We start from the raw sequence: 72,089 nt of genomic DNA, 5'->3' as shown, positions 1-72,089 counted from the left end.
TGAAGTAGCTGCATCGGGCGCAGGGGATGAAGACAAGGAACAAGAAGCAGAGACAGGAACAGCAGACGAAGCAGTTTGATTGTTGGCTGTTTGATTGTTGGAGCTCAGTATGTGCGGTTGGATGTTGTGTTGTTGTTTCTGTGTACCCTGTCCGTGTTTGCTGTAGTATAGGGGGTAGGTTTTTTGCCCCGTAGCTTGGCTTTCGATGCCGAGGCCAAGCAGCGGGTTTTCCTACCGCGTTGTAACCTGGGACCTTTAGCTGTTCCTTTTGTGTTCATTAACCTCTCTTTTTGGTCTTTTGTTTGTAATTTGAACCTTGTATTTCCGTTATGAAAATTAATGGAAACAGGAACAGTCCCAGTTGGAAAAAAAAATGGAACAGCAGACGAAGTAGACAATGATATCCAGGAGATCATTGTGTAAAGACACGTTTTGCTGCCACATCTCTGAGCTTCATTCTAGGTACTACTGCTAGCGCTGTGCTTCAAGTCTTATTATTCTCTCCATCCAGCTATATCGGTATATCACAGTTCTCTTCTTCTTGGTTTGTATGTTAATGAGAATCTTTAACTTGATAACTCCTTGGTTTAAGTGACGGTTATGTATTTCTTCTGTCTAAGGGTTCATTTAAAATAGCATGTGTGATTTGGACAATAAAGTTAGCAGTCATAGCATGCATGAAACTGCAAAATCATGACATGTTAAACCCTGGTTCATGGTCGTATATCTGATACAATTAAAACCTTGGTTTGATCAGGTGAAAGGGAAGCCTACATCCTACTGGTTGGAGGTTTTGAATTAATGAATCCAGAGCAGCACACCCAATGGAGCCAGAGACTAATTTGATGCTGCAAGTTCAAGTTCAAATTTTATTAATTTTGGTCATCTATTTGGCGGAGACAAGTGCCATGTAATCTGTACTTTATTTATGACTTTTTATGTGGTGAAAAAATGACAATGTAGCGTAGATGCGGGAAGACTATTTGATATTTCCATTCATCAGTTGATACAAACTGAAGAGTTTGCAAACATAATAGCAGGGAATCATGTGTGTGTATGACAGGTGTATGTTTGGGCCAGCAACCTCGTTAAATGCAAAATAGCAAGGTGGATTCACTTGTCTACAATGGTAGCTCAAACTTCTTGAGTCAATTCTTCCTAAGATCAGCAGTAGTTGGCTTGTTGGTTGGTTGGTTGGGGACAGGAGGAGAATGTAGACTTCTTGCTTGCTTTGACTTCAATAGGGTTCACTTGAGACTTGAGAGAAGCAATTGTTGTGAATGCCTGGTGACTGTTTGCGTAATTTAGTATACAAAAGAATTTGCAGGCATCTTACATTATTGAATCATAGAAGTTATTAGTTTCAAGTGCATTCCAGATAGTAAGTCAGCAAAGCGTGGCTATTTACAGAACAACAGAGATGACTGTCTAAACTGGTACAGATGAACTGATGTTATACCTGGAGATTCAGAGAAGAGTATGCGCCGGGAGGGCCGGCGAGGATGTTGACGCGGGTGATGAGGCCGACGGCGTGGTCGTGGTACCATAGGTTGACCCGGAGGCTGCTGGTTCAGGTACTCTGTCGTACGCTGGCAACGAGAGGCTCTGGCCGTTGGCCGCCGCCGTCTGCGTGCCTGGAAGATTCGTCAGTCTCAGTCTGTGTAATCTTGTTGTCATCATGTACTACTACTTTATGTTCTGTACCATGGCCTGTTTGCGGATTGCGATAAATTACTGGAGAATCGCGAAATATAAATTGATACTCTGTTACACATTTAATGGTGATTCGTGCTCTGTTTTCCGGTCGAAGGAGTAGTTTCTTTTGACAGGCTTGTTCAAGAAGTTGCAAGCCGATTCGAGTTGGGTTCAGAGCCGTCGTGAAGTCCATCTTTGACACGCTAACCGATCGAGCCTCCCTAATAGTATAAGCCGCGAACCAGCCGAGAGCTGTATACCTTTTGTACTAGTATATGAGGCTTGCTGCAGTGTGATCTATGCCTGCTGCTTGTTGCATAACATAGTCATAGATATGGAGGATGATGCAGGAATGCCAAGTATTGGGAAGAGGAATTACGGTCAGGAAGTGCGCCAGTTAGCAGATGAGGATGCTGTCAGGGCGAGGGATATGCTGTCGCAATACTTCTGGACCAGCATGCCATCCGCACCGGGAGGTGACTTAACACAAGTGATCTTAAATCTTAGTATGGTCGCTCGGTTGCTCTGTTCACTAATTTGTCATATCTATTTCCTCTTGTTATTTCCATCCTTTGTCTGTTTAGTCGGCTCAGGGGATGTAGAGGAGGACCCTGAAGTAGCTGCATCGGGCTCAGGAGATGAAGACAAGGAACAACAAGTGCAGACAAGAGCAACAGCAGAAGAGGGCCAAGGGATCATTATCTAAAAATACTTCTTTCTGCCACATCTTCCATCTTCGTTCAAGGTACGATGAAGTTCATATTATTCTCTCCATCCAGCAATGTCACAATTTTCTTGTGCCTGGTTTGTTCTTTCGATATGGCACTAATGTCAGTAAGAATCTTCAAGTGAATAACTCCCTTGAATTACATTTCTTCGAAAGAAAGGTAGCTGGTAAAACTATCAGCGATGTGCTATGCAGAGCATCAGTGTCTATTAACTGAACTCTTATCCCTCTCTGTTTGAGCAGTTGCTTCAATCGAAGGTTCATTTAATAGCCTGTGTGATCTGGACCGTAAATTTCGCTATATATGTTGATATGTTGGTCATATATCTGATACAACTAAAACCTTGGTTTGATCAGTAAAATGGGAAGCTTACATCCTGCTGGTTGGAGCTTCTGAATACATGAATCTGGAGCAGCCCAAGCAATGAAGCAAGAGACTACTTTGATGCTACAGCATGAATTGAAGTTCAACGTTTTTAAATTTTTTAGTAATCTATCTAATTGGCTAGAGATCTCGTTTCCCAAAGGGTCAAAGACAAGTGTGTTGTAGTCTGTTTTCTATGTATGAGCGATAAACTTTTATGTGTTGAAAAAACAACATTCTAGTGTAGATGCATGAAGACTATCTGTGATTTCTATCGAACAGTTGATGTAAACTGAAAAATATGCAAACATAATGCCAGGGAGCAGGGAATCATGTATGTTTATCACAGGTGTATGTTTGGTCAGTAATCTTACTCAATGCAGGGACTCCAGATGATAAGAAAAAAAAGTAATATTTTTTCATGCAAAAATACAAATAATAAATCAACTTTTCTGTCACCTTAGCTCATACTTCAGAGGTACTGATCGACATTTGACAGTATTTACCACTAAGAGTGAATTGACAAGGGAAAAGATAAATCAAATTACCTTGATCTTACCAGAACCAAGACTATTATCTTAGGTCAATTCTTCCTAAGTTCAGCCGTCGAACTCTAGTAGTAGTTGGCATGTTGGTTGGTTGTTTGGAGGCAGGAGGAAAACTGGAGACTTTTTGCTTTGACTTCAAATTTTCAAAATTCCCGGACAACTTTTGATAGGGTTCACAACAGGTTGCCACATCACATCATTGACACTGATTTCCTGACTTCTTCAGTTACTGCAAGTTCGAAAAAGACAGCCAAAAGAAGGTCAATCAAGTAGAGGAAATATCATCAATTCAGTCACCATTTTAGAAAAAATAGTGTCAAGTTATATCATCGACGAATGGATTTTGCACACCGAATTCATTTGGCCATAGTAAGTATGAAATATGTTCACTGATTATTTAAAGTGTTGATGATTCGAAGTTTTGAATTGCCAAAATTGCCCAACCATGAATAGATGTAGAGGAGCATATTAGGGTTTTTTCGCACAATGCTAAAATAGTGAGCCACACGCATGGCTTGCCAAAACATCGCTAAGCGAGGGTGAGTGTATAGGGTATATCGAAATCATCTTCTTCTTGTCAGCAGTATTGTATTGTAGAATCGTATCATAGTATCATGATACTATGAAATTATATTTTTATAAAAATATGTATAAATATATTAATAATATATCTGAAATAAATTTAAATTTAAATTTAATCTTTATTTTTTATTTTTAGCATATTATATGTCTTCCATAGGGTCTAATGATATATTTATCGGTAACTCGATACTACTGTGGGCAATCGATCGGGGGAAGATTAACCGACACGTACTATTTTAAGCATTATTATATTTATCACGATGGTATCTTAATCTAGCAGTATCTTAGTGGTAACCCGAGATAAGTATAGGTTACCACTAAGTCGAGTAACTGCATGCCCGACTAGTACCGTAGTACGTGTTAATCTGGCAGACACCGATTGATCGGTGGTTGATCGTGTACGAAAGAGTGACACGCATGGTCGCTGCCGCAGGGACGTTTCGTCAGCTGCTGCTGCCGACCATCAGGCGGCGACTCGCTTCCGGCCCAGCAACCTTCACCCGTAACACCACAATGGCCCAGGTTTGGTTAATTCAGTTTGGATTAAGTCTGGGAGATTGTATTGCAAATCAGACTGGTTCAGGATGGGAAAACAAAGACATTGGAAATGCTTCTATTGTGCATCCTCTGATTTGCACGAACGGTCATCGGGCGGACAACGACATGTGCGTCCAATTGTACATGACACAGTCTACCACGAACCAAGAACGCAAGGAGTAGGTCTTCCTACCTTTGAATCTCTAAATTGCACCCTATTTTTTGATACTTTTGAAATCCCAAGCCGTAATCTCCCCTTGCACTATTTTTTCGATGCAGGCTCTTGACACAGGAAGCTACACGGAGCACTACCTCTTGCGCAGTTGCGCTGTTGACACTGAACGGGGCAAGCTTGGCACTCGCATGCTACGGACCATACTTCCCACCAGGCAACTAAAACCTCTGTCGCTTTTCATAGAAGTAGGTTACCCAAATAGCTTGAGCTCAACAAGCTTTCAGAGCTAAGTGAGCTTGTCTATATGCAGGTCGATAGTTCACGTGCTAATTAAGAATATCCATATAGAACAAGCCAAGTATATCTATTTTCTTTAGCGGGTAACCCAAGTATAAACATCTATTTCTACAACCATTTTTCCTGCTTTATCACGCATGTGAGCATTTTTCTTCGTGTATAACACAACCATTGATCGAACAAGCCTTGTCTTCTTTCCTCTTGCTTGCCTTCATTTAGCTTGTGCCATATGTTATCTCTTAGACACCCTCTTTTGCATTTATCGGAAATGTCGGACGTGTCACATGATTTTGAAGTAATGCAATATAAATTACTTATTGCTATGATGACATGTTATTCTTAAGAGGTGGGCCATGAGCTCTATTGGCGGGGCGGTGAAGCAATCGCAGCCGACATATGTGTATCTCGTGGTTGTGGATCTCATTGTAGGCGACCAATCGTTGTTCAGACCACATAGTATTTAGATACTATTTGTCACAACAAATACATTGTATATTGTTTTCATATAAAAAATTTCATCGGAAGGTTTGTATACACCTAGAGAGGGTTCTACATCGCTGCATCACATGCTTCAAAATTACGTAATGCCCTCTCATCACTGTCCGTGGTAGGGTACGTAAGGCACTTCGTGAGTCCCCTTTTACATCGGGAGACTGCGAGTTGTGGAAGATATTTATCTTTGTTAAGGAGGACATGAACTGCTAGTAGAGTGCCATAATACATAGTAGGATGATGTGGCGAGAAGGTTGAAGTACAGTTGGCAAGAGCCAGCATAAATGAAGGGAGGAAGAATGTGGCACCTTGTCTTGTTAAACAGGACATAGATATGCAGATGTGTGTTAATGAGGAAGAAAGACAACAATGCTCGAAGCATGTCAACAATGGTTGGTTAACCCTTGTCAAGTCCACCTCACGGCAATCCAAATCCACGCCGTTATGTCTATCGATATATCGGTTAAGTTAGCGTTTGAGTTGGAGCAAACCATTTGTGGACTCTTATGGAAAGTATGTAAGGATGTGCACGGCAGTTGCTGTCTCGTTGTGTGGGAGAAAATGTGCACCCTTATCGAGTAGGCTCAGTCGGATGGACACAACGAAGAAATGGAACGATTTCAACATCCATGTCCCAATCATCTCTGGGAAACTATTCAACATCGCCACGGCTTCAGTTGTTGGCGGCGGTGCTACCACGCTCTTTTGGTTGGTGAAAGAAGGGGGCTCAAATCACTTATCATCTGTGTGACGGTTGTAGTGGAGAATGAATCTCTGACACGAATACTACTCCAACCTCTCCGACCAACTATCCACTAGAGCTCTGCTATCTCTCCGACCAGCTATCCACGGTGCACTTGGATGTAGACTAAGAGGATCTCTTTAGGTGCCAATAGCAGTTTTTCACACAAAAGGCGCTTTCTTCCACAACCAATGCCTCATTCTAGGTGCCACATACATAGATCTAGCTCTCCCAAGCGGACACGCCCCGACACCACGGAAGTTCTTCATGTGGCTCGTTTGTGCATCCGATGCTTGATGGTGGACTGAATTCGACCTCATGATTTGTCGTGCTAAGATGTTAAGTTTTGAAGATCTTGTCGCGACGAACCCAACGGTGAAAACAGATCCTAAATAGGATAAAGAAGTTTACGCTGCAAGATATTCTGAATTTCCGGATTTTCATTCAATGTTGGTGACATTATCTCTTATCCGTAATGAAATCATATGTGCCATGATCACTATATATGGCGTATAATCCCTTCCTTTCACTACGGCAGAACTGGGCTTTGCCGTGCAGCCGAAACGCACGGCAAAGGGCAAAATATGCTCGGCAAAGCCTTTGCCGTGCGGGCGTGCACGGCAAAGATTGCTCGGCAACGATCCGGACGGCAAAGGCGTCTTTGCCGTGCGTCGCGCGAAAATCGCACGGCAAAGGCTTTGCCGTGCGGGTTAGCTTCGCCGTGCGCTGGGCCGGCTTTGCCGTGTGGTATTCTTTGCCGTGCGGCTTCGCTGTTTGCCGTGCGGCATTCTTTGCCGTGCGCTTCACCTCCAACGTGCGCTTCGCCTCCACCCCGCACGGCAAAAGTTCTACAGCATGACAGCCACAGCAGCGCAGTGCACAGCAGGGCACCCTTTGCCGTGTGTATGTGCACGGTAAAGATGGCCTTTGCCGTGTGCATGTGTCTTTGCCGTGTGCATATGCACGGCAAAGGTGCTGAAAAAATTTCAGATTTTTTCTGTTTCTCCATTAATCCCTGCATATGCAATACACAAATACAAATATATATCTAGATACATATATAGCACAATATATAGAGCATTTGCACATCATCAACAACAAAGTTCATACATAATAGTCCAACAAAGTCCATACAATAGTCCATACAATGGTCCAACAACAAAGTTCATACATAGAATGCTCCAAATAGCACAACAAAGTTCATACAACCAACATCAACCTTCGCCATTTCCGTGGCCACTTCCTTGTCCTTCTCCACCTCCTTGTCCTCCATCTCTTTATCCTACAAGTTCATAGATGCATAAGTGGCATGGAATGGCTAAAATTGACATGTAAGGCATGAGAGAACTAGAATTGACATGGAATGGCTAAAATTGAACATAATCGCTCAAATTGACATGAAATGGCTAAAATTCAACATAATGGCTAAAAATGACATGGAATGGCTAAAATTAACATGGAATGGCTAAAATTGAACATAATGGCTAAAATTGACATGATGGAATGGCTAAAATTCACAAGTGACATGGTATGGAAGAATTAGAAGTGTAGGAGAACTCACCTAGAAACTGCTGCAGGCTCCGGATGATGCCCGTATTGTTGACAGTCATCTGAGGTGTCAGCGGGCTCTGACTTGGCGGTCGCTGGAGGAGCGCCAACATGTGCGGATCAGGCGCGGGCTGCAATATCCAAAGTTCGGTTAGACAAAAAACAAGATTGAGACGGAGATATTAAGTTAACCACTTACCCAGTTGGGGAACATAGGAGGACACGACGTGCTAGGAGCATTACTCCCCGGTGGGGAAGTCAGCACGGCCTGGTTCATGAACATCTGCTGGAACATCTGTTGTTGCTGTTGCATCTGCTGCAACATCTGTTGCTGCATCTGCATGCTGTCCCTAAGCTGCTGCTGCATCTGCATCTTCTCCTCTTGGTTCCTCCGTTCCCTTTCTTCCATCTCCGCCTACGTTGTGTTGCCGCGATGTCAGTAAGATTGCAACGGAAAACATGTAATGAAGCGTAGAGGATCGACGAAGAACTTACCCGTAACTTCTCGACAGCTAGATCCGAAGCCCGTGGGCGGGTCTCTACCCGAGGCTGCTCGCTCGTACGCCCACGACGGATCTGGCGTAGAGATGGAATGGTCCTTGGGTCAACTAACCCGTCAGCAATCCATAGGCGGCCACCCTTCTTGCCTTGTCCGCAAGCACCGCAACCTCAACGTCAAAGTCTTCGGTGGTTGGGTCGGCGTCTTCGCCGTGCTTCTCCTTGAACTTCGAGCGGTACGCGCCACACTGGGCCTCCGCTAGCTCGTTGACCCACCAGGACCCCGTTTCAGGATGCTGCTCCCTCCTGGTCTTCGTCTTTTGGAAAAGGCCAAATAAGTTTGGTGACGCGCCTGTCTTCACTTCCTGCAAAAGAGTAGTGCCAAGTTAAGGGTTAACAATAACGTGCAATGAAAGAATGAAGAAACCATTTGCTCACCTCTTCCTGCAAGGTAAGGGCCAAGTTCTTGCTGCCCTGGACATGTGATCCACCTCCCATCTCTAAACGCTTTTGCTTGCCCTCCTCGTGCTTCTGGAGGTACTCGGGGGATGTCCACCATATGACCATCGCAAGAAAGCACGCCTTGTCTTCCCCGACGTACTGAGGAGGGTTCTACATACACAAGATAGACCCATTATTAGAACATAATCTACATAAAAATGCGGAAATCAATAACACAGAAATGCTAATACCTGCAGGTACTGCCACGGTGCCATGAGCGTATCCCGACAATCAGCCTTACTCATCCAAATTTTGCGCTCGGCGTGCCAGTTGCGGACGCACTGGACACGTGCCTCGTAGTGCATGCCAGTCACCCTCACCCTGCACAACTCGTATACGATAATGTCGCACGCAGTTTCCTGGCTCTCAGCCCTCTTGAAGTATTTCTGCAACCATGCACATAGGTAAAACAAGAGGAATTAGAGCAACTATTGGTAGCCAAGAAGTGTTTGAATGCTAAGAAGCCAAAATTCACGTACCCAGAAGTGGTGGACAACCCGTTCTTGCATGTTGTCGTACTTGCCGCTAGGATCTTCCGCGTAGCTGTAGTGCTTCCAAGTCCAAGCCACATCGCGGCCACCACTAGGGAGATGGACAATCCCAGGGAAATGCTTTCTAATTAGGCCTCCAAGGATGTTCGAGTACTCACGTGTCGGCTTCCTCCTCGGGTCGCCATACTTGAACATGCTGCACAATGAAATGCCAAAATCAGTATGCATGTGATAAAAATTTCTATAATGATAAAAATTTCAATAATGGAATGCCAAAATCAGCATGTACCTCTTTCCAGCGGGCACGAGAACAACATCGCGGAAGGCCCAAGTTTTTAGTTTGGGGAATTTCGTAATCCCGCGCTTATACGGCTTCTTGTCACGTGGTTGCAGCCTCTCCTCGGCTGCAACGTACACCTCCTCCGCCGGCGGATACCAAACTAGGTTTGGGTCCAGCTCCAGCGGCAAACCCCCCAGCCCCTCATCCTCCTCGAGGTCCTCCCCACCGTCCTCCTCGTCCTCCCCACCGTCCTCCCCACCGTCCTCCTCGTCCTTCCCACCGTCCTCCCCACCGTGCTCCTCACCGTCCTCCTCGTCCTCCCCACCCTCGTGCTCCACCTCATCATCATCCTCGGCTGGGGGAGGGCTAGGAGAAGGGCTACGAAGTCGCCGTGGCTGGGCATTCTTCCTCCGTGGTCGAGGGCTAGGAGGAGGGCTAGCAGGACGTGTCTGTGACGAACCACTCGAAAGTCCCACAAGCTCAGCCACGGCCTTGATCTTCTTTTTGAAACCTCCTTTTTTTTCTTGGCGGCATGTTTCAATCACCTGCAAACACAATGAAAAGAGTGGTTTATTAGTATGCAATGTAAACAGATGAATATTAGTGAAATCAACAATAATGCAAATATGTAAGTAGATGAATATTAGTAGATAGATCATAGTTTATTACAAATAGCACATAGTTCAGTACATAGATCATAGTTTATTAGAAATAGCACATAGTTCAGTACATAGATCATAGTTTATTACAAATAGCACATAGTTCAGTACATAGATCATAGTTTATTACAAATAGGATAGCCTCACAATTACAACTACATAGTTCAGTAGCCTATGTCGACATCAGTAATTGGACCACATGTTTCGTCATCGTCATCAGGCTCGGCGAACCAATAATCATCGATGAAACCTGGAGGTGGTCCATTTGGAGCTAGGTCAAGGCCTGCTTTGAACGCCTCGAGCAAACTTAGGTCTTCTACGGCACACACATCCTCAACTTCATATTCTTCATTGTCTTCCTCCATAACCGCATCTTCTTCTTGCTCATCGTCTACGACCATGTTATCAACGGCCGACAAGTCGATAGTGAAATGACCGGGGAGCCCTTCTTCTTGATAAAAATCAACACCCTTTGTTGAGGGGTCTACGCGACGGTAATCGTCCTTGTTTGGCGGGGGTGGCCTAATGCGTGAAGGAACCGTCATCACAACATCCCATCCATGTAGACGTTTTGTCGGGTTTTGGCACGCGTACGGGAGATAGAATACTTGGAAGGCTTGGGTGGCCAAAATGTACACGTCCTCTCCCTTATAAACAGAGCTTCTTTCAACTTCGACCAATCCAATTTCAGGATCCCGTCTCACGCGACGTGGGTCGAACCAATGGCATTTGAATACGACGGGATTTAGCCCTTTCTCAAACCCGTAATTCAGCTCGTATATACCCTCGACTCTTCCATAGTAATGGAGTCCATCATCACCTTGACATACCACACCGCTATTTATTGTCTTCTTGTTTGGACGGCTTGTTGTGTATTGATGGGTCTGGAAGCGATACCCGTTCACGTCATAAGAATTGAACGAGTCGATGGAATGGTTAAAGCCCCTAGCAATTTTTCGTAGCAAGGGATTCATGTCTTTGTCAGTTCTTGCCTACAAGATTAGCACGAGAAGTTTAGAACGAGAAATGACCGAGAAATGTCGACAGTGTGCAAGCAAATTTGGATAGGATAGTACCAAACCACAGAACCATCTACTGAAACCGTGACCACCTCCCTTATCAAAAATATCCTTGGATTCTTCCGGGGTAGGATCCCTGTGGGTATACCTCCAATATTTAGCCGTGAATTGTCTATAACAATGAACGGAGGAAGAGTTAGCCACGAACATACGAGTGAATGTTTGCGAATAACTAAATGGTTAGCACTTACTTGATGTACGGCTTCACTTCCACCATGGTGTTCAAGACATATGAGTGGATCAACTCCCGCTCATGTAAATTCGTTGTGTACGGCTTCGAGCCACTTGACTTGCCGCCAAGCCCTATGAAGATGCTAAGCTTGGGTACATCTTCATTGTTGGCGGCATTGTAACGGAGGACCGGGTTGTGCTTTGTGGGAATGTTGGGATCATAGTGCTTAGTGGTGAAGTTTGCCACCTCCACGTTCAGGACTGCCTCGGCTATGGATGCTTCGATCTTGCATTTATTGCCTGTCATTTGACGAAGCTTTTGTGTTTCTCTCTCGGGAGGAAACTGCCAACGGCCCCAATTCGGCCCCCCTTTAAGCATTCCTCCGCGAGGTGCAGGATCATATGTTGCATCGGATTAAAGAATCCTGGAGGAAAGATCTTCTCTAGATCGCAAAGCAACATGGGTGCATGTTCATCCAGCTTCTCAATCACTTTAGTGTCTAACTCCCTAGCACAAATCTGGCGGAAGAAAAAACTCAACCTCGCTAGCACTCGCCAAGTCTTCTCAGGGACATAGCCTCGAATCATCACCGGCATTATCCGCTCAAGCCATACGTGGTAGTCATGACTCTTCAGTCCTTGTACTCGCAACGTTTCAATGTTCAGACCCCTCATCCAGTTGGTTGCGAACCCATCAGGGAAAAACAAGGAGTCCTTCATCCATTGGAAGACCTCCCTTTTTTGGGCCTTTGTGAGGCAGAACGGAGCGTGTGGCTTAGTCCAAGTTTTTTTGGCACCATGAGGTGGCTGCATGTTCAACTCTGGCCTATCGCACAACTTTTCTTGATCAGTTCGAGCCTTTATGTTATCCTTCGTCTTCTCAGTGTCCACCATGGTGCTCCAAATGGCTTCACTGATATTCTTCTCGGTGTGCATTGTATCAATGTTATGCGGGAGCTCGAGAAACTCAAAGTAAGGGAGCTTCCAGAAGCACGGCTTGTGGGTCCATTGGTGTGTCTCCCCATATCCCAAGAAACCATTCCCATCGGGCCTAGGCTGGAGAGCGTCTAACTCGGCCTTGGTTTCGTGTCCGGTCTTCAGAATTGGCTTCGGGGCATGGACATCACGGCCTTTTTTGAAACTCTTTACATCACTCCTGTATTCATGACTCTGCTCAAGGAACTGTCGAGCTTCATCAAAGCAGGAATACTTGCCTCCCTTGTCTAGCCAGAAGAAAGTCACAGCTTGCCTGCACACCGGACAAGGCCACTTCCCATGTGTACACCACCCGCAGAACAAAGCACGTGCTGGCAAGTCATGCAGGGACGTGTGGTACCAGACATACATATCGAAGTGTTCCTTCTTTGCTGCATCATAAGTTCGGATCCCGCGATCTTCCCAGCCAAGAAGCAAGTCATCAATCAGTGGTTCCAGATACACGTTCATGTTCTTACCCGGGTTTTTCGGTCCTGGGATTATCATCGACACAAACATGTACTCTGATCGCATGCAGACGCTAGGGGGTAGGTTCAGGGGAATAACTGTATACCGCAGCCGACATACCATATGGATTGAACCCATCGGTTGATATCGCAATTGCTACGCTCCTCGGGTCACCGGCTTTCAGGGGATATTTCTTGACAAAGTTCTTCCATGCAGTACCATCCGACGGATGTATCATCTTGCCACTGTCTGATCTGATCCCTTCTACAGCCCACCTCATCTGCTGGGCAGTATCCTCGGTCATGAAGAGCCGCTGGATCCTCGGTAGTACTGGAAGATAGCGGAGGATATTCTTGGCAATCGTGGTCTGCCTCTTCTGACCATCACCATTGGTGTCAACCTCAAAGTACCTAGAGCTATTGCAATGGATGCAATAATTTGTGTTAGCATGCTCCTCTCTGAATAGCATGCATCCCTTTGGACAAGCGTGTATCTGCTGAGATGACATCTTGAGGTCACTGAGCAATTTGGTCGAATAGTAGAAGTTTTGCGGCAAGAGGTGCCCTTACGGCAGAATGCTGCCAACGAGGACCAGAAGTTCATCGAACCCATCTCTGCACAGATTCCTGTGGCACTTAAAGGCCAAAAGGCGAGCGATGGCATCTAGTTGGGTAACATCCGTATTTACGTGTAGGGGTTTCTGCGAAGCAAACAAAGCCTCCTAATACTTCTTCGTGTTTTCCTCCGGCTCCTCACTTGTCTCCGCATCCCTAGGTGTCTCCGCCTCTACATGAGGGCTTTCAGGCACATTACCATTAGCCAAGTTCTCTAAGCACCTATCAAACCCAGTATCATATTCTCTCCTAGGCTGAATCTGCCGCACCTCCTTCCTAGCACGTTTCTTCGCCTTTTCTCCATGAAAAGTCCAAATCTTGTAGGACGGTTTGAACCCGGACTTGATCAGGTGAAGACTCATAGTTTTCTTGTCCAGTGTTTTTTCGTTAGCGCACTTACTACAAGGGCAAAAAACTGTCCTGGGTCTGCTAGGGATGTCAAACGCCCTGTCCACGAACTGCTTGGTCTTTTCTCCCCATTCCTCAGTATATTTCCACGGACCGATTCTGCCATCGTACATCCAGTCACGATTATCCATCCTCTAATGAGCACCAAAACAGACGAACTTAGAATTTATATCAAACATGATCCGCATTTTAATTTTTTCTTTTTTACGCATGCATCAACCTGAATCTCTACTAGGTGGGCTCCTAGCAGCCGCCGGATCCGTAGATTGAGTACGTTCTCCCTGCTCTACCCTGATCCGAGACAGAATTTCGGCAGCACCTCCCCGATGCTGTCCCGATACACGTCTCGCCAAAAAGCCGAGAGGGGTGTGCATCCGGAGAACAACGGGGAGGCGCTGCCGAAATCCTGACTCGGATCGGGGTAGAGCAGGGAGAACGTACCCAACTACGCATCCACCGACTGTCCCGATAAATGCCGTAAGAGTTACGGTTCATAATATGCGAGACCACTAATGCATATTTATCCGCGTAACCCTTACGGTCGGGAAAAGACGCCTAGGTAACGCGACATACTTGGTGATCTAGACACAAAAAAAACCTAGGTACATAGGGGCGAGATTTTTACCCTTGACGCGTGAGCGAATCGGCGAAGAAGATCCGGGACGCCCCATCAAAGACCCCCGCGACGCCGCCCCCTGTGTCCACCTCGAAGAAGATCCGAGACGCCCCCTCAGAGACCCTCGCGACGCCGCCCCCCGTGTCCACCTCGAAGCATCGCCTGCATAGCGAGAAAATGAATCACTCATGCAAGCGAACACAATTTATTTTAACAACTATTACTTATAATTTACTTGCAGCACATTATATTTTTTTCCTACATTGGCCTATTTTTAACCTATTTTTAAAAATCCTAAACTAAATCCTATTTTAAAAAATCCTACACTAAATCTAATTTTAAAAATCCTACACTAAATCCTACACTAAACTACACTAAATCCCTACACTAAATCCACTACTACTAATATCCTACACTAGTGCAGGGATGAAATCGGAGGAGAGGGCTGGGGCGCACACGTACCTTGGTGCCGGCCGGCGAGCCGGAGGAGGGGCCTGGCGCGCGGGGCGGGGCGGGGCGGCGAGGCGGTGGCCGGGAGCTGCGTCGGGGCGCGGGCTGCGGGAGGAGAGGGCCCGGCGCGCGGGGCAGCAGCGAGGCTGCGGCCGGGAGGCGCGTCGGGGGCGGTGGCTGCGAGGCGGGAGGGGCGGGGGCGGTGGCTGCAAGGCGGGAGGGGCGGGGGCTGATGGGATTCGTAGCATAGAAAACAAAAAATTTCCTATCGCAAGAACGAAGAACAAGCCAAGATCCAATCAAGAAGATGGTAGCAACGAGGTGAAGATCAACATACCCTTGAAGATCGCAAAGCGTTAACGAGATCAGATCTCGTGGTGGATGTAGACGATCACTTCCCGCTTGCAAAAGCGCGTAGAAGATCCTGACGGTGCCACGAACGGGCAGCACCTCTGTACTCGGTCACACGTTCGGTGTTGATGACGACGTCCTCCTCCCCGTTCCAGCGGGCAGCGGAAGTAGTAGATCCTCCTCGGAATCCCGACAGCATGACGGCGTGGTGGCGGTGGTGGTGGAGATCTCCGGCAGGGCTTCGCCTAAGCGCTGCGGGAGTAGCCGGAGGAAGGGGGGCGGCTAGGGTTTGGGAGAGGGGGAGCTGGGGCGCCGGCCTCAAGGGGGGCAGGGGTGGTGCGGCCAGGGTGTGCTGCCCCCTTCCCTCTCTCCCTCATTATATAGGTGGATCCCCAAGGGTTAGGTCAAAAGTCTTCGAATAAGACCCCAACACAAAACCTTCCATATTGCCAAACCTAGGGGGAGTGGGACTCCCCCTTTCCTTTGGTGGGGCTGGCCGGCCACCATGGGAGGAGTCCACCTGGGACTCCTCCTCCCTTAGGCTGGCCGGCCAAGGTGGGTGGAGTCCCACCTTCCATGGTGATTTCTTCCGGACTCTTCTAGAACCTTCTAGAACCTTCCAGAAAAATACCGGATCATTTTCAAACCTAGAAAATGACTTCCTATATATGAATCTTATTCTCCGAACCATTCCGGACCTCCTCGTGATGTCCTGGATCCCATCCGAGACTCCGAACAAACATTCAAACTCCATTCCATATCTACTTAAACGACATCAAACCTTAAGTGTGTCACCCTACGGTTTGTGAACTATGCAGACATGGTCGAGACTCTTCTCCGACCAATAACCAATAGCGGGATCTGGAGATCCATAATGGCTCCCACATATTCAACGATAACTTAGTGATCGATTGAACCAATTACATACGATACCGATTCCCTTTGTCACGCGATATTTTACTTGTCCGAGGTTTGATCATCGGTATCTCCATACCTTGTTCAACCTCGTCTCCGACAAGTACTCTTTACTCGTACCGTGGCATGTCATCTCTTGTGACCAAGTCACATGCTTGCAAGCTAATCAGACGACATTCCACCGAGAGGGCCCAGAGTATATCTATCCGTCATCGGGATGGACAATATCCCACTCTTGATCCATATGCCTCAACTCATACTTTCCGAATACTTAATCCCACCTTTATAACCACCCATTTACGCAGTGGCGTTTGATGTAATCAAAGTACCCTTCCGGTATAAGTGATTTACATGATCTCATGGTCGAAGGACTAGGTAACTATGTATCGAAAGCTTATAGCAAATTGAACTTAATGACGTGATCTTATGCTACGCTTAATATGGGTGTATGTCCATTATATCATTCATCCAATGACATAACCTTGTTATTAACAACATCCAATGTTCATGATCACGAAACCATGATCATCTATTAATCAACAAGCTAGTTATACAAGAGGCTTACTAGGGACTCCTTGTTGTTTACATAACACACATGTATCAATGTTTCGGTTGATACAATTATAGCATGGAGTGTAAACATTTATCATAAACATAAAGATATATTATAATAACCATTTTATTATTGCCTCTTGGGCATATCTCCAACAGTCTCCCACTTGCACTAGAGTCAATAATCTAGTTTACATTTGTAAAGATATAACACCTTGGCCTTCTGGTGCTTATCATGTTTTGCTCACGGGAGAGGTTTTTAGTCAACGGATCTGACACACTCAGAAACGTATGTATTTTGCAATTCATTTGCGTCTCAACGCATCACTCATTTTCTAAATGAGTTGGCATTAATCATATATGTTCAGTCTTCTGGTGGAACCTTAATTCCGCGGTCTGAAAAAATGTCACTAATATTGTCATACACAATATAGCTTCAAAGTTCTGACTCTATCGGAACTACACCAAGTTCTCAAAGAACTTCTCGACTTTAAACATTCTCAGTCATTGTCAAAACAATGACATACTCTGCCTTCGTTTGTAGAATCCGTCACAATATTTAGAACTCATCTAAATCCAGCATGGACTTCTTCCAGCTCATTGTGCTACTTTTAAAACAACACTTAGCCTAATTGAGATTTTTTTTTATATGTGACCAAACTAATATCGGTGCAACACCTTACAGCGATTTGTTTGTCATTACCCATACAAAACTATATATATATCCTTGGTTTTTCTAAAACACTCAGGGATATTCTTACTGTTGTCCAATGATCATCACATGAATCATTCTGGTATATGCTCCTAACCCTTTAGAGCACAGGACATCTGATTGTGTACATTTTATTCGTGATCTAAAATCACTCATGTGTTTTTACTCATTGAGTGTCAGATACACTCAAGTCTTGTTAAACCTTCACATGAAAAGAACATCTTCTTAATTTATTATATTGAACTACTTCAATATTCATTTTATGTACTTTTAACTTAAACTTATTATGTATTTCAATCTATCTTCATAGATCTTGACACTAAATATGTTTCAGTCCATATCCTTTCATTGAAGTTAATTCTCAATGAAACCTTTTTATTCACATCAAGTACATAATTACATCATTTATAATCAATGATATGTCATCTACATAAAATATTATAAACATGTCTCAGCGCTCCCACTTAATTTCTTGCAAATGCAAGTATCTTCATCGTTTCTGATGAAATCAAAACTCTTTGATTATTTCATCCGGTGAATATTCCAACTCCGCGATACTCACTTCATCCAATTGAAGTTTGTATACCTATCTAGTATTCCACGGACCAGCAAAACTCTTGGTTTGTATCTTATATACACCTTTAATACACACTTCTGTTAAGTAATGTATTTTGCCATCCTACTAGCATATCTCATAAAAGAAATATGTAGCGATTACTAGAATAATCCACATAGACTATAAGCATCACTACGGAAGATCTAATCTTACCGTAGTCAACTCTTTGAACTTTGTCGTAAATAACTTTTCGACAAGTCGAGCTTCTTCAAGGATATTCCATCCAAGTCCATCAAATTTATAGATCCATTTACTTTCAAAAAGTATTCACCTATCTTGGATTTCATGGCGCATAGCCATTTTAACGGAGTCAGGGCCCATCATAGCTTCTTTGTATGTAGTTGGTTTATCATTGTTCAAAATCAATCCTTTGTTCACAAATCATTTATTTGATCACAAAGTAAACCATACTTACAAGGTTCAATAGGTACTTCGATCTCCATGACTATAACACTTTGTAGACATGGGAGCCATGATCATCGTAGCCGCTTCCAGAACCATTTCCGATGCTGCGCTACTCTGATCATCATGCTCAGGTTCATCAACCTTATCAAGTTCGATTGTCCTCCCACTCAAATACTTCGCTAGAAACAATTTCTCGGAAATAAGAAACATTGACAAACACTTTTGTCTTTGACTTCATAGTGGAAAGAATTCCCAATTATTTCCTGGGATAACCATCAAAGACATTCATCCGATTTTTGGTTGTAAACTTATTTACTTATGCTATGCATACCAAAATTTAAGAAAGGACTATTAGGGTTTATACCCATGCCATAACTCGTATGGTGTCATTTCAACGGATTATGATGATGCTCTATTTAGTGTAAAAGCGGTAGTCTCTAAAGCATAATCCACAAAAATATAATGGCGTCAATCTATTTTATCTCATCATTAATCCATAAAGGTTTGGATACGTCTCTTGGATACTCCATCATCACTATGATACTCCAAGAAACGTGAGTTGTAGAACAATTTCATAACTCTCTTAGATGTTCGCTAAAACTCGTAATTCAAATATTTCCACCATGATCCAATCATAGATATTTGACTTTTCTATTACGATGATTTCCACTTCATGCTGAAATTTATTTGAATCCATTCAAATGTTTCAAACTTCTTCCTTATCGAATATATCCACATATATATACTCAATTCATTGTTGGAAGTTTTCATGAAGTAGAAGAATCTCCCACACACAACTATACCCAGTGAACCACATACATCATCATGTATGTTTCCACTAAGTTAGTTGCCCGTTCAACTCTTGGCCTATGAACGGTATTTTAGTCATTCTCTTTAGAAGAGATTTGCAAGCGCCAAACGATTCAAAAATCAAATGACTCCAAAAATCCATTTGCATGGAGTTTCTTCATGCGTTCCTTTCTAACATGACCTAAATGGCGGTTCCACAAATAAGTGGAATTCAAATCATTTGCCTTATGGCATTTTATCGTCAGTGTTATGCATGTGTGATTCACCATTAAGATTTATAATAACTTATCCATCGTACATGGAATACGGTCATAACTTTGAACAACTCATTGTTTTTATTTGACCAGAGCTAAATAACAATTATTAAGTTCTTTATTATATATCTGAAGGGCTAGGTAGAATGCCAACGACGAACATAATAACACTTTATTTTGTTCCAGACGTGCATTATTACCACATTCCTTATCAGTCACTTAGGCCATTGTATTCTTGTATTGCGTTATGTTGTATGACATCTCATACCAACCAATATGGTACAAATACCCAAGAAATTCATTATGTGACCAATCAAAGAATACATTCATAACATGTATATCATCTATATACACCTGAGCTAGACTTTCTAGTCTTTTCTTTCTTTCTGCCAAAAACTTTTGTAATTTCTCTTTTAGCTTTCCTCATTCTAAGAAAACACTTCACCTTCAATAACTTCTAGGTCCATTAGTCAAATACTAATAACCTTGAGGTTCTTACTTTAAAGTTGATCATCACATGACAAGTGTTCCAGATTTCACTATTAGTAACCTTTTAATGTGATGAACAATTTCACTCATAATTTTTATCCATCAAATCATGACGTCTTTCCGAGACCATGTCTTTACATGCTAGGCTCGTAAAGTTTAACCTCAGTATTCGCATGTGCAAATCTGGCTTGCACCCGTTGTATGCACACGTAGAATCTATCACACCCGATCATCACGTGATGCTTCGAAATGAAGAGTCTTAGCAACGGTGCATACTAAGGACGATCACTTCATGGATATGCGAATATCGTTAGTGCTCAACTAGTTGGAGGATTGGGACGCCTGGCGTCTTCAACCTTCGTACATTCCCATAAAACTTATGAGTTTATGTAGTCTCACTAGATTATATTCTATCATCTTGCAATAAGGTCTTAGATATCACATATATCTCATACCTCGCATATTTCTGAAAACAAAATTTTTAGCTCCTCACTTTTCAAACGGATTTGAACTTCAAGTTTCACGGAGACAAGATGATTTTAGGTACTAATTGAAACCATTGCTCTATTGTGAGTTTTACCAAAAGTTTGCAATAGGACTTAATCATTTCTTGATTCTTTAACAATACGATACCAGTCCGTAAAGTTTCTTGTCAGACTTAACAGTATTTCTATCTCAATTATAAGACTAGCGCATGGTAGATAACGGATGCCAATTCTACAAATTTAATTCAAAATACTATTCAGACTATGTTCATGATAATTAGTTCAAGTTTTAATCTAATTACTAATGAACTCCCACTTAATACAACATCCCTCATAGTTGTTTAGTGGCACACGATCCATATCCACTACACCAAAACCGATCATCACGTGAGATGATGTAGCTTCAATGGTGAACATCAACATGTTGATCATATCATCCATATGACTCGTGTTCAACCTTTCGGTTTCCTGTGTTCCGAGGCCATGTCTGTACATGCTAGGCTCGTCAAGCAAACCCAAGTATTTCCGCGTGTGCAACATGGCTTACACCCGTTGTATGTGAACGTAGAATCTATCACATCCGATCATCACGAGATGCTTCAAAACGACGAACTGTAGCAACGGTGCATACGAGGGGAGAACACTTTATTTTCTTGATATTAATGTGAGCGATCATCTTATAATGCTACCGTCGCGATCTAAGCAAGATAAGATGCATAAAGGATTAACATCACATGCAATTCATATGTGATATGATATGGCCCTTTAGTCTTTGCGCCATTGATCTTCATCTCCAAAGCACGGACATAATCTCCATCATCAACGGGCATGATCTCCATCATCGTCGGCGTAGCGTCAAGGTCCATGGCGCCGTCCTTATGGTTGTTCACCACATGTAGCAACTATTACAACTACTTTGAAATAATACTACTACATGAAATATAAAGACAACCATAAGGCTCCTGCCGGTTGCCACAATACAATAATGATCATCTCATACATATTCATCATCACATCATGGCCATATCACATCACCAAACCCTGCAAAAACAAGTTAGACGCCTCTAATTTGGTTTGCATATTTTACGTGGTTTAGGGTTTTCGAGTGAGATCCAATCTACCTACGAACATGAACCACAACGGTGATACTAGTGTTGTCAATAGAAAGAGTAGATTGAATCTTCACTATGGTGAGAGAGACAGACACCCGCAAATCCACTTATGCAATACAAGTTGCATGTCGAGCGTGGAGCAAATCTCATGAACGCGGTCATGGAAAGTTAGCCCGAGCCGCTTCATCCCACCATCCCGCAAGATGCAAAGTACACCAACTAAAGACAACAAAAGCATCAACGCCCACAAAATCATTGTGTTCTACTCGTGCAACCAATCTATGCATAGACACGGCTCTGATACCACTGATGGGATTCGTAGCATAGAAAACAAAAATTTTCCTATCGCAAGAACGAAGAACAAGCCAAGATCCAATCAAGAAGATGGTAGCAACGAGGTGAAGATCAACATACCCTTGAAGATCGCAAAGCGTTAACGAGATCAGATCTCGTGGTGGATGTAGACGATCACTTGCCGCTTGCAAAAGCGCGTAGAAGATCCTGACGGTGCCACGAACGGGCAGCACCTCCGTACTCGGTCACACGTTCGGTGTTGATGACGACGTCCTCCTCCCCGTTCCAGCGGGCAGCGGAAGTAGTAGATCCTCCTCGGAATCCCGACAGCACGACGGCGTGGTGGCGGTGGTGGTGGAGATCTCCGGCAGGGCTTCGCCTAAGCGCTGCGGGAGTAGCCGGAGGAAGGGGGGCGGCTAGGGTTTGGGAGAGGGGGAGCTGGGGCGCCGGCCTCAAGGGGGGCAGGGGTGGTGCGGCCAAGGTGTGCTGCCCCCTTCCCTCTCTCCCTCATTATATAGGTGGATCCCCAAGGGTTAGGTCAAAAGTCTTCGAATAAGACCCCAACACAAAACCTTCCATATTGCCAAACCTAGGGGGAGTGGGACTCCCCCTTTCCTTTGGTGGGGCTGGCCGGCCACCATGGGAGGAGTCCACCTGGGACTCCTCCTCCCTTAGGCTGGCCGGCCAAGGTGGGTGGAGTCCCACCTTCCATGGTGATTTCTTCCGGACTCTTCTAGAACCTTCTAGAACCTTCCAGAAAAATACCGGATCATTTTCAAACCTAGAAAATGACTTCCTATATATGAATCTTATTCTCCGGACCATTCCGGACCTCCTCGTGATGTCCTGGATCCCATCCGAGACTCCGAACAAACATTCGAACTCCATTCCATATCTACTTAAACGACATCAAACCTTAAGTGTGTCACCCTACGGTTCGTGAACTATGCAGACATGGTCGAGACTCTTCTCCGACCAATAACCAATAGCGGGATCTGGAGATCCATAATGGCTCCCACATATTCAACGATAACTTAGTGATCGATTGAACCAATTACATACGATACCGATTCCCTTTGTCACGCGATATTTTACTTGTCCGAGGTTTGATCATCGGTATCTCCATACCTTGTTCAACCTCGTCTCCGACAAGTACTCTTTACTCATACCGTGGCATGTCATCTCTTGTGACCAAGTCACATGCTTGCAAGCTAATCAGACGACATTCCACCGAGAGGGTCCAGAGTATATCTATCCGTCATCGGGATGGACAATATCCCACTCTTGATCCATATGCCTCAACTCATACTTTCCGAATACTTAATCCCACCTTTATAACCACCCATTTACGCAGTGGCGTTTGATGTAATCAATGTACCCTTCCGGTATAAGTGATTTACATGATCTCATGGTCGAAGGACTAGGTAACTATGTATCGAAAGCTTATAGCAAATTGAACTTAATGACGTGATCTTATGCTACGCTTAATATGGGTGTATGTCCATTATATCATTCATCCAATGACATAACCTTGTTATTAACAACATCCAATGTTCATGATCACGAAACCATGATCATCTATTAATCAACAAGCTAGTTATACAAGAGGCTTACTAGGGACTCCTTGTTGTTTACATAACACACATGTATCAATGTTTCGGTTGATACAATTATAGCATGGAGTGTAAACATTTATCATAAACATAAAGATATATTATAATAACCATTTTATTATTGCCTTTTGGGCATATCTCCAACAGGGGCGGTGGCCGGGAGGCGCGGCGGCGAGGCGGCGGCGGCGCGACGGGAGGCAGGGCGAGGCGGCGGTGGCGGCGCGCTGGCCGGGGGCAGCAGGGCGAGGAGATGAGCTGCAGCTACGCGTGTGTTTGTGTGGCTGTGGAGCGGCCGGTCGAGCGGGCCAGGATAGGGTTGATCTGGTCTTTGCCGTGCCCCGCGGCTTTGCCGTGCGCTTTGCACGGCAAAGAGCTCTTTGCCGTGCGAAAGCCCCTTTGCCGTGCGCTGTTTGGCCTTTGCCGTGCACCTGAGGCTTTGTCGTGCACCTGAGGCTTTGCCGTGCAAAGCACTCTTTGCCGTGCGCCACTGCACGGCAAACAGCTCTTTGCCGTGCAGCTTCACCTTTGCCGTGCGCTTTGGCAGGATAATTTTTTTTCTTCACCATTTTAATTATCGTTAAGATTCAAATATATTTCAAAATTATATTAAACCTGTATTTTAACATGTGTATTATTTAATAATGTAATTATCATGATATTTTAAAACTACACGGATGAAGCCTCGTGCGGTGAAATCTAGGGGGTAGTGACCCCCCGGGGCACGCAGACCACCGTTTTCGGGGGGGAATGACCGCCGGAGCACCGGAATGCCACCAAAACTTGCATGTGGAACTAGGATATGTGTGGAAGTGTCTTGAAAGGTGTGATTCACCAAATGGTGCAAGGCATATCTCCCATGTGTGACATTCCTCTCTTTCGGGCGATAACACTTGGAAGATTCCTCCACTTGTAGGCTGAAGTGTCCCGCTGCGGGTATACCGGTGGCTATAATATGCCAAAGTGTGCCAACCCTAGCTTTCCATGTGTATATGGCCTAATCAAAACTAAACCTATCAAAAAGTATGTTGGTGGAACCTCGCGCGGTGAAATCTAGGGGGTAGACCCCCCGAGGGACGCAGACCGCCGTTTTCGGGGGGGAATGACCGTCGGAACACCGGAATGCCACCAAAACTTGCATGTGGACCTAGGATATGTGTGAAAGTGTGGTGGAAGGTGTGATTCACCAAATGGTGCAAGGCATAGCTCCTATGTGTGACATTCCTCTCTTTCAGGCGATAACACTTGGAAGATTCCTCGACTTGTAGGCTGAAGTGTCCCGCTGCGGGTATACCGGTGGCTATAATGTGCAAAATTGTGCCAAACCTAGCTTTCCATGTGTATATGGCCTAATAAAATCTAAACCTATCAAAAAGTATGTTGGTGGAACCTCGTGCGGTGAAATCTAGGGGGGTAGACCCCCCAAGGCACGCAGACCGCCGTTTTCGGGGGGGAATGACCGCCGGAGCACCGGAATGCCACCAAAACTTGCATGTGGACCTAGGATATGTGTGAAAGTGTGGTGGAAGGTGTGATTCACCAAATGGTGCAAGGCATATCTCCCATGTGTGACATTTCTCTCTTTCAGGCGATAACACTTGGAAGATTCCTCGACTTGTAGGCTGAAGTGTCCCGCTGCGGGTATACCGGTGGCTATAATGTGCCAAAGTGTGCCAAACCTAGCTTTCCATGTGTATATGGCCTAATCAAAACTAAACCTATCAAAAGTATGTTGGTGGAACCTCGCGCGGTGAAATCTAGGGGGGTAGACCCCCCGAGGCACGCAGACCGCTGTTTTCGGGGGGGGGGGGGGGGGGAATGACCGCCGGAGCACCGGAATGCCACCAAAACTTGCATGTGGACCTAGGATATGTGTGGAAGTGTCCTGAAAGGTGTGATTCACCAAATGGTGCAAGGCATAGCTCCCATGTGTAACATTCCTCTCTTTCAGGCGATAACACTTGGAAGATTCCTCGACTTGTAGGCTGAAGTGTCCCGCTGCGGGTATATCGGTGGCTATAATGTGCCAAAGTGTGCCAAACCTAGCTTTCCATGTGTATATGGCCTAATCAAAAGTAAACCTATCAAAAAGTATGTTGGTGGAACCTCGCGCGGTGAAATCTAGGGGGGTAGACCCCCCGAGGCACGCAGACCGCCATTTTCTGGGGGGAATGACCGCCGGAGCACCGGAATGCCACCAAAACTTGCATGTGGACCTAGGATACGTGTGAAAGTGTGGTGGAAGGTGTGATTCACCAAATGGTGCAAGGCATAGCTCCCATGTGTGACATTCCTCTCTTTCAGGCGATAACACTTGGAAGATTCCTCGACTTGTAGGCTGAAGTGTCCCGCTGCGGGTATACCGGTGACTATAATGTGCCAAAGTGTGCCAAACCTAGCTTTCCATGTGTATATGGCCTAATCAAAACTAAACCTATCAAAAAGTATGTTGGTGGAACCTCGCGCTGTGAAATCTAGGGGGGTAGACCCCCCGAGGCACGCAGACCGCCGTTTTCGGGGGGGAATGACCGCCGGAGCACCGGAATGCCACCAAAACTTGCATGTGGACCTAGGATATGTGTGAAAGTGTGGTGGAAGGTGTGATTCACCAAATGTTGCAAGGCATAGCTCCTATGTGTGACATTCCTCTCTTTCAGGCGATAACACTTGGAAGATTCCTCGACTTGTAGGCTGAAGTGTCCCGCTGCGGGTATACCGGTGGCTATTATGTGTCAAATTGTGCCAAACCTAGCTTTCCATGTGTATATGGCCTAATCAAATCTAAACCTATCAAAAAGTATGTTGGTGGAACCTCGTGCGGTGAAATCTAGGGGGGTAGACCCCCCAAGGCACACAGACCGCCGTTTTCGGGGGGGAATGATCGCCGGAGCACCGGAATGCCACCAAAACTTGCATGTGGACCTAGGATATGTGTGAAAGTGTGGTGGAAGGTGTGATTCACCAAATGGTGCAAGGCATATCTCCCATGTGTGACATTTCTCTCTTTCAGGCGATAACACTTGGAAGATTCCTCGACTTGTAGGCTGAAGTGTCCCGCTGCGGGTATACCGGTGGCTATAATGTGCCAAAGTGTGCCAAACCTAGCTTTCCATGTGTATATGGCCTAATCAAAACTAAACCTATCAAAAGTATGTTGGTGGAACCTCGCGCGGTGAAATCTAGGGGGGTAGACCCCCCGAGGCACGCAGACCGCCGTTTTCGGGGGGGAATGACCGCCGGAGCACCGGAATGCCACCAAAACTTGCATGTGGACCTAGGATATGTGTGAAAGTGTGGTGGAAGGTGTGATTCACCAAATGGTGCAAGGCATAGCTCCTATGTGTGACATTCCTCTCTTTCAGGCGATAACACTTGGAAGATTCCTAGACTTGTAGGCTGAAGTGTCCCGCTGCGGGTATACCGGTGGCTATTATGTGTCAAATTGTGCCAAACCTAGCTTTCCATGTGTATATGGCCTAATCAAATCTAAACCTATCAAAAAGTATGTTGGTGGAACCTCGTGCGGTGAAATCTAGGGGGGTAGACCCCCCAAGGCACACAGACCGCTGTTTTCGGGGGGGAATGACCGCCGGAGCACCGGAATGCCACCAAAACTTGCATGTGGACCTAGGATATGTGTGAAAGTGTGGTGGAAGGTGTGATTCACCAAATGGTGCAAGGCATATCTCCCATGTGTGACATTTCTCTCTTTCAGGCGATAACACTTGGAAGATTCCTCGACTTGTAGGCTGAAGTGTCCCGCTGCGGGTATACCGGTGGCTATAATGTGCCAAAGTGTGCCAAACCTAGCTTTCCATGTGTATATGGCATAATCAAAACTAAACCTATCAAAAGTATGTTGGTGGAACCTCGCGCGGTGAAATCTAGGGGGGTAGACCCCCCGAGGCACGCAGACCGCCGTTTTCGGGGGGGAATGACCGCCGGAGCACCGGAATGCCACCAAAACTTGCATGTGGACCTAGGATATGTGTGAAAGTGTGGTGGAAGGTGTGATTCACCAAATGGTGCAAGGCATAGCTCCCATGTGTGACATTTCTCTCTTTCAGGCGATAACATTTGGAAGATTCCCCGAACGCGGTTTATTTGCTCCGAAACCCTGATATGTTGGAGGGGGAGTAAGGACTTAGAGTACTTGTCGTATTGCAAAAGTATGGTATAAACATTGCATTAATCAAGATGTGGTACTTGTCATATTTCAAGAATAAATATAAGCATTAAAATAAGTACAATATAGAAAGAAAAAAGAGAAAATGCCACAAGGCACACGGCAAAGGAAAATCTGCACGGCACCACATTTCAAGAATAAATATAAGCATTAAAATAAGTACAATATAGAAAGAAAAAAGAGAAAATGCCACAAGGCACACGGCAAAGGAAAATCTGCACGGCAAAGCAGCCTTTGCCGTGCGACTATGCCTTGCGCACGGCAAAGGATCTCTCACGGCAACGCCTTGTTCTCTTTGCCATGCGGATTTTCATTGCCGTGCGCTTTCCTGAGGCTTTGCCGTGCGCTTCCTCTTTGCCGTGTGCCATAGGTCCTCTTTGCCGTGCGCTCCTCATTGCCGTGCGTTTTGATTTTTGTTTCACGGCAAAAGGTGGTTGCACGGCAGCGGCCGTTTTTCCCGTAGTGTTTACTTACTTCCTCCATCCATAAATAAGTTTACGTATAGATATGTCTTAAGTCAAACTTCATTAACTTTGACTAACTCACTTAAAAAATTAGCAGCATTTATGATACTAAATTAACATTGCTAAATTCATTTTAATATGTAGTTTAATAATATAGCAATTTGACACGTAGTTCAGTAATACAGTAGAGTCAAGAGAACCAACGGAACGTTTCGAGGAAATTCCATGGAGCTGAAGGTTTCTTCTACTGTATGTAGGTTTCTGTCGACCACAACTGTGGGACTCTTGTTGAGCCGATTAATTCCACATCATTTGGTTTTATCGCAAACACATTTAAAAAGTCGCTTCATTTGGCAGCAGCCGACCAGCGGTTTTGGCGGATTGGGGGCGTCCCATTGGTCGGAGCACCCGTGGTGGGCCCAAAGAGGCCGTGGCTGGACTTGCCCTTTGTGGACTGCGGCCCCAACGATGGCCGGAAGTCGAATGGACGGTTGTGGCGTTGCCGCAGCGAGGGGAGGGTTCACGGGCAGCGGCGCCGCTGTGGAGCGGATGGAGGTGATGGGCTATCTGACGGCGGCTCCTCCATCGCCGGCCGACAGACACCGCTTCATCGTGTCCAGGCGGGCGGCGTGCCCGCGTTGGGGAGCACTACTGGAGGGCTCCGGGACTGCAGGAAGGCAGCCCGCTAATGGTGCTGCTGCCATCTGCACCTTCCACCATGGTCCTCTGTCCGTGGCAGCACGAAGCCGAGATGCTGCGCCGAAGGGTAAGGCCACACCCAGACCATATTTGTCAGACCCAGGTTCCATTCATTCGCCTAACAGATTTAACAGATTCGTTCGTCTGGGTATAGTTTTGCTAGTTCAGTTCGTGGGCGGGATTTGAAAATTTTCCACTATAGTCCCACTCTATGGTTTACATCATTAATCCATTCTTAACATAATGCATTTATTGGTGGAAATTGGAATGTGTCACTGAGTTCTCTGGAATAGGGCCCCGGCCTCTGCATCAGCCGATGCAAGTCTTTTAGTTACATGTCACCAGGTTTCGTGTTTTTGATAGAAAACAAGAAAAAAAATCCCAGCATGGAATGACTGGAATACCATCTTTATAGACACCAGGAATAAATGGTATATCTTGTAAATTATAAATGATGCACACTTCACCTCTGTATGAATCTCATAACATTGTAAACCTCACGGTGAACCTCTGTATCTATTTCCACGAATTCTATGGCTTTCACCAAATCTCATATTTCGGAAATGAAAACAAGAAATTGTAAGAAGAAGTTAAACATGAACCTTTTGGTTGCCCATGGGGCGGTGGATCATATGCGCATGTATAGTTGTAGCAAAGAATATAATAAACTACACTTGCACAGTTTTTCTGCTGAAGGCTTCAACTCTGTGAAAAGAAATAATCTTTTGTACGGAGTACTCCCTCCGTCCTCAAATAAGTGTACATCTAGCTCTAAAATTTGTCCACAAAAGAGTGTACTCTTATCTTTTCAATACACTTTAATTGCTTCTCTCTCATTGCACGGAAATCAAACCCAATAGTATTGACCACATGTTCTTCTTGTTTTCTACATGCACTTAGACTAGTCATAGTGGGGAGTAACATATAGTAGTGTCATGCATATGACACTACTCTATGTTACTACCTTCATAATGTATAGTAACTTAGATGTAGTATCATGCATGAGTGTATTAATTAGCTTGTAGACTCATTCTATCTTGAAAAGTGTGATGTTATGGTAACATAGCTAGTTACCACAACCATCTCTTTCTTCATTTAATATCATGCCATGTCATCAATTTGCCTAGTTGGCAATGCATGTAACTCTATGTTACTACCTTAGTTACCCCCACTATGAGTAGTCTTAGCTTATTGGAGGTGAAAAATTAAAGAGGAGAGATGCATGTTCCCAATGTATTTTTCACTCCACTCCATAATTTATCTTGAAAACCCCACATGTACATTTATTTGTGGACGGAGGGAGTACATGTTTTGTACTATCTTCTCCTACTCGTTCAAGTGGAAGGGAGGCAGGCGCATGTGCTAACTCCTACTCCTCCAAGTGGGAGGTAGGGGCAGGTAGAAGATGGTAAGCAATTATTGCTAATTAACCATACTTTAGCAATGCATCCAAAGCTATTAGGCTAGCATCTGAAAACCATAAGGGTTGAGATTCCTTGTGTTTGTTTCCTTCCATGCCCGGGTAACTGTCTTCTATGACCAAGCAATGAGTGCCTACCAGGCCTTTATTATACTCCCTCCGACCCAAGCCTTAGGGCGTAAAAATCGCTGCACACGGATTAAGGAGAGTCACGCAGCTAGCTTTTTTTCCGGTCGTGCCCCTACTTAATTGCTCCTCACCGTTTTCTCTCTCGCTTGTTTGTTGGGCAAACGTCTCCTTATTTCTAGCTAACAGCCATGCAGCCAATTACTATGCGCATGCATGCCCACCGGCTCCTCAATTCCAGCGCAAAAGAAGGGCAGCTACGGGATATAGCAACTACTCATGGCACGCGCCTTAAGCCTTGACGAAAAAACGCAAAAAAATTTACGCCCTATGCCTTGGGTCGGAGGGAGTACTAGGCTAGTGTGGAACCATCAAAGAAGTTAGGCTAGTGTGAAACCATCAAACTAGATCGAAAGAGTCTTTTGATTATGGCCTGCTTCCGAGCAAACAGACAATTTCAGTGTAAACTACACTTGCTCCCCTCGTTATTTGGTCTATTAGGTGTCCTTCCCTATTGCTACAAATCTTCCATGTCTATATTTGAACAAGTTGATCAGGTTCATATTTGTAAGAAAGAAAACAAAGAAAAGTACAATTGAAACCAAGATAATTTCAAGAAGACTTCAAAAGATAAACCTTTCTGTTGTCTGTGGGGTGGGCGGCTCATACAACAAAAAAAAAAGGCATACAGGTCTAGCTTGACTCCAGTGTGTCCTACAAAATATGTAGGGACAGCTATTCAGCTAAGAATAGTAATGAACTACACTTCAAAATTATTCGGCCGAAAGCTTAACTTTTCCCCATGTTACTCAACTATAAAATATACGTCTGTCATGCATGTTTTGAAGGTGATGTATACAGCCAGTCTGGTGACTGCTTGCCTGTTAATATTAGAAGTGGCACTCAACAAACCCGCCCCCTCGCTCCTCTGTCGTCTCCCCGCCGCCGCCGCCTCCCTAGCCCTCTGCCCGCCTCCTCGTCGCCTCCCGAGGCCGCCGCCGGCTAAGCCGTGAGCCGCCGAGGACGGGGGCGGTGAGGATCTATGCCTCTCGGGCTCCCGCATGGCCGTTTCGGAGGGAGGCCACCATGCCGGTCCCGGAGGTCGCCGTCGTCCGCGCTGGGCTCCAGCGCATGGCCCGCCGCCGTCCTGCTCGTCGCCGTTGCCCTGCCTCTCGCTTGTCGCGCCCGCGTCGTCCTTGCTGTGGCGTGGTCTGCCGCGGCGCATCCTCCGACCGCTCCTCGCGTCGGTGCCTCTACGCGTCTGCCCTGGCGGCAGGCTTGCGGGCCGGCTTCGGCCTTCGCTGCTCTTTGCAGCTCGCCGTATGGTCTGCAACTCGCCTCGTCCGGCCATGGCGCGGCCCTCTGCGGCTAGGGGAGGGCGCGGTTTCGCCTGGCGCGGCGCTGCTCGGCTGCCCGGTGGCCGCCTAGTGCGCCGCCGGCGCTAGCGCGCGCGGGCTCTGTTGGGCTCCTACGGGTTCAGATGGGCCCCTGCGGGCTCTGATGGGCTTGTGCGATGGGCCGGTGGCCTGGTTTTCGTCGGGTGGTGTCAAGCTCCATGCCCTGCTGGTTGGCCCGACGGCGGAGAGGATGCCGGGCGAAAGCTTTGCACTGTGTCAGCCCGGTGCCGATGGCGGCGGCGCCTCTGGTGCCGTTCCCCTTCTTGAAGGCGTCATCGTGAGCGGAATCTCCTGCTGTTGTGTGTGTCTTGTGGTCCCCGGGTGAAAACCCGAGCTCCTTTGGAGCGGGCGATGGCGACAGTTATGCCGCTACCTTCTTGAAGGCGCCGCCTTTGGAGTCCTCGACACTGTGGCGTGTGTGGGTGTGTGTTAGATAGGCTTGTTCCCCCTTTTCGGTTTTCTCACCCGGTTTTCCCTCATAAACTGGGTCGCTCTGTATGGTTTTTGGGCCCAATTTCTCTGATTAACTGAGTCAATCTTCTTCTATCAATATATCGAGCAGCTCACCTGCCGAATTCTCAATATTAGAAGTGGCATCAGTTGTACTATTCAGCAGCTAGCTGCCAACTAACAGATCAGTGTGATGAATAATCCATGCGTCCAGGCCTTGTTGATTTACACTTGATTAAAGCTAGTGCGGCTCATCTTTTGTTGCCATTTCGCTGTCGATCACAACCGAACAAGGCTCAACACGTCATTTACTTTGTGGAAATAGCATGCACGGATGGCAGGTAAGGGCATCTCATCGTGGTCACTCAAATCGGACATCTTTTAAATCTGAGTTGGGCCGTGGACAAGTCGGAGTTCTAATTTTCGTCTGGGTCGCGCGGTGCACCCAAAGCAACCACGAAAAAAAAAATTAAAACATGTATCTTATAAATTTTTAAACATACTAGCAAAAGTGCCCGTGCGTTGCACCGGGAGAAATAAATACGACTCGGTCTAGGAGCCTCTAAGAGTGTATCGGTGGGTCTTCGTACTCGAGCAATAGGGCACTGCATAGTACTGGTGGGCCTTCGTACTCGATTAATAGGTCGCTAGATAGTAGTGGCAGGTTGTCCTAGATAGCGAGGTCGCTGGCCACGGATGCGTTGAACCGTGATGAGACTGTAAACTTGGCAGGTTGGAAGATTGAAAGGGATCGTGCACGGACAAATAAGAGGTGGATATGTACAAATCTTCACTTCCATAATAAATTGTAATCTTTATTCTAATGCAAATGGATAGTTTAGTCTCTAGGAAATTTTCGATATGACGCAATAGTTTTTAAATATGTATGGGTAATCTGTATGGTTCTCTGACTAAAACATTTTCAATAACCTTCAGTGAACAATTTGGAATGCTTTTCTTAGTTATATGAGACAGAGAGGAGTGTATGACAAAGAGTTACATACATGTCCGAAATTGTCGGTTGAAAAAAAAAACAAAAAATTGCAAACAGCATCAGCAAACAGAAATTTAAATCCTAGCAGCAAACCGCATCAGCTAAGAAAATTGCAAAGAAACCAAAGCAGTGGGCGCATCGGCTTGGAGCTTCGTGCACGCGCACAGTCGTTCGCTCCGCCGCCCTAGATCCTCGCTCGGCCCTGTCCTACCATCTCCAGCGTGGCCGCCAGCTCAACTCTCTGATGTGGCTCGGGGCTATGTCTTCTGCTCCGCTTCGCACCAGAGCGCCTCTTATCTGCTTGCTCTCGTCTGATTAGGCTCGTTCCTCGCCGCTGTCGACCTCGTTTCCGCTCCAGCTCGCTCCCGCTCCCGCACCTTAGCGCGGTACATTCTCTATGGCCGCCTGATACTCCGCACATGGGTCACTTTAATTCATTCCTGAACCTGATCATTAGAGTTCAATCCCAATCTGTGCTGCTTCCTTGTTGAATTGCAACTTGCTAACGTATAAGAATAGGTATAAATCGATGACAAGAAGCGAGGTGGGATTATTGTTAGACACCAATCACCGATCTATTCTAAAGGGAGAGAACTTTGTTCAACCGTACGAGCCCAAAGGCCCATTCCAGCCACCGACGCCCCCAATCTTATCCCTTCCCTTATTCTCTCCCCCGGCTCAGCTCACCACACACGCAAGACCCAACCCCCACTGCCACACGCGCTTTCTCGTCTCCAGCTGCTAGCTCCGCATCCGGAAGATTAAAAGGAATCTAATATAATTTAATTGTCACTATGTTACTGAGCGTCCCATGCTCCTCTGGAAAAATTCCCATTCTCTATGGGCAAGAATTTCTGCAGCTCGATGGAAACGGAGGACTCCATGGCGCTTGTTTTCCTACCAAGCGATTTGGAGCGCCGGCCAAATTTTCTCCCTTTCCGCCCACTTGTTTTCTCCTTCCACATTCAAGAAAAGCTAGAGTGGGTTGATATTGTTCCTTTCTCGAGGTTGTGACGAACGAATTCCAGGCCTAGAAAAGATCTGCAACGCGCCTAGGATTCACGGAGATGGAGCCATCCCGCTCGCCGGCCTGTTCGTGCTCGCCAAGGCGTTGGCGGTAGGGGTGACCCTCTGGCAGAAGAAGGACGGCTTCCTCGACGCCCTCCTCGAGCACCAGCTCCACCCGGCTTCCCTCGTCGATGCGCGCATCCCCGTCGGCCCAAGTCTTGCCTTGAGCTCCTAGCGGCCGGCAGATGCTCGCCGCTCTCCCGACTCCCCCAAAGCAGGGCCGTCCAGCGCGCCTCCGGCCGCCTGCCTCCAGCACCTCCCCTTGCCGCCCGAGATGTCGGCTACTTCCGCCTCCAACCACGCCGCCAAGCTTGACCCGCCTCGCACGAGCGGCGTCTTGTCGCCGGTTCCCGCATCCACCTCGCCCCAAGCATCGCTTCCTGATCCGCCGGTCGAAAGAGAGGCAGGGGCATCCGTCGGTAGAGAAGGAGATCATGGAGGGGATCTGTGGTGAGAAGAAGACACACGATGGAATTTGTTGGTGGAGGAGGAATATGCGTACGGGTCGAGGAGGGGATTGTTCGGGGAGCGGCGAAATAAAAGGAGCGAACCGGTACAATGGCATTGTGCAGTATTATGTATTTTGGTGGGAGGGCAAAACGGTAAAAAAAAAGCGTTGACGAAACTTTCCAGCATAAACATCCATTTTTATGCAATTATTTCAAAACAGAGAAAATATTTTACTTTTGTAGTATTATATCAGATTTACCGGTCAGAAGGTGTGATTTGTCTCATTAAGTACTGAGTTCAGATTCATGTAAAAAATGTGAAACGTGAAAAATAAGGCATTATAAATCTTGTGTAGGATGTGACCAGATTGGAGAGTGGGCGAGTTGTGCGTTTTTAGCTTGCTCACTCAACTCAGGGAGTCGTGGCGTCTTTTACTTGCTTTACTTGCTCACTTCCGATCCCCCACCACCAGGATAGGACGCGAGACGGCTAGGAGCTGGAGGCCGGCAGCCTGCCCAGCGCCTTCCCCCTCCTTCCTTGCTGCGATTCCTCCCCTCGCTCGTCTCTTCCTGCCGGGCGTTGGTCGGATCTCCGCCAACCAGTAAGCTTCTTGCCCGACTCAATAATGCCTCTTCCCCCACCTCTGTCGCTGACCTTCCGCCGCTCTGCCTCTCTTTCCCCATTCCTCAAGCTCTGATATCAGCTTGCCTGCAATTCATCAATTTCATCACGGTTCCACTTCTATATATTGTTTAGAAGTTTTTTCCTCTTTTGAGGACCATTCTGCAGGTTGATATTTTGGGACAGCTCGCTGATAATCGAGGAAATTTGTGAGCATATAAACTGGCAAAAATCGGCATTAGCGAGCGAGGTGGGACTAAAATATCAATGCATCATCTAGATTTTCTTTATCTTACTGGTCGGCGCGCGAGATGTCTAGGCCCATGGGCCAATTTACTGGTGCGACCAGTTTCGTGGTACCATCGACGGAGGAAGAGAATTCGTGGGAGGAAACAGATGCGCGCGGTCTAGAGCGTCTCCGCCCCTGCAGCCGCCGACGGCGCGGGCGCGGGCGTTCGTTCGGTTTGCTCGCCCCTGCAGACGCCGCGCGGGCGTTCGTGTGCGGGAGTTCCTTCGTTCGGTTGCCTGGGATTGGGATTGGGAAAAGAAAGAGAACGAACAAACGAAGCGGTACGTGGCATTGTGCGTAATATGGGATTTGGTGGGAGGGCAAAACGGTCTCAAAAAAAGCGTTGACGAAACTTTTTGGCAGAAACCTTAGCTCCTTTATTATTAGGTACTAGAATAAAAGCCCGTGCGTTGCTACGGGTTGATTTTTAGATTCAACTACTTCGTGTAACCTGGTACCACTCTTATTTCCCACCACGGATAATGCCTTCACGGTCGCAAGTGACACCCTTATCTTCCACGACCACTATCGACAGATGGCATGTTGACATTTCTTAGTAAGTAAATATACGGTTGAACTGCTACGGATTGGTTTTTATTAATAAATGAATTGTATTTAGGGAAAAATAGTTTTACTATTGGATATGAGTTTATATTTGATGCAGTAATGGAGGTTCAACTATATTGTAATTAGCTTATTTTTTTTATTGGGGCTGTCACCCTAAGATTATTTTTTGGTGGTTCTCGTCCCACCATCAAGAAATGGTGGTTTCGTCCACATAGGGGCAGCATGCGTAGCAGTGAAATTCTTTGGCGACACTACAACACGGGACGCGGGCCCTGAGAGTTATAAACACCGGGCAGACGTCTAATCACTGCGCTTGTGCTAGGTTGGCAAGAAATTGCCAGAAATAACTGTGTTGAGGAGAGTACATAGGCGGGGGTTTTTTCCGCTCAGCACATGGTAATCCACCGAGCTAGCGCTAGAACGGCAGCTACACGTTAACGATGTGTCCATTATAGGCCGACGCAGCCTAGGTGTCATGGCAGTTGTGTGTGAGAGGCATAAACAAACAGCTCAAAAGCGAGGTGAGACTATTTAGCACAAAATATCCAGCCGTGTCAGGTGGCCGGAACTTCACGAGGGGTTTTGGGTTTTGGCACATTGATGCCGACCAAGCTCACGGATGCATCTAGGTGGTCCATGCGTGATCGGGGTTCAGTTCCTAGCGCGATGAACAAACGCGAGCTATCTAAGAGAACTGAACAATAATTAATTAAACAAAGTAATTAATTGGAACTCATCAGTAGCAGGGTTCTATCTCACATTAACCGTTATTGAACGGACCCCTACCTATCCGAAGAACTTCGCATGTCTGACTTTTTTGGTGAAACTTAAAGAAAATTCCGAATTGTGTATTTTATTTAAAATAATATTATGTTTAGAAATAGTTCATGAAAAATAAGGAAGAACAAATGTGTACAAGTTTGTTTTTGGATTTCTCTAGTGTGATGGAACGTGTAATTTTTTGGTGAAACTTAAAGGCAATTTCCAATTGTGTATTATATTTATTTATTGAAAATAATATTATGTTAGGAAATGAGGAAGAACAAATGTGTACACGTTTTTTTTTTTTGGATTTCTCTAGTGTGATGGAACGTGTAAATTACAGGAAGAAAGTTGATAGAGAAAATAAAAAGAGATCGTGTAGTGTTGTTAAAGGATAAGGCTTCCTTGAAAGGCACGTGAAGGAGAGGCGATTTCTTCTAGCAACACGCGTCCCGTCTTCTTCTATCCTGCTCGGGGAGGGCCGCTGCCGATTTCTAGCATATCCGACCTCCCCTTCTCCCTTCTCTGAGCTCGCGCTCCCCTTCTGAATTCCTCTGAATTTCTATTCGCGACAGCCTCACATGGGTACCCACAGCATCCTTTCTCCCTTCTCTGAGCTCCCGCTCCGAATTCTCATTTTCTATCAGCGCTAGCTCACGCGGTCAGGTCTTGAGCGTAGTCAATCTTGGCTCTTCTCTCCCAATGCCATTGGTTCATTAGCTCATGTAATTGCTTGCTGATGATTGGAATCTCCGAGCGTATATAAACCGGATGAACTCGCTGTAAAAGATCGATGTGGGACTATTCAACACGAAATATCAATACACCCTCGATTTTCTTAGGCCGGGAGTTAATTTAAAAGCCCAAATTTGACAGCCAAATCAAAGCCCAAGAGCGCTAGGCATCCGCATCTGGCGTGCGCTAGGCGGACAAAATTCCGGAGGGGATTGGGGACCAAGTCCTTTGTCCGCATAGTGCACTGGATCGGAGGGCTCAGCAAGGAGGCAGGTCGGCTGCTGCTGTGCGTCGCCTCCTTCGTGCACGACCTCAGGGATGGCGTCGAGCAAGGAGGCCGGCGCAGAGGTAGACCTCGCCAGCCCGTGATTTAGCAGCGGCGCGGGCCAAGCCCTTGATTTGTGCTACCGCTGAATCGAGAGGCACTCGATCCAGCGCCATCTCTCTATGCAGCAGTAGACACAGAAGGGAGCTCTCCTCTTCCCCCACTCACGGCAATCCGCATGTAAAGGCCGCTGCGCCGCGAGCCTTCTATTTGAGGAAGGCGAGAAAGGGTGAGCGGATCGTTCGGGAGAGAAAAAAATAAAAGAAAAGACCGAACCGGTACAATGGCAAATGCTGTATTATGCGTTTTGGTGGGAGGGCAAACCGGTCCAAAAAATATTGTTGACGAAAATTTTGGCAGAAACCTTAGCTCCTTTATTATTAGGTAATAGATAGATATGACCTTATAAATGGGCTAGTTACAAAAGCAGCCTTTATAAACAGGCTAGATATAAAAAATAAATAAACCAAACCCTAGCTAGGGTTTGGGTTGGCCGTAGCTCGACGCCGTGTCGCAGGCTTCCGATTCCTCACTGTAGGTGACTCCGGCCACGAAGGCCAGAGGGCCTCCTCCCATGGAGACGAGGGGTGCGGAGGGGTGGCAGGCCTCCGGTTCCTTGCCGCGGCGGCACTCCTCCTCCTCCTCCTCCCGAACGGCTCCCACGTCGATAGCACATGCGCGGATCGCCTCAACGTGCGTCGTCGGCTGGGATAGTTCGGCGGCCGCAAGCTCCATCGCCTCGAAAGCAGAGGCCTCGAAAGCAGAGGCGCGGAGTGCCTCTGCGAATGCCGCCGCCTCGGCTTCTTTAGTGGCTGCACGCTTCCCGCATTGAGAGCTAAGTCCCGGAGTGCCTACATGAGGTGGGGCCACATCCGTAGCTCCTCGTCGTTGCTCTCCAACGTGGGTACTGGTGGCGCTTGAGTTTCGACGCGATGAGGCGATGGCGGCAGAAGAAGCCGCGCAAGTCGGTGGCTGTGACGCCAAGTTTATCTGGCGGGGTGTGAGGGAGACGGGATGGCGGCTCGATGATGTCTTGTGGTCGTTCTTCCCCGCCAGCTTCTTCAGAGCCATGGCGGCGGGGCTCGCTTGCAATGGAAGTTGGACTGCCGTGAGGTGGGAGTTGGACTAGTGACGGAGTGGTGTGGGGACTACGCACCCCTCTCCGTCATATTTATTGCGACCACATGGGGATCGATGAGAGGCCGACAAGTGGCCTCAAGGAGAGGAATGGGCAGACGCGTGAGGACACGCCGTCTGTGCGTCTCCGTCCATAACCATGCAAAGCAAGCCTTGATTTGAATCGGTTTTGAGTCAGGACGGACAGCCAAGCAGACACGTGCCCGTTTGCGTCCGCGCGTTGGGCCGCGCTTTTCTGTCCGCGGCAACCCATTCAAATACGTGCGGACCAAGTGGGCTGCCGCGTTGCAGATGCCATAAGGACACCGAGTGTTTATAATTATTGAGACTAAGACTAGTTACCTAACATATTATCACATATAATTTGCGTGTAATCTACTAACATGACAAAGTTAGAGAACTAATCAATTTCTCAAGTGAACGGACATGTTCAAAGTAAGCTACACAACTTGCCACCCTCATTATTGTTCTATGATTAAAGTCGCTGTGCTTTTCTACTGCTACAAGTCTTCCATATCTACATTTGAACAACTGCTTTCTTATTTCTTTTGTGGTGACGAAGTTTTTTTACTTACATGTCAGCAGGTTCATTTCAGAAAAAGTTCATATGATTAGAAACAAAATATAGAAAGGTCAAGCATGTACGTGTGAAGCAGCATATATCAACATACGCCAAGATTAAATCTCACAAAGTTGTTAATGAATCGTGTTTGGTTATTTATGTGTGTGTAAATTGGAATATATGATTTAGTTGTATTTCTCAAGTTAATTTAGTTGTCGTTGTGACACTTCCACTCTTCCACATACTACCTCCGTTCCAATTAATAAAGTTTATATCTTTTTCGAAAAGTCAAACTACATATAGATTGATCAAGTTTTTAGAAAAAAATTAACATGTACAGTCCATTAATTTATATCATTTGATACATCATGAAATATATTTTCATATCTATACATAGTTCTTGATATTTTTTCCAAAAGTTTGGTCAAATTTTACGTAGCTTGACTTGTTGTACAAAAAAAGCCTTCATTGGAATGGAGGGAGTATATGTTTCTTTCAACAAATTTCTAGCTATCGTCAACTCTAATATTTTGAAATGAAAATAAGATCATAAAGTTCAGTTAACCATTTTTCTGGTGAAGGCTCCAACTTCCGATCATGCATACTTTTCAGAGTGATATGTACACCAGCTGGCTGGTGACAGCTGATCGCTTTTTAATATTAGAGGTGGCATAAGCTACAGAGTTGGCCAGCTAATTAGCTATACTCCTAATACATCGATCTGATGAATACTATTAATTCATTCCTTCGTGGTGCATGATTAAAGCAAGTCTAGCTCATCTTCGCTGACATGGCGCGGTCGGTCACATATATGTGTGGGTGGTGCTAGACGCTTTCAGCCGAGTCCTTTTGAGCCCTTCAATTGTACGAGTTTGATCCAGAGGAGCTACAGCAGGACCCAACATTCATCCTTGAAGGTAATTTTGGATCCCTCTGTTTAGCTGGCTTTGCTTGCATCTATCCATCAGTCGCATTACTTTCTGATCAATCTGGGTCTACTATCCGTTAATATAGCGTCATTAATGGAAACAGCACGTGTGTGGCCTACCCTTCACTAGTAAGACGACGCAACATCCATCCATTCTTGAAGGTAATTTCGAATCTTCAGCTGGCTTTGCTTGCATCTATCGACATTAATAGCTTTTGCATTTTTTTCTCTCATGCTTATAAATAACAACTCGTGTGTCTCTCGTGTAATCATGTCAGATATTCCAGCGGTGGTGACCCGTCCTTCCTATTTGCTGGTACGAGCCTTTGATCCAGAGGCACTAGAGCAGGACCCAACAACCATCCATCCTTGAAGGTCATTTTGGATCCTCTATTCGTCTGCCTTTGCTTGCATCTATCGATATAAGTACATTTTGTCTACTTTGTTTGTTTCTCGTGCTTATAAATTGCAACTCGTTTGTTTCTCATGTAATCATCTTAAAAATTGCAGCCTTCCCCCTTTCTTCATCTTTTTTGCTGGTGATATTTAGTTACAACAAGTGTTGGGGATGATATGTGTTCTTATCTTTGTTATTACAGAAAAAACGCAGCAAAAATGGCGATGGTCCTGGATGCTTTTGCATCCTACGTGCAAAACATGCTGACGGAGATGGCAAGTGAAGAAGTGCACATGCTGCTTGGAGTCAGAGACGAGATCGACAAGATGGATGCCAAGCTTAGGGACCTCAAGAACTTCCTCGCCGATGCTGATAGGAGGAACATCACTGACAAGACCATGCAAGAGTGGGTGGCAGAGCTCAAACGTGCCATGTACGAAGCTGCTGACATCCTCGACCTATGCCAACTCAAGGCCATGGAGCAAGGTCAATCCACCGTAGATGTTGGGTGCTTCAACCCCTTGCTCTTTTGCATGCGGAATCCAGCCCATGCCCACAACATCGGCACCCGCATCAAGGAGCTCAATAAGAAGCTCGGCACCATCAAGGAGCGAGGCGATGCTTTCAACTTCATCAATCTTGGTTCCTATGAGGACCGTAACAGCAGGGTGCATGCCTCTCATTCTGGTATTCACAGCCGTGAGACATACGGGGAATTAGATCGGTTAGGTGTAGTCGGCGAGAAGATCGAAGAAGACACAAGAGCAATCGTCGATATCATGTTGACTGAAAAAGAGGGCAACGCCAACATCATGGTGGTAGCCATTGTTGGGGTCGGCGGAATTTGTAAGACCACTCTTGCACAGAAGATATTTAACGATGAAATCGTTAATGCCGAGTTCGACAAGACAATATGGTTGAGCGTCAACCAGAACTTTGACAAGGTTGAGCTGATCAAGACAACCATTACACTCGCCGGAGGAGAATACGGTGGTGGAACGGCGTTGGCTGTGCTTCACCCAATCCTTACTGCTACCATGAAAGGGAAGAAGCTATTTATAGTGATGGATGATGTGTGGATCCCCACAGCATGCGATGACGTGCTTGGAAGTCATTTGGCTAATGTCGTTGCTCGAGGTAGCCGAATTCTCGTCACTACTAGAGATGAAAGAGTTGCTCGAGGGATGAAAGCTATGCTTCCCTACCACCGCGTCGACAAGTTAAAAGAGGATGATGGTTGGTCCTTGATAAAGAATCAGGTACTTGACAAAACTCAAAGCATCTTTCAAAACAGCTAGCTTTTAGCTTAATTTGGAATAAATATATACTATTAGCGCATTTTATGTCTTTTCTTTGTAAATACAAGACGGATCCATACCACACATGAATGTATACTTATGCCACAACACGTGCATAAAATCCTCTATATACGGTAATAAGTAATTAAGGCATGATATTATGAACTTAGAGATTAAACTTGGGTTTGATACTCCCATGCAACTAAATTGTATGGTTTTACGGGCTAGATTGAATGTAGTTATATGTTGGTACTAAACTAATTCAAAAATTTGGGTTAGAATTCCCAAAGACTATTTTCTTTCCTTCTAGATTTTGTGGTGTGATGCATTCAATCTAGCTAGGAATCCCAGGAAATACAAGAAAAGTCGATGCGGATGCGGGCCCTGCCGCACACGGAATCCCACGGCACACACACAGCTACCGTCGTAGTGCCGACGAGACGACTGGCGCAGGGCTGAAAAGACCTGCTGAGGATGCTTTTTTTTTAGTACCCGCCGGAGCTCTGCGCGTTTTGTATTAAGATTAGAAGAGGGGAAGAAACCCCATCTATACTTCTTATAAAGCAAAACCTCACTAACTGCAATTAATGTTAGTCTATCTCTACATGCAAGCCATCCACATCATCTATTCCATTAGCCAATCAAATATCCATGTCATCCCCACTAACATTCATTATTGATGTATCCTTGCATGCAAGCTATCTATGTCACCATTTTTTGATTAAAATGTCCACATAGCTAATTTATAGCCATCAAATATAAAAAAATAATGTGAATTAAATTTAGCATCTCAACTATTTTGGCCAATTGAATATTGCATTCTTCTACATACAATTCATATTACATATGTATTATACCATTTCATTTAGACAATATAATTTCTTAGAAGATTCCCACTGCAACGCGTGGGGTATCCTTCTAGTTGTTACAAACGATCCACGGCATCCGGAGGCGCCACCGTACTGAGCTAGGTTACATCTCCTGTCTGTCTACGAGAAAGTCATTTCTAACGGAGCCGGTTTCTACCGGGCATCCGACCACCGTCCGTCTCCTCGCGATTCGTGTTAAGCTCCTTCTCTATATCTAGTTTGTATCATCTCCATATGACATATATTTGGAATCTAAATAAAATTTTAGTAAAATCTCGTAAATTTTTTATATATACCAAAATTCGCGGTAATTTAAATGAAAAATAACTAAATTAATTTAAATATGTTTGAAATATATGTATAATGTGGTCGAAATAACCAGATTTGTCTAGAATTTCATTTGTATCTAATAAATATCATATATATACCATATTGCAGTAAAATAGACACCAAACTGAAGCAAAGTTCGCACGAATCGCGAGGCCACCAATGGTCAGATTGACATCGGTAGAAACCGGTTGCGTTAGAAAATCCGCTCCCGTCTGTCTACCTCTATCACGCAACCAACTGTCCCAAGTTCTAAGAACTGACGCTAATACAGAGGCAACCTTCGAGCTATGACCATTGAACACACGGGCATTGCGCTCACGCCAGATAGCGCGAAGGACGAGCATGATGATGGAGTTGGCATCCTTCTATCGGCTTGCCGGCAGGTGATCCACGACTTCCGACCAGCACTCGTACATTTGGCCAGTAGGCATGCCAATGGCGAAGAGGAGAGCCGCGATCATGCCCACCCAGACAACAGAGGAGAAGGTGCAGTGCAGGGAAAGGGGGGCGAGGCTTTCGTCGTCGATATTGCAAAGCGGGAAGGTGGTGTGCGTGGCCATCCCACGGCCGAGCATGCGATCGGATGTCCAGCATGTGCCATGGAGCGCCAGCCACGCATGGAATTTGAACTTCAGGGGAGCGAAGGAGTTCCAGACGTTTGCGACACCTGGGAATGCCGTAGTCCCCTCGAAGAGCATCCGGTAAGCAGAGCGCGAGCTGAAGCAACCGTCTGACGTCCACTTCCAGGAGAGCTCATCGTGACCATCGGTGCGCACCACGGCCGCGACAGACGCCCAGAGCCGAAGGTACTGGACAATGGCATCAAACGAGAGTGGTCTGGAGATGTCCCTGGCCCAGGCGTGGTGTAAGAGCCCATCCCGCACCTTCCGGCGTTGGCGAGCGGCGGGTTTGACGAGGGCAAACACCGCATGTGCAATGGACACCGCACCGATGCCATTGATCCACGGGTCCTCCCAGAACAGCAGCGAGTCGCCGCTCCCAACTGCACTCCTAACGGAGGCGTTGAAGAAGCCGGCGACGTCAAGCGCCGCCGTAATCTCCATCCCAGGCCACGAACGATTGATATTGGTCCTGGAGAGCCAAACCCACTTTGATCGCAGGGCCAGGTTGAGGAGGTTCAGGTTGTGAAACCCAAGACCGCCAAAGCTCTTGGGCTGGCCAACGAGGTTCCACGCAACGAAGGTCGTGGGCTTCCAGGTTCACGACCCAGAGGAACCCCCGTCGAAGTTTGTCCACCGCCTTGAAAAAACAAGGATCGAGGTCAAGAGCTAGGAGCTAGTAAACCACCGAGGCTGCCATGATCATCTGCACGTAAGCGATGCGCCCTTCCTTGGTTAGAAGACGGGCCTTCCAGTGCGCCAGCTTAACTACAAGCTTGTCGAGGATAGCCTGTAGGTCATCCTCCAGCTGGACCATGCCAGGGCTTGGCGAGAGGTAGCATACGTCGAGGCGCTCTGGTGAAACAGGCGGGTGCAGATGCGGCGCACCAGGGCGGGGCAGGGCCGGGTCGGAGGGGCTGCGCGGGCGCTTGCAGTCCCTAGACGTGTGCTCAGATCCACCTCACCGGACGCAGAGCGTCGCATTGGTGCACTCCGCCTAGATGTCGCCCTCCTGGCCACAGTTGTAGGAACAACCATGTAGCGACGCGGGGATTCTGTTCGCGGCTTCGCCTGGCGGCCGCGAGGGGCCTGCGGCGCACGTTGCGGGCGCGCCTAGATTCCGACATCTGCCAAGGGTGCGTCGCCGCCGGCGCGGCCTCCCTAGGGGAAGCAGGGGCCGCAGAGGCAGCGCGGCTGGGGCCTGCTCCGGCGTCCGACCCATGCGACCCAAGCTGATGGCTCATCGGAACGACAACCATGGAGCGAAGGTGCACAGGAGGGGCGCGGGAGGCCACCGAGGCTGCACTCAGATCTGAGTCAGACAACGCGATGTGGCTGCCCATGGCGCGCAGTAGGGAAGAAGGATTTCAGGGATGAAGGGAGGCCGCCGCCACTGGAGGCGCACGACGGGCGTGCGGAGGGGCGCCCTGCGCTCCCCACTCACGCTCCTGCTGAGGATGCTGGTGGTCGGTTCCAGCGGCTGCAACCTCGCCGTGCTCCTTGGCCTCCACCTGGGTTGCAACCTCACTCACCGTGTTGCAGATCTCTGTGTCACCCCCTCTTCTTTCTTCTGCAGCCTACCAGATCCAGCACTGCCTGCCACTTCATGACGCCTTAGGACCTGTTTGGTATGCTGGTCCGATTTCTTGCATGATCGCGCCAGTGAGATGAGACGACTTGCGCGTCGTAGACGGGCCACGGGCCCAATTGGCCTGTTGTTTGGTCGCCTGGGTCGAAGCTTTTGGCCCAGCAGAAACGTAAGCCTCAGTTTGTTTGGTTTCATATGAGCCCAGCTTTAGCCTCAGCACTTGTCCACATGGTGATCTTACCTCTCACCTCCTCACCTATCACAAAGCCTCACGCCGCTGTCACGAAGCCGGTGCGCAAAAAGACCACCATGTCACTCTCGCCGACGGCGGCCAAGGCGGGTTTACGTTACCTACGCGCAAGACTGGGCTGAATATGATAGGCTGAAGCCACCACTGGTTACACCTACACAGTTACCGCCATGGATTACTGCCTATCACATACCATAACCATCACCACCATGACACCGCCGGTCACGTCCGTCACAGGCATCACCACGTCGCCGAACACGAAGATGAACACCACCATGACACCGTCGTTTACGCCCGTCAGACGCATTACTATGTCGCCGAACATCACCATGACACCGCCGGTCACGCCGGTCACAAGCATCACCACTTCACCGAACATGAAGACGGACACCACCATGACACCGCCATTCACGCCCGTCACAAGCATCACCATGTCGCCGACCACGAAGCTGAATACCACCATAACACCGCCGGTCACGCCGGTCATAAGCATCACCACGTCGCATCACCACGTCGCCGACCACGAAGATGAACATCACCATGCCACCACCACCATGGATTATAACCTCTCACTTATCACCTAACATCACCACGTCGCCGTCCATGAAGATGGCAAGCAAGAAGTTGAGCAAGAGTACTCCAAACCTTACTTACACATACGTACACATTACAGTATACTTGTGAGTCATTTATCTATCAGTGTATGTACACCGAAATTAAAACGTGTCAACATGAAAGTCATGCGGAATGGTGAGGTGAACCTACTCCTCACAGGAAATTTCTAACGGTTGAGCGTGTGCAATTAATTTGGCAAAATTTGCTTAAAACTTCATACACGAAATTGACGATTTACGATTGACGAAACTCGAAACCGATTGTCGGAATTGATTCATATCGACACGCATCTTTTTCATGTACAGCTTATTTTGATTCGGAGTATGGTTGTGTTGATTTGAAAATAGGGTGTGTGGAGTAGTGTAAGGGAGAGTGAGCCTAAGCAACTCCACCTGCGCCTAAGCAACTCCACTTGCAGTGGTTGCATCTGTCGAGCAGAGGAGTGAAAAGAACGGGCTAGGTCCTGGAGAAACTGCCGATTCGGGCGTTCCTCTGGATGCAGGCGGAACACTGTTTTAAGAATCCGTGCGATGCAACAACGCGAGTGAGCCCAGGCAACCAAACGAGCCGTTTTGTTTCTCCGCCTATGCAAAAAAAAACCGCCCAGGTTACCAAACATGCCCTTAATCCCCTTCTCGATCTGCTCCATATCGGCAGAAGCGGGCTTGATTGGGCTAGCAATGCTGCCGGTGGAGACAATGTCAACCTGCGGCCGCGTAGACCCTTCCTGCCACGACGACCGTGTTCGCCACCGCGTCCGCAACCACCGACGGCACACGTGCAGCCAAAACGACGAATCAGCCACCAAATCAAATCCCTTCCGAGGTATTGAATCGACCGGAATTAGAGCCCATCTCTAACACATCCCTCAAACGGTAGCCTGCAACGCGTTTGCATGCCGTTTTGCGTGCCTCAAACGGTAACCTGCAACGCGTTTGCATGCTGTTTTGCGGGCTTAAAGGCTATTTTGAGCCATACCAAACCCGTATATATGTGGTTTGCCATGCAAACAATATGCCAGCCCCTGCTTTTAATCTGCATCGGCCGCTATATATAATGGCCGAAGCAGACGATGCGGGCCGAAACCTTATCCCACCTCCACCGTTTCACATGTCTTCTTTGCTGAGGCCTGCGTTTAAGATGTCTGAAGAGCACCAGCTGCGCTCCGACTCCGGAGGCGGAGGTGCGGGCGCCGTGCACCCGTTGCTCTCCAACATAGAGTAGGTGGTGGGCTTGCGGCGAGGCATGCTGGCTACATGGCGGCGATGCTTGGTGGGTGAGGAGCTTGGTGGTGATGATCATGGCGGAGGCTGCGCTTTAAATAGGCCAAGGACATTGGATCCTGGCACGCGGAGCTTGAGCCACACGCGACGTGGCAGTGATGGCCATGGCTGCAACCACTGGTTAGCCTTCTGTCGTCGGGTTGCGTTCAACGCTGCCGCGGGTCAGCTTTTCTGCCTTCGGGGCATTTCCAAGCGGGCCCGCATCATGTGTGAACGGACACGCGCAATGTCCGTGCAGCATCCGCGCCGACGCATTGCTTCCCCAAATTTTGGTGATGCGATGGATCGCGGTGGACATATTGATCCATTTGGGTCGGCCCACTAAAGCATGCACGGCTGGTCCGCCTGTTTGCGCGGATCAAATCTCGATGGATGGGCCCGCTGGAAGATGCCCTAAATGTCATCGCAACTGCTCCTACAGATTGACATGCATTATTACCTTCTACAACGGCGTGGGGCTCTACCATTTCCTATGCCACGTAGACCGGCTCGCCAGTCGTTCTGAGCGCGTGAGCCCATGTCCACTCGAGTGGTGGGCTCCTCTCTCGCACTAAAATGATAGTAATGACATGTACAACGGTGATATCTAGACAATGCCACATAGAATAACCACAAAGTGGAGGAAAAAGAAAGTCGAAAAAAGATTTGTAAGAGATGATCTATTAGCACAATCCCTCTCACCGCATATTTAGAATGTCTGGTTAGTAAAGATAAAACTAGAAATTTTCATTCTACATTATGTTTTGTTATTATATCTAGATTACATGGTGCGGGCTAAGATAAGACATGTCTTATCAACCATTCCAAGGACTTCAAATCCCAGCCCACTATTCGTCGTCGGGAAGCTGGGTTAGTATGACGACCACGGGCATCTCCCATGGCCAGTTGGGTGCCGGCGCGTCCATGGTGATCACCAGAGTGGGAGGAGGAGCGGCTGTGGCAGGAGCAGGCAACGGCGTGGGCAGTGTGGCTGAGGCCTGCAAGGCTTGCCTAACTAGCTCATCCTCGGAGATGCCTACCGGCATGACCGCACTGGCCTAGTTAGGATGTTGCCGCGGCGGCTCCGAATTTTGAGATACCAGGATTGCGATCCTCGCCGCCTCCTCTTCGTCCATGTCGTCCAGATGGACTAGGAGCCGGTCGAGAGTTCACTCCTCCTTGGCCACCTCGGCCATGTAGGTGAGGTAGCCTAGGTAGTCGTCCACGTCATCCCGGATATCCACGCCCGGGATTACCTCGCCAAAGAAGAGCTCCTTTTCGGGCTTTGGCGGTTCCTTCGCGACCACAGGGACGCGGCTCGACACGCGGTTGTGTGGCTTCTTCGGCTTCGCCGAGGACGCCCTAGCCTCGTAATCGTTTTCTTCGTCTTCCTCCAGGGAAACGCCCGTTTGCTCATGGTGTCTTGTGGAAGTTGCCGACGAACTAGAAAGGGTTGGAATTTGGCAATGGGGCGATGGCAAGGGCATTGTTGGTGATCTTAAAAAGGATGACCGAGCGGTAGCCCTCAATTTCCAACGCGGGTCTCCAAGCGCATGCCCTTGATGGCGATGTAGAAGCCCAATGCAGGCCATCCCAGGAGAGGACACAATTTAGGCCATTTTCCACCGCAAGGCGGCCCGATGTGGCTGAAAGAACATATTGTAGGGTTCATTATGACATGAGCTTTTGCTTATGGAGCTATTTTTCATTAGGCTCACTGACCGCGCGTCATCTTCGGTTCACGGTCGAGGCTCAGATTGAGACTGATGAAATACAGGCTCCGACTAAGGTTGACATCCAGGCTCTGGACAAGCGATAAGAGAGACTTCCTCGACGCGGCGCCGCAATTCAAACTCAAACTTGGGTCGCGAATGCGTCGGCACGGAAAGGCCGATCACTATGCGTCGGACCGCTAGGCTGGAGATTTCCCCATTTTCTCTGTGCGTGGATCGAAACCGACAATTTAGGTCCGTTTGCGTCGGGATATCCCCAACGGGCCACCTCAAATGGACACATGTTGTCTGTCCGTGTCGGTGTGGCCTAAAAATGAGTCCCCTGGCCAACCGCAAACGGACCACATCCCACGGACGCGTCCGTTTCGGAGCAAACCTAGCCCAATTTTGGGGCGGGTTTGCGGTCGCGCGGACAGCCCGCGCGTTCTCGTGTGGCCCGAAAGTCAGCAAAACAAAGATCATTTGATTGATTTTTTTGGGTGGCTACATCGTTATCTATCTATACCTAATAATAAAGGAGCTAAGGTTTCTGCCAAAAAGTTTCGTCAACGCTTTTTTTTTGACCGTTTTGCCCTCCCACCAAATGTCATATAACGCACCCGTGCCATCAAACTGGTTCAATTATTTTATTCCGCTGGTGCGTCCTCGAGATCCCTTCCACAGGGCGCGGCAGCCGCGTCGTACCGGTAAATTGGCCCATGGGCCTAGACGGCTCGCAAGCCGACCAGTACGATAAAGAAATCGAGATGATGCATTGATATTTTAGTCCCACCTCGCTCGCTAATACCAACTTTTGCCGGTTTATATGCTCACAATTTTCCTAGATTATCAGCGAGCTGTCCCAAAATATCAACCTGCAGAACTGTTGTCTGGAATTGAGGAATTGCAGATCAGACATGATCTTGGATCGGATGAATTCGAGTAATGGGGAGAGAGAGGCGGAAGGTCAACAAGAAAGGATGGAATGGGGAGAGAGAGGCAGAGCGGCGGAAGGTCAACAAGAAAGGATCTTGGATCAGATGAATTCGTGGAATGGGGAGAGAGAGGCAGGGCTCGATCCGCCGGCGCAAAGTGCGGGGAGGTTGGACGGCCAGAGCTCGATCCGACCAGGGCCCGGGGAGAGGTTGCACATGAGCTTCCTGGCGGCGGGCAGGAAGGCGCGTCAGCAGGCTGTGTTGAGCGGCCGCCGGCCTCGCTCTCGCCGTCTCGCGTCCTGAAAGTGGGGGTGGGGATCCGAAGTAGCAAGCCAAAAGACGCACTGACTCCCTGAGTGAGCAAAGCCAAACACGCACTCTCCAATCTGGCCACATCCTACACAAGATTTATAATGTCTTATTTTTCATGTTTCACATTTTTTACATCAACCTAAACTCAGTATAATCTTTAATGAGACGAATCACACCTGCTGAGCGGTAAATCTGAAATGATATTCCAAAAGTTAAATACTTTTCCTGGTTTAAAATAATTGTCTACATGGAATATTACAAATCAGTGCTACGGGACTTACAGTCTATTCGTACTAGGTAGACTTTTTTTTTTTGACATAGGGCATGATTATGTTGGCCGTGAATAGAAAAACATCTAACAAACACGGTAACATCTGAGAATTTCATTCTCCCGATGCAACGCACGGGCACTTTTGCTAGTATCCATAATAAACAAAAATTAGACTAAACTAAAGGACATGCGATGTCCAACATCGGCGTAGCTGGCTTGGCCCTCGCTGGCCACAAGACCGCTAGTCTCGCTGCCAGAGGTCCCTTGGCCCTCGTCACCCCTAGTCTGCCCTGGGCGCATGGCTTCGTTGGCGCGATGCATCCTCTCGCGAGTGGCCTGCCTCCTCATGGTCGGGGCGTAGGTCATGGCATGCCTGCTCCGTCGTCGCTTGAGTGGCTGCCTATTGCGTAGCCATGTGAGCGGAAGTGATCGCCGCCGCTTCCTGGTTGGCAGACACCCCGATCTCGTCGGCCCTTGTCGCCCGCCGCATCGCCATCATCTCCCGCACCTTCGATGTGTCCTTCGGAGCCGCTCCGATGCTACCTGCAAGGCGACGAAGGTTGCCTGCCTACGGGCCGCCACTTCCACCTCCAACACGGCACAGACTCAGCGATCTCCCTGGCCGCCCTGTGGGAGTCGAGTTCGGCCCAGCCGCCTAGGCGCGGCGCTCTGCCGCCATGAACCGACGGTTGCGCCCCTCCAAGGCTTCCGTTTGGCGAGACATCTCGAGGAGGCCGGAGTCAATGGAGTCGTCTGAGGCTTCTAGGGCAAGCAACCTTCGTCGGGGCCTCCGACATATAGTTGTATTTTATTGATTACAATAATGGTCAGGGTGTTTTCTTAAACTATGTGCGCGTATGCTAAACTGATCGGAATACAGAAGTACAAAAATTAAACAATTAATGACAATAATAATAAAAAGGAAGAGCAAAAACATAAACGAAGAAGAGAAACTAACCAATTCCACTTGTTTTGAAAAGTAATGATTCTCACGTTTATGGCTCCGTCGAATGAGCAAAGACGTGCGACGCTGACTGTATGAGCATGAATATCGGTACACCCTTCATTGCACGTTATAGTACATATCGGTTTGTAACTTTGTGTCAAAATCCAACTTTATAAAGTTGGACCAGATAGGTGCAAAAATAACATCATTTACAACATGATACTATGTAGTATCTGGTACTGTATTACAATTGCTGACCTTTAAATACCTGGTGAAACTTGTTTAGAGACAGGGGGAAAAACTATAATAACTAAAGCTGCTCAACTTTTGTAGATACGAATAATCTATAACTAAAATATATCTATATACCTCTTGAGCAGATTTTTTAGAGACGGAGAAAGTATCATATTTAACTTTTTTTCGAATATGTAACTAATATGTACTATACTTCGATATGGAGTGATAAATTAGAAATCAATACCACAATATGACTGACCACATGCCGAGCTAACTCGTTGTTTTAACGACCTCGAACAAGTCGAGCTGAGCCGGCTCGGCTGGAATTCCAGACTTATCCCTGATACCAATTCATCCAATTGACAAATCAGTTTAGGTATGTCTTTACTTTTTCTATAGGAGCTTATTGAAGCTAAAATTGAATTGACACCACGCTAACATACCACTATGTTTATCTTAATTAAGGCAAACGACTCCTTATTGATTCATGTTTGGTTTAAACTTCTGCAGATATTCTCTTGTGAAACAAATGGACATGAAATTGATACATTCAAGGATATTGGGTTGCAAATTGTAGCAAAATGTGACGGTTTGCCTCTTGCTATCAAAGTATTGGGTGGACTCTTGTGTCAGAAAGAAAAAAAACGCCATGAGTGGAAGATTGTTCTGGATGATTCTATATGGTCGGTCTATGAAATGCCTGACTGGTCACTTCTTCCTAAAACTGCATTACTTCATAAAACGGACATTATCGGCATGTGGATTGGTGAAGGATTTCTTCACGGAGCCTCAAACAACTTGGAAGAATTAGGAACCAAGTACTATAAGGAGCTGATTGTGAGGAACCTTATAGAGCCAAATACAAAGTACATTGATCAATCTGTGTGTACCATGCATGATGTTGTTCGCTCATTTGCTCAATTTGTGTCTAGAGATGAGGCACTAGCGGCTCATAGTGGAGAAACTAATATTGGAAGTAAAGTCAGTGCACACAAGTTTCTTTGGTTATCCCTAGAGAGCAAATCATCAGAGTCGGATGGGTTAGACTGGAGTTCTTTACAAACACAAACGATATTGAGAACACTAATATTAGTTGGTGATATACATATGAAGCCTGGAGATTTTCTGGCCCATTTTCCAAGTTTAAGAACTCTATATGCAGATTCAACAAGGGTTGGTGAATTGGCTGAATTTTTGCATGAGTTCAAGCACTTGAGGTACTTGTCCTTGCATAATTCTGATACATCAGCTCTACCTGACAACCTTGGAAAGCTGAAATTCTTGCAGTTCATTCGCCTCTACGGCAGCAAACAATTTGTGAAACTTCCTGATAGCATTGTGCAATTAAGCCAGCTAAGGTATCTTAACATCCGTGGTACAAGTATATTCGACATACCTAGGGGGTTTTGTCGTCTAACAAATTTGAGGATAGTAGATGGATTTCCGGCAATAGAGGATGGTGATTGGTGCAGTCTAGAAGAGTTGGGTCCACTTTATCAGCTAACTCACATTGGACTAAACGGATTAGAGAATGTAACGGTGCCATCATCTGCAGCAAAGGCAAAGCTTGGGGAGAAGGTGCATCTTACCAACCTAAGCTTAAGCTGGCATAGTAGAATGGGAGATGATGGAAAGATTAAAGAGGAAGATAGTTTCTGAGGAAGAGCAAGAAAAAACCGAGAAGGTGTTTGATGAGCTCTGTCCTCCGCCCAACTTAGATTTTCTTTACATCAATGGGTATTTTGGCCGGCGACTCCCATGCTGGATGATGTCATCATCAGTTGTGCCCCTCAAGATCTTGAGGATTCTGATGATTGAAGACTTGGCTTGCTGCACACTACTTCCTGATGGCTTGTGTCAGCTCCCGTACTTGGAGTTCATTCAGATCCACCGTGCTCCATCCATTAAGCGTGTTGGACCTGAATTCCTGCAGTCCAACCATCACCAAAGTCTGCCCCCTTCCCATGTGGTAGTGGCTTTTCCTAAAGTGCATCAGATGTATTTAATGTGGATGGTGGAATGGGATGAGTGGGAGTGGGTGGAGGCAGTGCAAGCTTTTCCTGTCTTGCGGGAACTTGCGATAGTACACTGCAAATTGGCTAGTCTTCCTGCTGGCCTATCCTCCCAGGCAAGGGCTTTAAATAAGTTACAGATACATTATGTCCAGGGTCTCACATATGTAGCGAGCTTTGCATCCCTGGTCAGGCTGGAAGTAGGTGCACTTCCTGACCTGGAGAGGATCACTAATCTTGCCAGATTACAAATACTAATCATCGCAGACTGCCCAAAGCTGAAGGTACTAGAGGGTGTTCCCGCACTCCAGACGCTCTCGCTGGACAATGAAGACATGGAGACACTTCCGGAATTTATGGGAGGTATAAATCCAAGGTGTTTGGACCTATACTGCAGCCTAGCGTTGCTCTATTCCATAGCCGCGGGACAATCTGGCCCTGAATGGGACAAGTTCGGGCATGTTGAGCGTGTCAAGGCATATGCACGTGAAGGAGATATTGTAAAGAAATGGTATGTCTTGTACACAGCCAACCCCTACAACTTGGAGACAAATATCAGCCGATCTTTCATGTCTGCAGGTAAATTAGCACTGCTCGCTCATCATAATTTATCAGTTTGCTCTCTGTTTTCTTACTACTTTATTTGATTTTGAATATACTCCCTACGTTCTCATTCGGCCATCCCCTTCAATGAGTTGTAAGTCCTATCCAACTGTTAACTATTTATATCGGGTCAGTTTATTCAGCAAAGGCATTATAGTCCAAGTCTGACTGACTAGTCCGCCGTCTGCTAGGGTCTCAGCACGCCGCCGCAGCCGCGCTCGCCCCCCTTCCAGCCGCGGTACTACTGCTATGTGCTTAAGTCACTTGAACTACTCCCTGCGACCCTGCTTGGGCAGTGAGGCAGTGGACAGCGCTGAACGAGCAAACGTGACTCCGTGCGACCCTGCCGGGGCAGTGAGGCAGTGGATATGCGGCCGTCGTTGCAGAAGCGACCCACTCAGCCTCCCTCGCTGGAATGACCCGCTTTACTGCCATTGCCGAAACTGGGGACTCCAGCCCATTGGAGGCATGCATGTCTGGTGTGATCTGTTTTCTCAAATGTCCAACACGAGGGAGGAGTACGGATGGGGTCGGATCTGACTAAGTTTTTTCAAATGGAGAGCTAGCTTTTTATTATTCTCATGGTTGTTGACTGATGTTGGCGTTACTTTCTTATTTGGCTTCACTTCCTCATGTTGTTCTCACTGCTTCGTTAAGTTGCGTGGTGACTGAAAATGAAGAGTGATATCTGTGATAATTAAAGCTTAGATGTAATTTCTGGATCTCACTATTTTAACCCTGGCAGAGTTGAGCTCTTGTCTTGCTAGTTATGGGTTGTGTAACCACTTTTACATGTTCTACTCATACAGGAACCTTGTCTTCTTTTGAGGACGCGCAAAGATTTGAGTATGTCTTCAAAATGACAAGAAAAACATTTGACTACATCTGCAGCTTGGTGCTTGGTCCGTCAATGGAAGATATGGACAGCTACACATTTATTGATGGGAGGGTGTTGTGTTTAGAGGATCGAGTGGCAGTTGCTCTGATAAGGTTGTACTCCAGTGGGCCATCAGATAGCTTAGGATCCTCTGTTGGTGTGAGCAAGTCAACCGTCTTGTTGGTAGCTGAGAAGTTCGCTGATGCTGTGCATGAGCGAGCATGTCACCACGTGCGCTGGCCAGACTCCAGCGAAATGGATCATATCAAATCCACGTTTGGTAAGATCCACAATCTGCATAACTGCTGCGGTGTTATACGTACAACTCACATCCCATTTGGACCAAACAGCAACCATGGGGAGAATGGCCGGATTCTGATGCAAGCCGTGATTGATCCAAAGATGAGGATCATGAACCTTTGGTTGCATTCGACGGATAGAAATACCCAGTTAAGCAGTTTGCAGGAATCACCACTCTTCAAGGAGTGCGGGAAGGGTAGTTGTCTGAATGGTAGCAAGATGAAGGTAGCATCAGATGGATCAGAGGTCGGGGAATACTTAATTGGCGATGCAGGATACCCTCTTCTCCCCTGGCTACTCACACCATACCAGGAAGAAAACCTCTCAGACCCCAAGGTGGAGTTCAACAGAAGACACTTCGCAGCCACAACCTGCGCGCGGAAGGCGCTGGCGATGCTCCAAGAAAAATGGAAGTGCCTGCGGGAAGATGTGTGGTGGCCGGAAAATCTGCAAACTAGATATAAGATGATCACTGCGTGCTGCAGGTTGCATAACATAGTCATAGATATGGAGGATGATGCAGGGATGCCGAGCGCTAAGGCTAAGGATTGGAATTACCATCAGCAAGTGCGCCAGGTAGCAAATGAGGACGCTGTCAGGGCGAGGGATATGCTGTCGGAATACTTCTTCACCAGCAGGTCATCTGAATCAGAAGGTGAATAAGCACGACTTTCCCTACATCTTAGTTTGTTCGATTGGTTGCTCTGTCCACTAATTTCTCATATTTATTTCCTCCTGTTGATTGCATCATTCATCTGTTTAGTCAGCCCAGTGGATGCAGATGAGGACCATGAAGTAGCTGCATCGGGCGCAGGGGATGAAGATAGGGAACAAGAAGCACAGACAGGAACAGCAGACGAAGTAGCCAATGATATCCAGGAGATCATTGTGTAAAGATACTTTTTGCTGCCACATCTCTCAGCTTCGTTCTAGGTACTAGTTCTAGGTACTAATGCTGGCTATGCTTCAAGTCTTATTATTCTCCAAATCCAGCTATATCGGTATCTCACAGTTCTCTTCTTCTTGGTTTGTTCTTTTGATACGGCACGAATGTTAGTGAGAATCTTTAACTTGATAACTCCTTGGTTTAACTGACGGTTATGTATTTCTTCTCTGTCTTGGCCATTGCTTTAACTGAGGGTTCATTAAATAGCATGTGTGATTTGGAAAATAAAGTTAGCAGCCATAGCATGCATGAAACTGCAAAATCATGACATGTTAAACCCTGGTTCATGGTGTATATCTGATACAATTAAAACCTTGGTTTGATCAGGTGAAAGGGAAGCCTACATCCTACTGGTTGGAGCTTTTGAATGCATGAATCCAGAGCAGCGCACCCAATGGAGCCAGAGACTAATTTAATCCTGCAAGCTCGAGTTCAAATTTTATTAATTTTGGTCATCTGTTTGGCGGAGAAAAGTGTCATGTAATCTGTACTTTATTTATGACTTTTTATGTGCTGAAAAAACGTCAATGTAACGTAGATGCAGGAAGACTATTTGATTTTTTTTTTTGAAATTTTATTTGATATTTCCATTCATCAGTTGATACAAACTGAAGAGTTTGCAAACATAATAGCAGGGAATCATGTATGTGTATGGCAGGTGTATGTTTGGGCCAGCAACCTCGTTCAATGCAAAATAACAAGATAGATTCACTTGTCTACTATGGTAGCTCAAGCTTCTTGAGTCAATTCTTCCCAAGATCTGGTTGATTGGTTGGAGACAAGAGGAGAATGTAGACTTCTTGTTTGCTTTGACTTCAAAATATCAAAATTGCCGGCCGATATCTATAGGGTTAACAACAGGTTGCCACATCACATCATTCACACTGATTTCCTGACTTCTCCAGCTACTACAACTAGGAACAAGTCAAGCCAAAAAAAAGCCTTAATCAAATGGATATTTCACGAACGCCATTCCAGTTTAGTCACCATTTTAGAAAAAAATATCATCATGTTATTATTGTGGACGAATGGATTTTGCACACTGGATTCATTTGGCCAATGATGTAGATTGAATTTATATACATATCACAAAAAAATGAAATGCTAACAATTACCAACACAAAACTGTTGAATATAATTGCCTAGTCTCTTCCGGTATCTTAGCAGCTCCACCTCCACATCATGGTATACTATTATCCAACCAAATGCAAAACAAGTTGCAGAACATGGAAGAATTATTGCCTCTGCTATTTCTAGATCTTCACAATATACAATTACAAGACATCTCTGATTTCCATTTTTGCTACAGTCTACACACACCGTGGTCCAACACAAGCTCAGATAAAAATTAATTTAATTAGGCCATGTACAGAAAGAATGCCATCATCATCATCATCATCAGCTCCGACAGCCGGCCAGGGATCACCGCGCCTTGGTGGCATGGCCGTTGCTGGCCCTCGAACCGCGGCGCCCATCGCTGCCTCCGCGTGGCGACGACCGCTGGTGCACTGCAGAGTGGCCGTGGGTGCGGTCCCGTGACGACGTCCCACTCCCTCCTCTTGCCTCCCTTGTCCGGCTCTTCATCGCCTCGATCTGCTCGAGCGTCTCAAGGACCTCCTTCATCGAGGGTCTACTCCTGGGTTCGCCAGCAAGGCAGTTCAACGTCAGCTGTGCCGACTGGAGGGCTTGTTTGGAGTTGTACTGGCCCTCAAACCGGGGGTCCATGAGACGGGCCAGTTTTCTCCGGTCAGCCAAGTAGGGCTTCGCCCAGTCAACAAGACTAAGCTGTCCGTTGGGACGATTGGGGTCCAACGCTCGCTGGCCGGACAGCATCTCCAGCATCACAACTCCGAAACCGTATACATCACTCTTGACATATAAATGACCTGAACATTGTTCAGAGCATGTAGTTAGAACAGCCATCAACATCTAAGAAAGGAACTACACATAGCAACTTCCAAATTCAAAATTCTACAAGGATGAATGGAGCTATGGGATGGAAAGCTAACTTGAAATAGAAAATCATTGGTATGAGTAAGTGCAATTTTGTGTGCATTAATTTTCTCTTTTTGTGGAAAGTGACAGGCTGACTGTACAGGGATGCAAATGCAAAAAAAAGTACTGTTTAAGTGCTAAGACATGGCATATTCATCATGAAAAAACTATCCAGCAGAGAAGCAATTGCCGTGAATGATTGACAAGCCTACTTAATGTAGAACTCTAAATTTGGAAGAAAAAATGTGAGAATTCATTTTCCATATGGGGCAACTAACCTATCTGGCATGCGTTTCAATTCAGTTCGTACTATAACTGGTATATATCGATTGCAGGCAGCATTATTAGATCATATATATCTGTGGGTGACATTCATGAGGGCACATACCGGTGGCTACATATTCAGGAGCTGCGTATCCATAGGTGCCCATGACCCTCGTCGTGATATGCGAGTTGCTACCAGTCGGTCCAAGCTTGGCAAGACCAAAATCAGAGAGCTTCGCGTTGTAATTCTGCCAAACGAATGCAGTCAGCATTTGAAGTCAACAAATAGATAACAGATAGGTAAATTGTATATTAGAAAGCTTACTGCATCTAGAAGAATATTGGAAGCCTTGAAATCACGGTAGATAACTTGCTTTTCTGATGCATGCAAGAATGCAAGTCCTCGAGCTGCGCCAATGGCTATCTTCAACCTCAGTTCCCATGATAATGGAGCACATCCTCCTAAGGAAATGCAATAGGTTCCAATATGAGTATTTTTAAGTCAATTGGCTGCTCATGAACCTATTTTGTAAGTAAAATACAAAGAAGAAAAGGTGAATTTTTTTATCAGCAGCAATAGCTCACTTCGGAAAAGATGGTTTTCCAAGCTCCCTTTGGCCATGAACTCGTACACTAGTAATAGTTCCTTGTCCTCCCAGCAGTACCCCAATAGCTTGACAAGGTTCGGGTGCGAGAGCCTTCCCAAAAAGTTTATTTCTGACTGCAAGTCGGTAACCAGAAATGATCATTAGATACAGCAGCTGTAGCAACCTTTAGAAGTGATGATTCTGTAAGACTACACTAGGAGCTTTAAGTCGCATCTGCCAGCCTAGTGGTAGCATTTGTATGTAGCAGAGTTGACCAAGCAAAGAGAAGCAACTATATTGTGATAGACATGCGGATTATTGGGTACTTCCTGTCAGCAGGTGTGAACAGCTCATCATAGCACTTCCCAACAATATGTTTCTGGTCAGCACTTGGAAAAATGACACTATCAAGTCACCAAAAGTTAAACAAAGCACAAAGATCCATAACTTCAAGAGCATATAATGACCAGGAAAATATTCAAAATTGTAGTGATCTTTTTAAAACCTTGCCAATGATAGATAATGGTGTGTGGACAGAAGGCAGGCTGTGTCATCAGCAAACAAAATACAAAACTATACTCATAGCAGTTATTGCGCTTGGGCTGATCCAATTACCATCAGTAGCAAGCAAAGCTAAGTCAAACCCCCAAGCTTGCCAAGATTCCCATGCTCATACTCATCAAGTTGGGAACTTGGAATCTCAAGTTCCAAAAAAACAAAAAAAGAAGGCGAAGAAGGACCAGATTTTACCTGCCATTCCTCATATCCCTGCAAGCTCTCCGAGTTGAGCTTCTTGACAGCAACCACCATGCCAGTGCCACTCTTGGCCGGGTTCATCGTCTTCTCGTCCACCCACCCCTTGTACACCCTCCCAAAACCACCCTCCCCAAGCACACTGTCCGGCCTGAAGTTCTTGGTAGCCGTCCGGAGCTCAAGGAACGTGAACGTCCGGAGGTTTGGCGCCTCCAGGATCTGGCCCTCGAGGAACCCGCCCTCGTCGAACCCGCCGTTCGTGCCGACGCTGCCGGTAGAGGAGGCCATGAAGCCGCTGCTCCCGGTGGAGAGCTTCCCCGTGGTGCTGTTGCTGGTTGTTACGCTGCCGCTCGTCTTGAAGGTCGTCGCCCCTGTTGTACAGTTCGCACACGTTAGCATACTGAATTTGTTTCAGTCGCAAAAATAAACATACTGACTTTGACTATCAGAGAGTTCAACTGAAGTAGGGGCCAATGTTTTCTCCCCATCATAGGAAACATTTAGGATTAGGATTGCTTCCGTAATACATGGTAGCTCGTAGCTGCAGCCTATATGATCCATGGAATGGGGGGAAACTGACCATTTTTTCCCTGACAGATTATTACTAAACTGACGTTTCATACTAGATGCTAGCAAAGGAAGCATTGACCATGGAGAATGGAAAAGTACGGCTCTGTGATATGATACTAATTCAGCTAATCCCTTCCCCTCATCTCTCTCTACCCCCACAACGAAGAACGGGGGAATCTGAAACTAGTAAATCAAACAGCTTGCCCTGGTTCCTTCACACCGCCCCTAACCAATTCAGCAAGACGACTGACTGACAGACACAGGAAAAAACAACACGACCTTTTTAAGCTAGGAGAACTAACTCAGACTCAAAATCGACTAAAATAAAACAGATTCTTCGCCTAAACAACCACGGTGTCCCTCCCTGGCTTTCTGCACCGCGACGCCGAAACAAACATGAGCAGGAACCAAGAAAACCAACCGCCTAGGACAGGCCCGAGCTGGCAGGGCAGGGTCCAGGGATCGAAAGGCGCAGGAAAAGTTACAGGCGAGTGAACCTGAGACCGAAACTCGGGTTCTTGGAAGGAGACCAGATGTAAGCCTCACCTGGGCTGGACGGCCTGTAGTCCGCCGCCACGTGAGCCCGCCCCGCGCCGCCGCAGATATTCCCCATCCTCCTCTCCTCCCCTCTCTTGCTCCGAGTCAAGGAGGAACTGGGGAGGAGACGAGAAACCGAGGATGGCTCGCGGAGGAGACAAGGGGAAGAGGAGGGGGAGAAGAAGACGAGTAGAGGGGGAGGGAGGGGAAGTCAAGGGGAGGCTTGATAAGTAAGCAGAGACTGGAGTGCAGAGGGGAAGCTGCCAACTGAAGAAAGTCTCCGGTTTGGCTTGGTTTGTGTCTCCATGTGGCCCGCCTGCCCCGGACTGCACTTCAACTTCGACTTTCCTTTTCCTTGAAACTCAAACTGTGTGTGCTACTTTTCATTTCATTGTAGTAGTATTGTTACCCAAAAAAGTATTCATCACTGTTTTGTGCTTGTTTACTCGAGTGGACGTCTTCAAGGTGTAGTTGCACATAGATATGGATAAATGATGGTGTGCACCGGCTCTGTGCTGAAACAGATCACATGGCGTGTTAAAATGTGTTGTCACTTTCCAATTTCCCCCATATCTTTGAGTGCTGATCAATGCGATGAAATGCTCTTATTGAGTGTCTCTTTGATTCGCAAGATTATGAAAACACGGAAATAGAGGGGAGGAGGAGGATAGAATTAGAGTGGCATGCTCTCTTCAATTTAAAGATATTCTTCAAAGAGATTTAGGTAAACTTCGTAGGAATTTGAATTGTACAAACCAAATGACCAACCTAGGAAATCTTGTAAATATCAGAGGAAGTTCCGTTGAATCAAAGGAGCCCTACATTTTGTTAGACAGAAATTGTACCGTTAGATTTTTCACGGAAAAAAGTTCAATAATATAAAACTAGTATATGATCTCATAAAAGAATAATCAATTTAACTTTCTGCTTGAAGTTAAAAAAAAAAATAGTGCTAAGCATATGAATATACGAAACCGAGGGTTCATAAGCTAGCTTAGCGATCAAGATTGCGTATTTCACATGTGCAGGGATTGTCTAAATAAGACTAGTTCAGACGGGGACTGTGCTTATAAGAATACTTAAATTTAATATCCTTGGGTAAACGTGGCATCAAGAAACAAGAGTTTGTACAAAAGGACTGTGGTATTACAAGTTGTGTTTGACCTGGGTTTTGTTGGGTGTGGCTAGAATTGGTCCAAGAATCACACCACATCTGCCAGTGCTTAACCAGTTTGTTTGACCAGGCAAGCTAAGCTACCTAGGGTTTCCTCCTATTTACCAAACAACGGTTTAATCGCTGTCCTGTCATGTCCTTTTTCCACCTTGCTGTTTAAAAAAAAAAAATTTGGCCGTACTGGGGAAGAAACCCAGCAGCGTTGTGTTATTGATAGCGGTAATTGTGTGCACAACATCGAGAATGCGAGTACGGAGACTCGAACTCGGGCGGGCTTTCAGCAGCTCACGCCTTGGTTCACACCTTGCTGTTTCAAAAGCAGAAAGAAAGGGAAGTGGCATGCAGAGAATAGGAGACTAGCTAGAGCCACGCGTGAAATCTTGGGAGGTTGACAATAGTGGCACAACAGTTATTATTGACGGCGCTAGGTAGAACGTGTCAAAGAATTCGTGTGTTTAAGTAGCTTGTTGGTCCCTGTTAAGTGTCAAACTTAGCCACTGTGCTTTCTTTTGATCTTTGGTCTAGTTTCTAGACCAATCTAAAACCATGTTTATATCTTAACTAGGTAACCATGACTTAATACACCCAGGTGCGTTCACACGCATATACCATAGCCATAAAAGATGTGGATGTGGATTTATGCTTACATGATCAGCTACTTTTGACTTGACTAATTAAGCATCTTTGTTTGGAGGACGTATCAGATTATGAGATGCCATCAGCATATCTCTCACCTCCTGCACTGGTGTTTTGTAGGTACTCCCTTCGTCTAAAAATAGGTGTCACAACTTTATTTAGATAAAGATGTATCTCTAACTAAAATGCATCTAGATACATCTGTATTTAGACAAAAGTAAAACACGTATTTTTGGACGGAGGGAGGTGACATCAGCATATCTCTCACCTCAAGCACTTGGATTCCATACATAAAATTAAATTAAGCTTTAACGGACTTAATTGATCAGATCAATTAAACACCCACTATCAGCTGATAGCCTCCTCGACATTATGACTTCTTAGACTACTCATAGTGCGAATAACATATGTAGTAATATCACACATCTCAAGATGCTTTGGTGATATGGCATGATAATAAATGAAAAAAAAATTGTGGTGGAAACTAGCTATGAAAGGGAATAACATAGGTAGTAACATCACACGTCCCAGGACAAGATGGGTCTACAACATAATAAATGACACAATCTTTTTATGAATCATGACTTGGAAAAAGCTCGAAACCTAAAGTTAATTCTTTCAGCGTTCGAGCAGTTGTCGGGTCTTAAGATCAATTTTCATAAAAGTAAATTGTTTTGTTTTGGCGAGGCCAAAGTTGATGCCAACCTATATGCCGAGTTGTTCGGATGTGGGCTTGGCTATTTCCCTATTAGCTATTTTGGTATTCCGATTCACTATCAGAGACTCATGTTGGCTGAATGGAAACATGTTGAGGAAAGACTGCAAAAACGTCATAGTAGCTGAAAAGAAAAATTACTATCCCTTGGAGGAAGACTAGTTCTCATTAATTCAGTACTTTCAAATATGGTAATGTATATGATTTCTTTCTTCCAGATACCCAAAGAAAAATTACTATCCCTTGGAGGAAGACTAGTTCTCATTAATTCAGTACTTTCAAATATGGTAATGTATATGATTTCTTTCTTCCAGATACCCAAAGGAGTCTTGCAGTTTCTTTTGCCAAGGGGATAGTGAGAAGAAAAGGTATCGGTTGACGAAATGGAGTGTTGTTTGCCGTCCAAAAGATCAAGGTGGACTTGGCGTCCATGATCTTGAAGTTAAAAATAGGGCCTTGCTAGGAAAATGGATGGCCAGATTGTTAACTGAGGATGGCGTTTGGCAACAACTATTGCGGAAAAAGTATGTGGGCTCAAATGCAATCTCCCAGGTTATTTGGAAACCAGGTGATTTGCACTTTTAGGCTAGCATTATGGCAACTAAAAAGCATTTTTTCCAATATGGGTCTTTCTCCATTAGGAATGGGTCACATATTCGGTTCTGGGAAGATAGATGGTTGGGAACAACCACTCTTCGTGAACAATATCCAACTTTGTACAACATTGTCCGACATAAGGGAGATACCTTGTAGAAGGTTCTGGAAACTTCTCCACCCTCTATGACGTTCAAGCGTGATCTTATTGGTCCCCGTTTAGCCGCCTGGAATGATTTGCTACTATGGTTAGCTTCAATTCAGTTGGTTCAAGGGACTAGTGAATTATGCTGGAGTCTTACTAAGAATGGTGTATTCTCGGTAAACTCTATGCACAATGCATTAATTGCACCCACTCAACCGGTTGTCAATAACAAATCCATTTGGAAGATGAAGATACCTCTGAAAACAAAGGTATTTGCATGGGATCTTCGCCGGGGTGTGATTTTAACTAAAGATAAGCTTGCAAAACGCAACTGGCAGTGTTGCAAAAAATGTGTTTTCTGTCACGAAGAAGAGACAATTAAACATCTTTTTTTCAACTGTCGAGTTGCTAGGTCTATATGGTCAATCATTCAGATAGATTCTACCTTATACCCACCTCGCAGCATTGCAAATATTTTTGGCAATTAGCTAAATGGCGTAGAGGCTAGGTATCTGATGGAATTCGTAGCATAGAAAACAAAAAATTTCCTACCGCAAGAACGAATAACAAGCCAAGATCCAATCTAGTAGATGGTAGCAACGAGAAGATCATGAGACTAACCCTCGAAGATTTCCAAAGCCTACGAGATTAGATCTCGTTGTTGATGTAGTCGATCACTTGCCGCTTGCAAAAGCGCGTAGAAGATCTTGACGGTGCCACAGTCGGGCAGCACCTCCATACTCGGTCACACGATCGTGTTGGGATTCGTAGCATAGAAAACAAAAATTTTCCTATCGCAAGAACGAAGAACAAGCCAAGATCCAATCAAGAAGATGGTAGCAACGAGGTGAAGATCAACATACCCTTGAAGATCACAAAGCGTTAACGAGATCAGATCTCGTGGTGGATGTAGACGATCACTTGCCGCTTGCAAAAGCACGTAGAAGATCTTCGACGGTGCCACGAACGGGCAGCACCTCCGTACTCGGTCACACGTTCGGTGTTGATGACGACGTCCTTCTCCCCGTTCCAGCGGGCAGCGGAAGTAGTAGATCCTCCTCGGAATCCCGGCAGCACGACGGCGTGGTGGCGGTGGTGGTGGAGATCTCCGACAGAGCTTCACCTAAGCTATGTGGGAGAGAGAGGGAGGAGGGAACCGCTAGGGTTTTCTGGGAGAGGGGGCACTTGGGGCTGCGGCCAAGGTTGTGGTGGTGTGGCCGGCCAGCCCCTCCCCTCCCCTCATTATATAGGTGGAAACCCCCAAGAGTTGTAGTCAAAGTCTTCGAATAAGACCCCAACAACAAAACCTACTATAGGTGGGAAACCTACTCAAGGAGGGAGTCCTACTCAAGGTGGGAGTCCCACCTTTCCTTGATGGGGGGGTGGCCGGCCACCACAAGTGGAGTCCACATGGGACTCCACCCCCTAGGGTTGGCCGGCCATGCAAGGTGGAGTCCCTCCGGGACTCCACTTTCCATGGTGATTTCTTCCGGACTTTTCTAGAACCTTCTAGAACCTTCCATAAATGCACCGGATCATTTCCAAACTTGGAAAGTGACTTTCTATATATGAATCTTATTCTTCGGACCATTCCGGAACTCCTCGTGATGTCCTGGATCCCATCCGAGACTCCGAACAAAACTTCGGAACTCCATTCCATATTCCATATCTACTTAAACGACATCAAACCTTAAGTGTGTCACCCTACGGTTCGCGAACTATGCAGACATGGTTGAGACCTCTCTCCGACCAATAACCAATAGCGGGATCTGGAGATCCATAATGGCTCCCACATATTCAACGATAACTTAGTGATCGATTGAACCATTTACATACGATACCGATTCCCTTTGTCTCGCGATATTTTACTTGTCCGAGGTTTGATCATCGGTATCTCCATACCTTGTTCAACCTCGTCTCCGACAAGTACTCTTTACTCGTACCGTGGCATGTCATCTCTTATGAACCATTCATATGCTTGCAAGCTAATTAGACGACATTCCACCGAGAGGGCCCAGAGTATATCTATCCGTCATCGGGATGGACAAATCCCACTCTTGATCCATATGCCTCAACTCATACTTTCCGAATACTTAATCCCATCTTTATAACCACCCATTTACGCAGTGGTGTTTGATGTAATCAAAGTACCCTTCCGGTATAAGTGATTTACATGATCTCATGGTCGAAGGACTAGGTAACTATGTATCGAAAGCTTATAGCAATTTGAACTTAATGACGTGATCTTTATGCTACGCTTAATTGGGTGTGTCCATTATATCATTCATCTAATGACATAACCTTGTTATTAATAACATCCAATGTTCATGATCATGAAACTATGATCATCTATTAATCAACAAGCTAGTTATACAAGAGGCTTACTAGGGACTCCTTGTTGTTTACATAACACACATGTATCAATGTTTCGGTTAATACAATTATATCATGGTATGCAAACATTTATCATAAACATAAAGATATATAATAACCACTTTATTATTGCCTCTTGGGCATATCTCCAACAGTCTCCCACTTGCACTAGAGTCAATAATCTAGATTACATGGTAAGGTACCTAACACCCATGGCATTCTGGTGTTGGTCATGCTTTGCCCTAGGGAGAGCTTTAGTCAACGGATCTGCCACATTCAGATCTGTGTGTACTTTGCAAATCTTTACTTCACCATCTTCGATGTACTCGCGAATCGAATGAAAACGCAGCTTGATATGCTTTAGCTTCTTGTGTGACCTTGGTTCTTGTGCATTGGCGATGGCACCCATGTTGTCACAATAGATGACTAATGGGTCCAATGCACTAGGAACCACACCAAGCTCAATAATGAACCTCTTCATCCATACCGCTTCCGATGAAGCCTCCGAAGCCGCTATGTATTCAGATTCAGTTGAAGACTTCGCCACCGTGCACTGCTTGGAACTCATCCAGCTAACTGCAGCACCATTCAATATAAACACGTACCCAGGCGAGACTTAGAGTCATCAGGATCAGTGTTCCAACTTGCATCGGTGTAACTGGTTACAACGAGCTCTTGGTCACCGCCATAACAAAGAAACATATCCTTAGTCCTTTTCAAGTACTTCAGGATATTCTTGACCGCTGTCCAGTGTTCCATTCCTGGATCACTTTGATATCTGCTGGTCAAACTAACAGCATGTGCGATATCCGGTCTAGTACACAGCATGGCATACATGATAGAGCCTACTGCCGAGGCATAGGGGATCTGATTCATCCTCTCTCTTTCTTCTGCCGTAGCCGGACCTTGAGTTTTACTCAAGACCTTACCTGGCAACATAGGCAAGAACCCTTTCTTGCTTTCGTCCATTCTAAACTTCTTTAGAATCTTGTCCAGGTATGTACTCTGTGAAAGCCCTATTAGGCGTCTTGATCTATCTCTATAAATCTTGATGCCTAAAATGTACGCTGCTTCACCAAGGTCTTTCATTGAAAAACACTTATTCAAATAACCTTTTACACTGCTCAATAGTTCTATATCATTCCCAATCAATAATATGTCATCTACATATAATATCAGGAATGCTACAGAGCTCCCACTCACTTTCTTGTAAATACAGGCCTCTCCATGGCACTGTATAAACCCGAAGTCTTTGATCACCTTATCTAAGCGTCGGTTCCAACTCCGGGATGCTTGCTTCAGTCCATAAATGGAACGCTGAAGTTTGCATACCTTGTCAGCATTTTTAGGATCGACAAAACCTTTGGGTTGTACCATATACAACTCTTCCTCAATGTCACCATTAAGGAACGCCGTTTTGACATCCATCTGCCAGATCTCGTAATCGGAAAATGCAGCTATTGCTAACAAAATCCTCACAGACTTTAGCTTCGCTACAGGTGAGAAAGTCTCATCGTAGTCAACTCCTTGAATTTGTCGGAACCCCTTCGCGACAAGTCGAGCTTTATAGACAGTAATATTACCATCAGCATCTGTTTTTCTCTTGAAGACCCATTTATTCTCGACAGCCTTGCGGCTATCAGGTAAGTCTACCAAAGTCCATACTTGGTTATCATACATGGATCCCATTTTGGATTTCATGGCTTCATGCCATTTGTTGGATTCTGGGCTCATCATTGCTTCCTCATACGTCGCAGGGTCTTCATCATTTTTGTCCACAATCATGACATTTAGACTGGGATCATACCAATCAGGAGTGGTACGTTCCCTCGTCGATCTGCGAGGTTCAGTAGTTTTCTCATTCGAAGTTTCATGATCATTATCATTTGCTTCCTTTCCTATCGGTGCAGGCTGCACAGGAACATCTTCCGGTACTGCGCCACTCTGATCTACGAGAGAAGGTTCAGTAACCTCGTCGAGTTCTACTTTTCTTCCAGTCACTTCTTTAGTGAGAAACTCCTTCTCAAGAAAGGATCCGTTCTTAGCAACAAAGATTTTGCCTTCGGATCTGTGATAGAAAGTATACCCAATAGTTTCTTTAGGGTATCCTATGAAGACGCATTTCTCCGCTTTGGGTTCTAGCTTGTCAGGTTGTAACTTCTTTACATAAGCTTCGCAACCCCAAACTTTAAGGAACGACAGCTTAGGTTTCTTGCCAAACCATAATTCATACGGTGTCGTTTCAACGGATTTAGATGGTGCCCTATTTAAAGTGAATGCGGCTGTCTCTAAAGCATAACCCCAAAACGATAACGGCAAATCAGTAAGAGACATCATAGATCGAACCATATCCAAGAGAGTTCGATTACGACGTTCGGACACACCATTGCGCTGTGGTGTTCCCGGCGGTGTCAACTGTGAAAGTATTCCGCATTTCTTTAAATGCATGCCAAACTCATAACTCAGATATTCGCCTCCGCGATCAGAACGCAGAAACTTAATCTTCTTGTTACGTTGATTTTCTACTTCACTTTGGAATTCCTTAAACTTCTCGAAAGTTTCGGACTTATGTTTCATGAAATAGATATACCCATATCTACTCAGATCATCCGTGAAGGTTAGAACATAACGATAACCACCGCGCGATGCTACACTCATTGGTCCACATACATCGGTATGTATGATTTCCAATAAGTCTGTAGCTCGCTCCATTGTACCAGAGAATGGAGTCCTAGTCATTTTTCCCATTAGACATGCTTCGCATCTATCAAGTGACTCAAAGTCAAGTGACTCAAGAAGTCCATCTGAATGGAGTTTCTTCATGCGCTTCACTCCAATATGACCAAGGCAGCGAGTGCCACATATAAGTAGAATTATCATTTAATTTAATTCGCTTAGCATCAATGTTATGAACATGTGTATCACTACTATCGAGATTTAACAAGAATAAACCATTCATCTCAGGCGCATGACCATAAAAGATATTATTCATATAAATAGAACAACCATTATTCTCTGACTTAAATGAATAACCGTCTTGCATTAAACAAGATCCAGATATAATGTTCATGCTCAACGCAGGCACCAAATAACAATTATTTAGGTTTAAAACTAATCCCGAAGGTAGATGTAGAGGGAGCGTGCCGACGGCGATCACATCGACCTTGGATCCATTTCCAACGCGCATCGTCACCTCGTCCCTCGCTAGGTTTCGTTTATTCCGCAGTTCCTGTTTCGAGTTACAAATATGAGCAACCGAACCAAAGATCAAATACCTGGCACTACTACGAGAACCTTAAGATAGACATCTATAACATGTATATCAAATATACCTTTCTTTTTCTTGACAAGGCCGCTCTTCAGATCAGCCATGTACTTGGGGCAATTCCGCTTCCAGTGCCCCTTCTCCTTGCAGTAATAGCACTCAGTATCAGGTTTAGGCCAGCCTTAGGCTTCTCAGGAGGTGCAGCAACTTTCTTGCTAACCTTCTTGAAGTTGCCCTTCTTAGGTTTTCCCTGTTTCTTGAAACTGGTGGTCTTGTTGACCATCAACACTTGGTGCTCTTTCTGTATTTCCACCTCAGCAGATTTCAGCATGGAGAAGAGTTCAGGTAACTCCTTGTTCATGTTCTGCATGTTGTAGTTCATCACAAAGTTCTTGTAACTAGGTGGCAGTGATTGGAGTACACGATGAATACCCAGCTTGTTAGGAATCACTATCCCCAAGTCACTGAGCTTCTTCGCGTGCCCGGACATAGCGAGCACGTGCTCACTAACGGAGCTACCCTCTTCCATCATACAGCCAAAGAAGTGTTTCGAGGCCTCATAGCTTTCCACGGCCGCATGAGTTTCAAAAATAGTTTTTAGCTCATGGACCAGCTCATAAGGGTCGTGGTGCTCAAAACGCTTTTGGAGCTCCGCCTCTAGGCTGCACAGGATGGCACACTGAACTTGAGAGTACCGAGTTACCCGAGTCTCGTAAACATTCTTTTCGTCCTCGGATACTGCAGGTGGTGGCGGGGGGGGGACCTAGCGGTGCTTCGAGCACAAATTGCAGATTTCCACCATTGAGGAAAATCCTCACATGACGGAACCAGTCGGTGAAGTTGCTACCATTGCTTTTAAGCTTTTCTTTCTCTAGGAACTGGTTAAAATTGATGGAGGGGGACGCCATGATCTACAACATATTTGCAAAGAGTTTAGACTAAGTTTATGATAAATTGAGTTCAAATTTTAATTCTTAAATTAACTAGGTGAACTCCCACTCAAAACAATATCCCTCGCATTGTCTTAGTGATCACAAGAACCAAATCCACTACACCAATTCCGATCATCACGAGAAAAGATGTAGCTTCAAAGGCGAACACTCAAAGTGTTCATCATATCATCCATATGATTCATGCTCTACCTTTCGGTATCCTGTGTTCCGAGACCATGTCTGTACATGCTAGGCTCGTCAAGGCAACCTTAGTATCCGCGTGTGCAAAACTGGCTTGCACCCGTTGTATGCACATGTAGAATCCATCACACCCGATCATCACGTGATGCTTCGAAACGACAAGTCTTAGCAACGGTGCATACTAAGGATGAACACTTTATTATCTTGATATTTAGTGAGAGGGATCATCTTATAATGCTACCGTCGTGATCTAAGCAATATAAGAT

General features: G+C 46.1%; 2 protein-coding genes, 1 long non-coding RNA gene and 1 pseudogene across 3 annotated transcripts in view; 2 read left to right on the top strand and 2 right to left on the bottom strand.

Moving 5' to 3' along the window:
* Window positions 1–1,057, top strand: part of LOC127308782 (putative disease resistance protein RGA4) — an 11,871-nt gene extending 10,814 nt beyond the window's left edge. The window contains exons 5-6 of the mRNA XM_051339683.2: window positions 1–462; window positions 758–1,057. The exon at window positions 1–462 is cut by the window's left edge and continues 28 nt beyond it. Of these exons, the coding sequence (XP_051195643.1) occupies window positions 1–79 (79 nt within the window). The 3' untranslated portion in view covers window positions 80–462; window positions 758–1,057. The remainder of the gene's footprint in view (window positions 463–757) is intronic.
* On the bottom strand, window positions 195–1,558 carry LOC139832025 (uncharacterized). The gene is made up of 2 exons (XR_011746515.1): window positions 1,460–1,558; window positions 195–1,291 (listed from the first exon to the last, which is right to left on the bottom strand). It is a non-coding gene; the product is annotated as an uncharacterized lncRNA (long non-coding RNA).
* Window positions 1,559–41,008: 39,450 nt separating this feature from the next.
* On the top strand, window positions 41,009–57,815 carry LOC127308783 (putative disease resistance protein RGA4; annotated as a pseudogene).
* A 489-nt stretch (window positions 57,816–58,304) lies between these two features.
* On the bottom strand, window positions 58,305–62,014 carry LOC127308784 (probable serine/threonine-protein kinase PIX13). The gene is made up of 6 exons (XM_051339685.2): window positions 61,798–62,014; window positions 60,679–61,052; window positions 59,927–60,062; window positions 59,667–59,803; window positions 59,466–59,589; window positions 58,305–58,968 (listed from the first exon to the last, which is right to left on the bottom strand). Exons 1-6 carry the CDS (start codon window positions 61,862–61,864, stop codon window positions 58,505–58,507), a joined length of 1,302 nt encoding a protein of 433 aa, XP_051195645.1. The 5' UTR covers window positions 61,865–62,014; the 3' UTR covers window positions 58,305–58,504.
* Window positions 62,015–72,089: the final 10,075 nt, after the last annotated feature.

This window comes from Lolium perenne, chromosome 6 (genome assembly GCF_019359855.2).
Source record: "Lolium perenne isolate Kyuss_39 chromosome 6, Kyuss_2.0, whole genome shotgun sequence".
Taxonomy (NCBI): Eukaryota; Viridiplantae; Streptophyta; class Magnoliopsida; order Poales; family Poaceae; genus Lolium; species Lolium perenne.
Note: the sequence above shows the minus strand (reverse complement) of the source record. Positions and strands in the feature narration are given on the sequence as shown.

Coding starts and splice junctions, on each gene's coding strand:
- LOC127308784 (XM_051339685.2), bottom strand. CDS start 61,864: ATGGGGAATATCTGCGGCGGCGCGGGGCGGGCTCACGTGGCGGCGGAC. Junction 59,804..59,926: donor GGAAAACCATCTTTTCCGAA/GTGAGCTATTGC, acceptor GCATTTCCTTAG/GAGGATGTGCTCCATTATCA. Junction 58,969..59,465: donor TCCTGAATATGTAGCCACCG/GTATGTGCCCTC, acceptor AACAATGTTCAG/GTCATTTATATGTCAAGAGT.